This window comes from Muscardinus avellanarius, assembly GCF_963383645.1.
Source record: "Muscardinus avellanarius genome assembly, chromosome: 2".
Taxonomy (NCBI): Eukaryota; Metazoa; Chordata; class Mammalia; order Rodentia; family Gliridae; genus Muscardinus; species Muscardinus avellanarius.
The window spans coordinates 61,458,544-61,530,632 of record NC_137787.1 but is presented as its reverse complement, the minus strand read 5'-3'; the positions used below and the strand labels follow the sequence as shown (position 1 = coordinate 61,530,632).

At 45.0% G+C, this 72,089-nt stretch overlaps 1 protein-coding gene across 2 annotated transcripts; it reads right to left on the bottom strand.

Moving 5' to 3' along the window:
• Positions 1-37,324: 37,324 nt before the first annotated feature.
• CHRNA1 (cholinergic receptor nicotinic alpha 1 subunit) lies at positions 37,325-53,866 on the bottom strand (the record flags this gene model as incomplete). 2 transcript variants are annotated; one of them, XM_080720027.1, is made up of 10 exons in its annotated part: positions 37,325-37,456; positions 37,775-38,014; positions 40,301-40,524; positions 43,930-44,167; positions 44,661-44,856; positions 46,619-46,728; positions 47,205-47,291; positions 48,241-48,285; positions 48,393-48,538; positions 53,824-53,866. In XM_080720027.1, 10 exons carry the CDS (start codon positions 53,864-53,866, stop codon positions 37,325-37,327), a joined length of 1,461 nt encoding a protein of 486 aa, XP_080576153.1. The 2 variants fall into 2 exon arrangements, with proteins under 2 accessions (XP_080576153.1, XP_080576154.1); XM_080720028.1 differs by lacking the exon at positions 47,205-47,291.
• Between the last annotated feature and the right edge of the window lie 18,223 nt (positions 53,867-72,089).

Here is a 72,089-nt window from a genome sequence, read left to right as displayed (position 1 = left end):
TCTAGGCTCCTGTGCCTGGGTGCTGCACTGCATGGTGTCTGTGTGGCCCTCTGTGCCAAGCTGCTTTCTGTTTCACACCCCATTATCCTACTTGATCCTCACACCCTGGGACACAGAGGGAGCCAAAGGTTATCAGCCCTGTGTCTGAATGAGATAAGTGTGGCTCAAATTGCATGGTATGCATAAGGGCACCAAAAACAGACAGCAGACAATTGGTGAAATGAACAAATGAAAGTATGCGTCCCTCCAGCTGCAAATAACCCCATTTGGCTCTAAACATCCCGGAATTTGATCTTCACTTGTTTTCAAATCTCTGTGTTCTACATCACAGAACCTATGTGACCTGTTTATGTGATTTTCAGGGAGAAAAGTTATAGCAAGGGTTAGGAAGGTTCCAGGGAGGAAGAGGATGCTACCCAGCGGCTTTAAGAATATCTGCAAAGCCTAGTCAGCATGCTTCCAGGCAATGGTTTCTCACCTGTGCTTGGCGATCTGGAGATTCTAACACCTCTAGGTCCCTGAGAAACAGCCTTGTGGAGATGACAGGAAGGGAAATAAGCAGAACAAGAATACACACTGGGAGGCAGGGGAGTGAACACTGTACTGTACGAGGGTCTGATGCTCAGAGCCTACGCAGGGTTTTCTCACTTTAAGATGTTAAAAGGGAGCCGCCAGGCCAGGCGGTGTGTGCCACGGGAGGCTGAGACTGGAGGATCCCTAGTTCAAGGGCAGGCTCGGCAATTTAGCAGAGATCCTGTTTCAAAACAGAAATTAAAAAGGGCTGCAGGTGTAGCTCGGAGGCAGAATGTCCCCTGGGTTTAATCTCTAGTACCAAAAGAAGTAGTCAAAAGGTAATTTACAAGCTAAAACAGAAAATTTCAGTGGAGCTATTTTAGGAGTTATAGAAATAGCCCCTCCTCCCACTTTCTGAGGATTGAACCAGAGCGTCACCAATGCCAGGCAAGTACTCTCCCAATTGGTTGCATCTCCAGCCCAGAAGCAGGCCTTTGCAAGGAGGCAAAACCTACCCAGGGCTCCAATGAAGTTAGTCTCTGTTTTGAAATAGCGCTGGTGAGCTAGTATGAGAAAGCCAGCCCGGTGCCAGTGTGTGCCGGTCCTGAGCTCCTGCTGGAGTCTCAGGCTGGGGCAGGGGAGTGGCGAAAGAGGCGGTCTCCAGCGAAGATCCAGGGGATAACACTGACTGGCCATTTCCAGAAAAGGCCACTCACTCACTGCGGACAAGCCCAGGCCTCCGGGGAGCTGAGATAAGGCCTGGAGCCCGCTGCCCCGGTTGGGGGTGATATTCCGCAGGGATTGGGGCCGGACCTGAAGACGCAGGCGGACTCTGTTCTGCACACAGACACACCCTTTGTTAATCGCGCAGTTCAAAGTCACAAATACAGGACCCAGGTTACCCCCACCTGGTCCACCGGTTTTTCTTACACTTGCAAGTTTCTTTAACGTTCTTTCTTTGAAAAGTATGTGGTAACAGAAAAAGCAGGGGGAGTGAGACAGATGTGCAGCTGTTCCGAGTTAGGAAGAGGCCCGGGGCGAAAGGGGCTGCCCGCGACTCGCCCTGCCTCCCGGCAACGCCATCCTCCCGCGTCTACACGGACGGTCCCCGGCGCGTCTACAGGGGCCGCGGCGGAGCGACCCGGAGCCCGGGGTCGGGATGGAGCCAGGCGGCGCGGCTCGCCCCGCCCGGGCTGCGGGGGCCCCTCTGCGCGAGCTGGGCGCGGCGGGCGCGGGTGGGGGTCCCGCAGCGGCCGCCCCCGGACACCCCATCCTCCGCCCCCCCACCCGGCCTCCCCGCCCGAGCCCCTCACCGCGCTGCAGCTCCGGGCGGCTCCACGGCCCCGCGGCGCGCCGGGCATTTTTCTGGGAAACTTCTGGCCGGTCCGAGGCTGAGCTGGGAGGGCAGGAAAGCGCTCGGCGCCGGAGGCTGCGACCATCCGGGAACTCGCGGCGCGTGTGCCCGCCCCTCGCCCCCCCCCCCAGGCCGCCCGGCCGCGCCCCGCGCCCCGCGCCCGCAGCCCGGCGCCCCAGGCTGCTGGGTGCCGCGGGGAGCCCGGCCCTTTCCCCAGAGGCTGCGTGCCCGCTGGGGGGCTCCCGGGCCACTCCGAGAAAAAGCGTGCTCCCCTCGCCCTCCCTGTGCTCTCAAAAAGAGGGTCTCGCCTTGAGACATCTCAAATTCTTTTTTTTTTTTTTTTTTGCAGTACTAGGGATGGAACCCGGAGGCATTCTGCCTCCAAGCTGCACCCCCAGCCCTATTTTTTTATTTTTTTATTTTGAAACAGGGTCTCACCGAGTTGCAAAGGGCCTCACTATAAGTAGCCGAGGCTGTCCGTGAACTGCAATCCTCCTGCCTCAGCCTCCCGAATGCTGGGATTACAAGCGTGAGCCACCACGCCCGGCAAATTTATTTATTTAAATGGTGTCAAAAACGAAGTGCACCCCACAGAGGCCCTGGATCCGCAGGCATCTCCCTCCCCGCCCACTTGAGTAGGGACCACGCAGGGCTCTTCCCCTGGGAAGATGCCCATTCCCCTGCCCATCGGCTGGGATTCTAGGAGTAGTTTTGCTGCTAGTGGGGATGGATTTGCCATCAGCAACCAGCCTACTTCAGTGCGCTAGGATAGATAGCGAACCTGGGAGTGAGCCGAGGTCTGCTCAGCTGCCGGCCGGGAAGCGGCCACCCGGGCCCCAAAGCACAGGGAATACTTGCCAAGACTACACCGATGGAATATATGCACTTAAAAGAGAAGTTATGGTCAGTCTAATACCGACTGAATCCTGCTGTTAAAACACCAAGGCCGTGTATCCCTTCCCATAAAAGCTGAGAAGGTGGGAATGGATTTACTTCAGAATCCTGTCTCAGGCTGAGGAACCCTTGGGGTCTGGCTTTCTCGCCCCTGCACATTCCCACGTGCACACTTGCATCTTGATGTGCTTTTAGCAGATACAATAGCCCTTCTGGGAAAGACATTTAGTGACGTGGGTCAGCGTTTTTGTTGCTAAATGTGCTGGTCTCTTAAAAGTTCATTATGTATTTACCTTTCTGTTACATACTTGCTTTTCTTTTAAAACCATTCTTATGATAACTTGCACATATTGTTTTATATGAACTGAAGACAAGTGATTTCACCTATAAATATATTCCTGGAGACCTGAGAACACATCAGTAGCACCCATCGCAGTGTATTGGGGAAGTTAGACCCTAGAGCAGCCTGCTTTCCTTGCTAGCTCTCCGTCTCAGTTGTCACTTCAGTTAAATCAGGGTAACAGTAGTTCCTCTCTCCTAGGATGATTGAGAGGACTGAAGGGGTTAGCTATCTAGAGAAGAGCTGAGCTGAAAACACAAGAGTAGGACTCCTTATGTGATTCCCAAGCTCCAGAAGAACTCCTAGCACCTTGTAGGAAATCTCTTAAATATTTGTCAAGATAAGAACTCTCTTGAGTTTGTGTATCTTGGGAATCTTGAGTGATTTTAGCATTAATTTACACACACACACACACACACACACACACACACACATACACACACTTATGAAGATGCTATGATTTGACTGTCCCCAGCAAAACTCATGGTGAAATTTAATTTCCATTGTGAAGTTTTAAAAGGTGGGAACTTCAGGAAGTGACTTAGGTTACAGAGGCTCTACCCTTATTAGTGGATTAATCTATTTGTGGATTAATGAGCTGGTGGGTTATCTCAAGAGTGGATCTGTTATAAAAGCAAATTTGAGCTGAGCATGGTGCTGCACGCTTGGGAGGAGGAGACAGGAGACTTCTCCAAGTTCAAGGACAGCCTCAGCAACTTAGCGAGGCCCTCCACAAGTTAGTGAGAACCTGTTTCAAAATGAAAACTAAAATAGGGCTGGAGATGTAATTCAAAGATAGAACACCACTGGGTTCAAACCTCAGTAGCACACACACAGCTCACGCATACACACACATGCACACACGCGCACGTGCGCACACATGTGTGCACACACAAGTCTGCTCTCCTCTATGTGCTGTCTTGCCATGTGATCGTCTCCACCATGCCATGAACCAGTAGGTAGACTTTGACTACATGTAGCTCTTTGATCTTAAGCCTCTGGAGCCATGAGCTGAAAAAATGTTTATTCTTTACAAATTTCCTAGTCTGTGGCTTTCAATTATAGCAACAGAAAACAGGCTAATTCAGGAGGTAAAAAAATATACATGTCCCTCTTCATTTCATTATTGAAAGCCAAAAAATAAATGGTGTTCTGAATTGTCCACTAGTTTAAACCACTCATAAGGCCAGTGTTCAGTTGTTTAGAATGCTCCAGACTCTCAATTTTCAACTCCTAACACCTCTCAATAAGGTAAAAACTTAAGTAGTATTTCATCAATGATAATTTTCTGGTTTCAATAAATGGCCTATTGGCTATGTAGGAGGTTAACATTTAGGAAAGCTGAGTGAAATGCATATGGAAACTTTTACTTTTTTTTCAACTTAACTATAAACTTGAAATTATTTTACACTGAAAAGTTAAAAAATTAAAGACGGAAATTATCAGAGTCTGAAATTCTGTATCAGATGCCTTTTTCCTTTATGAGATTCCAAATTATAGTGTAATATAAAGAGACTGAATACTAAAGCTTTGCAGTCATGTACATTTTACTATGAATTAGTTAATAAGAAAAAAATAATTTCTTCGATTCTGCTTGAAATATCAAGGCCATAAATGTCTTTAGTGTTTTCGGCAGAGTGAGAAGGAAGGAAGCTAGAAGGATGTTTGAGACTGGCAATACTAAGGTGCATTTACCAGAGTGTAATATTATTAAAATACAGAAGATTCCCAACTTACTAAGGTTTGACTATCAATTTTTCATTTTTACACTGGCTGGGGAAAGATATGCATTTAGTAACAACTATACTTCAGATTTTGGGTTTTGATCTTCTCCCTGGCTAGCTATATGGATGGGAATCACCAGGGTAGACAGCACTGTAGTAGACCAGGTGGCAAGCCATGAAGATGGTAGGTTGGGCATGTTAAATGCACTTGCGACTTACATTTTCAATGTACACTGGATTTATCGGGACATTGCCAGATTATAAATGAAGAAACATATGTGTGTATATATATATATTTGCTCCCTATTTTTTAACTACCATTCTGGGAATCACTCTGACCCTAAGAACTTCCACTCTCAGAACAATGACTTGTTTACTGTAATTACTTATTCCTCAGTAAACAATAGCCTCAGTTTGGGGAGAGAGAGTGAGGGAAGGGACCTGCCTGCCTCTTCATTGACTTCTTGAAGCAACCTGTGAAATAGGTCTATGTCTCCATTTTACACAAAGAAACTGTGACTCAGAGAGCTTAGGTGACCTGACCCAGATTGCTCAGCCTGTGAACCTCCAAACCAGACTATTTTAATGCTAAAACCCCTCCTCTAACTGGAAGGCGATACTGTCTCTTGGCTTTAATTACTGTATTTGTTCCTCCGTTGAGCTTCTCTTGGTGTGAATGGTCTGAATTGATGCCACGTAGTTAAAGGAGAAAATACTGTTACTTACCCTTGTAAAGAATGCTTGGAGCTCAGGCAGAGCTGACTAAAGTTTCTATGCTCTGGGTTTCTCTTCTGAGTTCATACAGGGAGGAAATGGAATGCTCTGTGGAGCAGGAACACCAGGCTCGGCCAGGGGACTCTGTGGAGAATCGCGTGTGTGTGAGGGAGGAAGGTGTCCACTGGCTGCACCTCATGAGTGCTCAATGAAAATTCAATAAGTACCCTGAACTGAAAAGACTGAACTCTTAAGCCAGGCGTGGTGGTGCAGGCTTGTAATCCCCACGCTTGGGAGGCTGAGACAGCGAAGCAAGCCTCAGCTACTTAGTGAGGCTCTTAGCAACCTAGTGAGACCCTGTTTCCAAATAAAGTATATTTTAAAAAAAAAAGGTCTGGGAGTATAGCCCGGAGGTAGAAAGCCTCTGGGTTCCACCCCCAGTACCACCAAAAAAAAAAAAAAAAAAAAAAAGACTGAACTCTTGAGAGGTGAATATTTTGCTTATTTATACCCTATCTCATTTCAGAAAGTCTTAAAACAGTAAGAGTTGAATATGATAAAATTTAAACATTACTCTGGGATGGCAAATATAGTAATATTTTCACTCTTTTGTTATTTCATTTTCTTATTAAAATGTGTTCTTGTTCTAAACAACTCAAATATTCCATGAGCATAAAGTATAGAAAGTGAACATCATATGCAATCTGGCTTTCCAGAGATAGCCAGTGTTAATGGTATGATTTATATTTTCTCTGTGGTTTGCTTTTCCTTGAATACTTAAATCTTATTTTTTCTTTTACCATTTTTTTTTTTTTTTTTTGGGTACTGGGGATTGAAATGTTCTACCTCTGAGCTACATCTCCAGTCCTTTTTATCTTGAAACAGGGTCTTGATAAGTTGCTGAGGCTGGCCTTGAACCTGTGATCCTTCTGTCTCAGCCTCCCAAGTACTGGGAATACATGCCTGGTTGAATCTTTATTTCTTTTTTTTTTTTTTAATTTTATTTTATTGGTGCACTGTATTCATACATCATAGTGGGATACAAACTTTTGTAGACATACATGCACACATCGCCCAGTCAGCCCCCACCCGATCCCCACCCCATTCTCTCCCCATCCCTCCTTCCCATGCTTGGCTTAGTGGTTGACATCTAGTATTATAGCAATTTATCCAAAATTAAAAATGATAATCTCACATAACAGTTTCATTTGTCTGATACCAAGTGTTTGATGATTTAAAGATAGCATTTCAATATTTCTTTTTGCTTTCTTTCTTACTAGAGCATATTTTTTTCTGTTTTTTTAGGTGAAACTATCATATATTTATATATTTATTTTTCAGAAAAAAATCTATCCTAATATGGAATATGAATTCTAGATACCCAAAACGATCTTGAAAAAGAACAAAGCTAGCAGATATATATTTTCTGATTTCAAACCATATAAAGCTACAATAATTGAAACAGTGTAGTACTGTTCTAAAGGCAGATATATAGACCATTGGAGTTAAATACAAGCCTAGAGCTAAATTCTTCCCTATATTGTCAAGTTATTTTTGACAAGGTTTCCACGAACATTTGGTGGTGGAAATAATAATCTTTTAACTAAATATTGTTGAAAAATAATAATTACATGGAAAAGAATAAAATTGGACCTTTACCTAATCCCATATACAAGTATTAACTCAAAATAGATAAAAGACCTAAATATAAATCTTAAGACTATAAACTTTTAGGAGAAAATCTGGGTCATAAAACTTCACAACATTGAAATTGGCAGTGATTTCTTGGATATGATTTCAATGGCACAGGCAACAGAAGAATATACAAACTCCCTAAAAAATAAAAGAAAATATTGTATATCCAAAGACAATGTAAACAGAGTTAAAAGTTACTAATAGAATGGGATAAAATATTTCCAAATGCTATATCTGAAGGTATATTAATATTCCAACTAGAAATCCTAAAAATTAACAACAATAAAGGCAAACAATACCACTTAGAGATAGGTAAAAGACTAACATAAATAATGAATCTCCACAGATAACCAATCTTAGTTGTCTGTTGGATGGAAACTCTTGTTTCTCTGGTTCTGGTGAGTGTTACCTATTTCTTCTTTGTAGTTAATCTCTTTGAGTATTTTCTCTAGCGCTGGTTTTGAAGACATAAATTCCTTCAGTTTCTGTTTGTCATGGAAGCTTCTTATTTCTCCATCTAATTTGATAGAAAGTTTTGCTGGGTAGGAAATTTTTGGCTGGAAGTTGTTTTCTTTCAGAGTTTGGAATATGTTACTCCAAGCCCTTCTGGCTCTCATGACTTGGTTTGGGAAGTCTGGAGTGATTCTAATTGGCTTGCCTCTGAATGTCACTTGGCCCTTTGTTTTGGTTGCCTTTAAGATTCTCTGCTTGGCTTCCACATTGGTCATTTTGACAATTATATGGCGTGGGGATCCTCTTCTCTGATCCTGTCTAAAGGGAGTTCTATAAGTTTCCTGGATCTGTGTATCAACCTCTTGCTCTATATTTGGAAAATTTTCTGCTATTACTTCCTTGAAGAGATTGTTGATCCCTTTGATATCACTTTCTTTTCCCTCCTCTATTCCAATTATTCTTAGGTTAGCTCTCTTAAGATGGGCCCATATTTCTTCAATGTCAGATTCCTGCTGTTGGATATTTTTTTCTAGATTAGAAACTATGCATTCATTTTTGGATTGCTCATCTTCTAAGAGCGAGATTCTGTTCTCCATGTGGTCTAATCGGTTGTTTGTGCTTTGAATTGAGGCCTTTACTTCATTAATTGCATCCTTTATCTCTTTTTGGCTCTCTCTGAGTTCTTTTCGAAGCACCTCTATTATTTCTACAGTTATTTTCCTGATTTGATCTTCTAGAAATCTCTGATTTTCTGTTTTATCAGGTTCTGATGTTGTGGGGTTGTGCACATTCATTACTCCAGTGTTATTCCTCTTTCCCATGATTTCGGAGGTTTGTGCCTTCTCTGGGTTCTTCCCTTGGGTCACTATGGCTTCACTTAAGGTGCTCTGGATCTCGAGTCTGTATTATCTCAGACCCCACTACTCCTTTACTGGGTTGTATCACAGAGTCTCCGACCCAGGGAGTCGATAGAGGCTGCTTTAAACTATGGGTGGTGCCAGGTTGCACGTTCTCCTATGGTGTGATATCTCTGCCACCGCCACTCCCTCACTGGGTCAAGTCCCAGGAGGCCCAATACTGCGATTTCTCCTCTGTGGCCCGCAATTTGACTCACTGTTCTTGAGTACGCAGATGTAGCTGTACTGGACTCGGTGAATTCACTGCTGCCGCCGCCGCCGGTGGCAATATGGCGCCTCTGCCACGCCCTCGGCCATGAGGCTGGCGTATTTTTTCTTCTCTGGTTTTGATTTCCACTCTGAATCCCTGCAGCGTGTGCTGAGCTCAGCCACTGGGAGCTTTAAATGCTGTCTGCGCCGAAAGATCCCGCCTGGCTGTTCCGCAGCGGCTCACCTGGCTTGCTGTAGCCGTCCGTTGAGTTCGCCGCTGCTGCCGCCGGCAGTATGGCGCTGCTGCCGCATCCTCCGGCTCGTGTGTCTCCTCTGTGGCCCTGAGCTCTGTTCTCAGTCCGCTTTCTCTCTGGAGCCTGGTGGGTTTTTTTGTTTTTCTGGTGATGGTGTTTTCTGGCTATGAAAGGCACTCTTTTTGTGGTAATGGAGATTGGTTGTTAGCGGGACTCTTAAGCCCCGCTTTTCTTGGTCGCCATCTTCCCGGAAGTCCCTCTGAATCTTTATTTCTTAAAAATTCAGCAAATACTTATTGAAAGCCAAGTGAATGGGATTATACTAAACATCTCCTATAATTTACTTTTCTTTACATAGTCAATAATCTATTACATTAGTTTTGGTTTTGGGTTTTGGTGGTACTAGGGATTGAAACCAGTGAGCTCTAACCACTGAACTACATTTTTTTTCTTTGTGTACAGTACTGGGGCTTGAACCCAGGAGCATTCTACCTCCAAGCTATACCCTCAGCCCTATTTTATTCCTTATTTTGAAACAGGATCTCATTAAGTTGCAGAGGGCCCCACAAGTTGCTAAACCTACAAACCTCCTGACCCAAGAATACTGAGATTACAAGTGAATGCCACCACATTTGGTATTTTCTTTTCTTTTTTTCTTTCTTTTTTTCTTTTTTTAGACAGTGCCTTGCTAAGTTTCCTGTGGTCTCAAATTTGCAATCCTACTTCAGCTCCCCATGTCACTAACATTGCAGTCATGCACCACCACACCCGGATTCTATTGTGTTAGTTTTCTGTTGTTGTTGTATAATAAACTGCCAGCAATTTAGCAGCTTAGAACAACATCCACTTATAATTTCCAGGCTCTATATAGAAGCCTGAACATGGTACGATTTGGTTCATTGTTAAAAGTATCATTGGCCATGTTGAGTTCTACACTAGAGACACGGGGGGGGGGGATCTACTTCCAAATTCATTCAAGTCATTGGTAGAATTAAGTTCCTTATAGTAGTGGACCTAAGCCTCTCATTTCCTCGCTGGCTGGCTATGGAGGGTGCTCTCCACTCTGAAAGGGCAGCACAGTTCTTGTCACAGGGCTTTTTTCCTTTTTTAATTTTGTTACTAGAGATGGAAGCCATTGCTATAAATATGAATCTACTTTTTTGTTGTTGAAGTTGTTACTAGGAATGGAACCATTTCTCTAAATATGGACCTACTGCGTGTGTGTGTGTGTGTGTGTGTGTGTGTGTGTGTGTGTGTTAAGGGGGGGTGTGGAATCCAGAGGCTTTTTACCTCCGGGCTATACTCCCGGACCTATTTTATATTTTATTTGGAAACAGGGTCTCACTAAGTTGCTGAGAGCCTCACAAAGTAGCTGAGGCTGGCTTTGAACCTGTGAGATCCTCCTGTCTCAGCCTCCCAAGCGCGGGGATTAGAAGCGTGCGCCACCACGCCCAGCAACCTACTTTTTTTTTTAGGATGAGTGTCTCGGGGTCTCACTGTGTTGCCCAGGTTGGCCCCAAGCCCAAGATTTTTCTGCCTCAGCTTCCCAAGTAGCTGGGATTACAGATGTGTACCACCATGCCCAGCACCTCACTCATTTTAAGGGATACATCATCTTTCACTCTATGATGTACTATAAGTCAGCCAAATGCCCTAGTAGTGAACATTTCTCTTACTTTTAGTTATTTGCCCTTCTAACATGCCCAATAAACATTCATGCTCTCAATTGCTCATGTATCTATGTACATCTGTAAATAATATTCCACTAGATCACTAGATAAGTGATATAGTAAGGTAGGAAGTGTTTTTACCTTGTGATAGATACTTCCAAATTGTTCTCTAAAATGTTACTATTAATTTATACTTCCTGTGACAGTATGTAAGAAGTAATCAATAATTCTTTTTTTTTCTTTTTTTTTTTTTTTTTTGCGGTACTGGGGATGGAACCCAGGGGCATTCTACCTCCGAGCTACACCCCAGCCCTATTTTTTATTCTTTATTTTGAAACAGGGTCTCACTGAGTTGCAAAGGGCCTCACTAAGTAATAGCTGAGGCTGTCCGCAAAATGAGATCCTCCTGTCTCAGCCTCCCAAATGCTAGGATTACAAGCATGCACCACCACGCCCGGCTTAATACCTAATTCTTACACACAGACTCTGTTCCTCGACTGTTTTATCAAAAGCTATGTGTGTAATGGTTAAGTATCTCGGCTCAGTCTCAGCTCTTTGCTTTCCTGTGACCTGGAGGAAGTAGCTAAGCCTTAGTTTTTTACTCCCTAAAACAAGGATGATAGTAATGGCACCTTTTCTATTACCCACTGCTACATAACAAACTACTCTAAAATGTAGTGACTTAAAAACCCACACATTGTTTCTGCAGGTTAGGAATCTGGATATCGTTTGGCTGGGCGTTTGGGGCTCCTGTTCTCTCATGACCATGACTGGAGGAGCATCTGCTTTCAAGTTCACCACAGCTGTTGTTGAAGACACTAGTTCCTTGCCACCTGGGTATCTTCAGGGGACAGTTTACAACATGACAGCTGTTTTCCCTCAGAGTAAAATGGAAAGAGGGAACGCCCAAGACAAAAGCAACAGTCTTTTTGTAACCTCATCTTGAAAGTGATAAAGTCACTGTGCCGTATTCTACTTAATAAAGAAGTCATTAAACCCAGCTAACACTTAAGATGACAGTGCTATGTAAGCAGTAGGCAGCAGTCTCTGGTATGACCTTAAAGGCTGCCTACCACTCTTCTCAAGAAGGTGTTATAGCCGAGCATGGTGGTGCACACCTGTGATCCCAGTACTTGGGAGGCTGAGACAGGGGGATCTCAGGTTCAAGACCAGCTTCAGCAACTTGGTGAGCCCCTCAGCAGTTGAGTGAGATCCTGTTTCAAAATAAAAAATAAAAATGGCTGGGGGTGTAGTTTGGAGGTAGAATGCCCTTGAGTCCAATACCTCGTACCATAAAAAGATGGTGCCGTGGTGTCGACGTGAGTCAACGCATGAGAACATTGTGCATGGTATCTTACTTTAGTGAGCATAACAATAACTACTAGTCAGTGTTGGTACTATTATCATCATCATCATCCATTACATCTCCCATTATACCCACTCTCCCATTTGATTCAGTATCACCTTAAAAACCAAACAATGGATTGTGTAGCAGGCAGTTTCTACCAGGAAACAGAAGCCTCTCCAAAAGAAGTAATAAAGAAATTGTTTGCAATGGTTTTTAGGGAAAGGAACTAGGGAAAGCCCCTAGAACCTCACCAGCAGGGAGCCATTACCACCTTTAGACTTGAAGGAAGGCAATTAACCAGACTGGGAGAGGGCGCTCTAGGAAGGGCCTGCTGGCAGGATCGTGAATTTCAGCAGAGGATGGTGCCACACCATATGAGTCAGTACCCCGGCCTGGTCCCATCCTGCCAGCATCACCCATCACGGGAGCCCAGCCTGGAGCCAGGGCACGAGGAAGCCATGATGCTGCTTGCTCAGGTCTGCCTCACTGGACTGCAGCAGAGTGGAAAATGTTGGGCAGTGGACTGGAGGGATGAATGGGAAGGTTGGCATGGGCAGGTACAGTGCTTCACTATTGAGATATTTCCTGGGGAAGCCAAGGTCCTTCCCCTGACACCAAGGTCCCTTTATATAAAAAGGGAGTGGGAAGGCAGTTAACCCTGAGTTTCCAGGGCAGTGGTCAGGGAGGGCGGCCTCAGAGAGCACAATTCCAGAGGCATTCCATCCAATCATCAGTTTGGGGTATCCCGACAGGAGCCTGCGTTTGTGCTGGTGAGGAAGGTCCAGGGCTTTGACTCACAGGTGGCAGGATGGTCTAGAGGAAGTGCCTCAGAACGCATGCAGGCTGCAGGTTTTATTTTAACCAGGGACTGGATTTAACAATGCGAAAGAGAAAGGTGCCTGTTCTGCTTTTGTATGGATTGGGCTATTTTAACAAGTGCTGTTAAAATATGAGTGATCTGAAGATGGCACCTTTAAAAGGTAAGGAGGGCACTCACTAAAATAGCCTGAAGGTATTTCAGAAAGTAAGGGATACTAGAAATGTTATGGGATAAAAGAGACATCAAAGAAAAACTGTCAATTAACACTGACTTAGATGAACTCGTCCTTGGGAAGGCCCATGACGTATTAACAGATCCCTCACTATGGCTATTTAGAAGATTTAAAACCTATAAGTTGCCAGGCGTGGTGGCACACGCTTGTAATCTCCGCGCTTGGGATGCGGAGACAGGAGGATCGCGCAGGTTTGAAGCCAGCACACAGGCTTAAGAGACCCTGTTTCCAAATAAAAAGTATAAAAATAGGTCTGAAAGTGTAGTCCAGAGGTAGAAGGGTTTCCAGGAACCCCAGTACCACACACACACACACACACACACACACACACACACACACACACAACTATAAGTGAAGAAATATTGGACAAATCCTTTTATAAATAAATTACAAACTTCAGTTGGGCATGGTGGTTCATGCCTATAATCCCTGTACTTGGTAGGCTGAGGCAGGAGTACCACAGTTTCAAAGCCAGATTGTGGTAATTTATTGAGACCATGTTCCAAAATAAAAATAAATAAATAAAGCGGGCTAGGGGTGTAGCTCAGTGGTAGAGAGCCTCTGGGTTCAATCCCCAGTACCATAAACCAAACAAATACATAAACAGAAAACAACCCTTTAATGTAAATGTGTACACAGTACTAGCACTCTTAGAAAAGCAAACATTAACCAGCCATGGCGGTACAGACTGTAATTCCAGATAGTCAGGAGGCTGAAGCAGGAAGATCAAAAGTTCAAGTCCAGCCTGGGGAACTTAGTGAGACCCCCATCTCAAAATATAAAATAAAAGGGCTAAGGATTAGCTCAATAGTAAAGACTCCTGGGTTCAGTCTCCACTACTCCCGCCTCCACACACACAAAAGCAGCACAGTGGTTTGTTTTGGTGGTAATTAACTCTTCTTATTTTTATTTTATTTATTTACTTATTTTGTGGTACTGGGGTAGAACCCAGAGGCTTTCTCCCTCCGGACTATACTCTCAGACCTGTTTTATACTTTATTTGGAAACAGAGTCTCACTAAGCTGCTGAGAGCCTCTGTAAGTAGCTGAGGCTGGTTTTGAACCTGTGCGATCCTCCTGTCTCAGCCTCCCAAGCGCTGGGATTACAAGTGTGCACCACCACGCCTGGCTGGTAATTAACTCTTAACAGCCCAAGGACAGAGTGCCCCTTGCTATGCTCCTTTCTCACACTGTTTACTTGTTTTCTACTGGCTGCACTAGCTGATCGAAAGCATGAGGAGATTGTTCTGTGTGCTTTTGGGATGGTCAGTGGTGCGTGGCCTGTCAAGAAAAGGAGAGGCTCAGAAAAACAAAGTTTATTATAATTACAGTTTCTAGAAACAGGAGTGGCGGGCAGCCATTCAGGGTTACATGGGAAGAGCCGAGTGTGAGTAGGGAGACAGAAGGGGCAGGCACCAGAGCCTTTCCTGAAAATTCTGCAAGGGAGGACAAGGGAGACAGGGGAGGGTTGGATTGGCTGGATAATTTAGGACTCTAAGGTATAGAGTGGTCCCTATTTGTCTGGTACCGGGCCCTGGGATGACTAAAGCAGAGGCATGTTGATTCCTGGGTGTGTGGGTTTGGCTCTCCTTTGGTTAGTTTACACATCCCAGGCCTGGGCCAGGGACAAGTGGAGAGGAAGAGCGCTGGCCTAAGATGTACAAGGCCCTGAGTTTGACCCTGCTATCTCCAAGAACTGGCTAGACCCAGGAGACGAAGTCTCTCTTCAACCAGAAAGATTTTTAGGATGCCAAAATAAAATTATAAACAAAAACTCAAACACAAACAATACAGAGATGAAAAGATGTATCAATAGATTGTCAGAAGGATCATTTGAATCCTGGAATTTGGGGCTAGCCTAGGCAATATAGTGAAAACCTGCTCCCCCCAAAAAGAGAAACTGAGGCCCAAAGGAGTAGATAATCCATTTCAAACTGGCTTAGCAAAAAGTAGACTGCGCTGTACTAGTTCATGCATATGAAGGCCAGATGGGCTGGTGCTCAAATTCTATGACATCATCAGGATTTGGTGGCCCAGCTTGCCGGCTCTGCCTTTCCATTTTGTTAGTCTCCGAATGGGCTCCACAGCCAGGAAGCTCCTGTCCTGTGGTGACCCTAGCACCTCAGGCTTATATCATCTTTTTAGAAACCTCAAAGGAGAAATTATGTGTCCCTCCCAGAACCCACCCCTGTGCCAGGAGGAATGAACTATGCTGATTGGCCAGGCCGGGTCACGTGCCTGCTCCTCTCACAGCGCATCCTCCAATGGCAGGACAGTGAGCCTGCGTTTAGCCGGAAGTCACTCAGGTGGAGTGTACTCCTACTGTGGTCTCCAAAGATGTCCAGTCTCTGGCGTGATACTCAAAATGATGTATAGGGGTACAAGAAGAAAAAAAGTCATCATTTCTATAGTTTCCTTTTAATTCTAAAACATAATGAAAGCTTTACAAAGATATACCGGATTGACACAGGGGCTCTCAGGCGTGGGCTGGCCCACCCGGTGCCACCTGTGGTACTGAAGCACCTTGAGAGAGGAGGGAGCATGCGCAATATGGAAGGGCGATGCAGGAGCCCGTGTCTTTGATGTATGGCTCTGCACGGGATCTTTATAGGCTATTTTCAATTTGGTTACTTTTAAAAGGTATCTTCAGTAGAGCAGCAGCCTCGCATGCACAAGGCCCTGGATTTGACTGCTGATATAGCAAGAAAAATGAGAAGTATTCTTAAATATATCCATTTAAAAAACCTGTGTGAAAAATGCTTACTGCAGCGTTTTGTGGCTGCTACCCTGGGAGAATGGAACCATAAAGAGTAGCAGATGCGCACGGGCCGTGATACAGTAGTCAGAAGCAAGGGACCCAACGGCCACGGAGCAACTGGGGCAGCGAGAAGCCAAGTGTGACGATACACAATCTAACAACATTTATACAAAGAACAATACTTGCATGCACAATGATAATACTCATTTTTCAAGAACATAGGCAAAAAGGTTTACAGTAAAATACTAAAAGGGCCACCTACATTGGAAGGGGGATAAAAGTCAATCCATACATGCCCACCACAGACACACACACACACACACACACACACACACACACACACACACACACGAATAAAAGAGAACCATGATGACAGTGTGTCATGGGCCCAGAAGAGTGAGAAACTTGACCCCCTAAAAACTACAAATTTAGCTGTGTGTTGACACATACCCATAATCCCAGTACTTGAGAGGCTGAGACAGGGGGATTGCAGGTTCGAGAACCGCCTCAGCAAGAACTAGGACTCTTATCAACCTAGCAAGACTCTGTTTCCAAATAAGAAACAAAATCAGGCTGGGGGTATAGCTCAAAGGTCGAATGCCTCTGGGTTCAATCCCCAGTAACTAACACACACACACACACACACACACACACACACACACTCACACACACTACAAATTTAAGGAGGCTTGGGGAAGGAAACAGACCAAATAATGTATGTTCCTATATGACTGTATCACTGTGACTCATGAATGGGGAGAGAGGGGGGAGGAGGTGGGATGGGAGGAAACACATCAGTGATGTTATGTGCACATATGAAGGTATCACTTTGAATCTCACTTTGAATCTCATATATAATTACAATGGACTAATCAAATTATAAATGTAGATATCTATGAAAATATTTAACATACCAAAATATAAAGAATAAAATTAATAAGCAGAATCCATGAGATGGAGTGACTATGAAAATCTTCTGCAACTTGCAAAGATTTCTTTATTGTCTGTGTTAAAGTACTTATAAATGTTACTCAACCTAAAAATTTTGTAAGCAAACATATTTGCTTTTCTTTTTAAAGAAGACAGGTAGTCTAAATTTGCTAGGTTTTTTCTGTGATGATAAATGGCTGTCACCAGTGTGCTATCTATTCAGTAGTTTAGTGAAAAAAAGTTCCCTTCATTTGTTCCTTTAATATACAGTGACATTTTAACAATGAGAGAAAAATGGCCTTTGAAAATAAATGTGTACTTTGGAGAGGATATTTTTGAAAACAGGTATTTAGAAATGTGTCCATCATCCTGTGGTATTGTTTTAAAAAAATTTACTGTCTATAAAAACCCTTATGTCTGTATACTTTAAAAACTGAGATCTATTTAAAAATCTCCCAAAGTAGTAAGATTTTAAAATCTTACAAAATGGCACAAACTTGTAATCCTAGCATTTGGGAGGCTGAGATGGGAGGATCGCAGTTCGCAGACAGCCTCAGCTACGTAGTGAGGCCCTCTGCAACTTAGTGAGACCCTGTTTCAAAATAAAGAATAAAAAATATGGCTAAAGGTATAGTGCAGAGGTAGAATGCCCCTGGGCTCCATCCCTAGACTGCATAAAAAAATCTTCCAAAGTATTTTAGAAGAGGGAAAGTTGGCTGAACTCTGTTAAAAAAATAAAATGCAAGCTGGGCATGGTGGCACATGCTTGTAATCCCAGCATTTGGGAGGCTGAGACTGGAGGATCACAGTTCGTGGACAGTCTCAGCTACTTAGTGAGGCCCTCTGCAACTTAGTGAGACCCTGTTTCAAAATAAAGAATAAAAAATAGGGCAGGGAGTATAGCTCAGAGGTCGAATGCCCCTGGGTTCCATCCTCAGACCTGCAAAAATAAAATAAAATAAAATGCAGCCGGGCACGGTGGCGCACACTTGTAATCCCAGCATTTGGGAGGTTGAGTCAGGAGGATCATGGTTCGTGGACAGCCTCAGCTACTTAGTGAGGCTCTTTGCAACTCAGTGAGACCCTATTTCAAAATAAGGAATGAAAAATAGGGCTGGAGGTGTCCTCAGATTCAGAATGCCTCTGGGTTCTATTGCTAGTACTGAAAAAGAAAGAAAGAAGAAAGAAAAAGAGAGAGAGAGAGAGAGAGAGAGAGAGAGAGAGAGAGAGAGAGGGGGAGGAAGCTGGGCATGGTGGCACACGCTTGTAATCCTAGTACTTGGGAGGCTGAGATAGGAGGATCAAGGTTTGAGGCCAGCCTCAGCTACTTACTGAGGTAGAATGCCCCTGGGTTCAATCCCCAGCACACATACAAAAAACATGTATGTATGTATGTGTGTATGTATGTATGTGTATACACACACACACACACACACACACACACACACACATACACATATATATCTGCACATGATGGCCCATGCCGGTAATCCCAGTAATTGGGAGGCTGAGATAGGAAGATCACAGTTTCAAAGCTAGTTTGTGGTAATATTAGCAAGATCCTATTTCAAAATAAAAAACAAAATAGGGCTGGGATGTATCCCAGTGGTAGAGTACTTCTGAGTTCAATCCCCAGTGTGTGTGTGTGTGTGTGTGTGTGTGTGTGTGTGTGTATCTACAGAAAAGTGTCCTTAAACACTTACATTGATACCGTGCACATTCAGAATGGTGGGCACTCTCTGGGCTGATGCTTTCCTGAGGAGAAAGTATGTTTGGCTGGCTCTGCTCCAGGTGGGGTGGTGCTGGAGGATGGTTACTGAGGCAGCAGCCCCAGCCGGGTGGCAGAGTGAAGAGTCCTGAGGAACAGCAGTCATGATCGGGGACTGAGGAACTTGGTTTCTCTGAATAGTGTAAAACACGGGACACTTCATGCCCTGATCAAGTGAGTGGCAGGCAGGCCGGGAAAGCAAGCGTGAGCACTGGACCACTCAGGTCCTCTTGCTGCAGGGGAAGAAGAGGCTGGCTTATGAGAAAAGGAATGGCCGGCAAACGGGGAAATGCAGCAAAGCTTTAAAATGGATCGATTTCACCGGCAAGGTCAGCTCTGGCCACGCAGTGGGACTGTGGCTACCTGCAACCCCTAGCCTCGTGTTAGGATAGGAGTTGCGATGATACTCCAACCCGGAGAGTGGATGCAGTGGGGCTGGTGAAGCAGCAGCAGCTTGGCCTTCTCAGCATCACAGAATGGAGCTGGGAAATGGTGGCTGAGTGATCTGCAGCGAACTCCCCAGTATGAAGAAAAACCCCAACGCCACCTCCCCCAGGCCCGAAATCCTGGGTTCCTCCCAGATGTTGTTCTGCCAGACACAGCAGTGGTTCCTCATGGGGTGTGTGTGTGTGTGTGTGTGAGTGTTACTGGAGATTATTGAATCTACGGACATTCTACCTCTAAGCTATGCCTGCAGCACTATTTTATTTCTTAATTTACTTTTTATTTATTTATGTTTGTACTGGGGGTTGAACCCAGAGACATTCTACCTCCAAGCTATACCTCTAGCCCTTTTTTTTATTATTTTTTTTTTATTTAGAAACAGGGTCTCAGTAAGTTGCTGAGGGTTTTTACTGGATGGCAGAGGCTGGACTTGAACCTGTGATCCTCCTGTCTCAGCCTCCCAAGTACTGGAATTACAGGTACACACTACTGTGCCCGGCTTCCTTGTATCTTTGGATCACAGAAAACTCTTCATACTATATTGTGCAGAATACCAGGATATGTGCAGCAGACACAGAGAAGTAGATGAGCCCTTGGGAGGGCAATGAGGGCCAGAGGGCAGGGGTTTAGGTGGCCTTTCCAAACTGGAGCCTGAGGCACCTTTTGAGAACCACCAGCTAGAGAAGCAAGCCCTCCTGGACACTACCCTAGGCTCCTTCATACCTTCTTGTCCTCGGCCACCCTGGTTTTACACCCAGAGCTCTCCTATGCACCCTGTTTCCACTGTTCCTCTATGCAGGATGCCTCTGCCACTGGCTGCCTCAGACCCAACCCTCAGAATCCACCAGCAACCTTATCTCTGAGAAGCTCTCCGGGCTCCCGGCTGTCCTAGATGCGCTACCTCTCAGAGGTGCCTCTGCCATCTGAAATCCTGTCCCTGTTACCCTACCAAGCTGGAAAGTCGCCGAGGGTAAGGCTCTTTGTGATCCCAAAGTCCCCTGGTCCTGGTGCCCCTGTTCAGGGTGCCTGGCTTAACTGATGCTGTTGCCGAGGCATTATCAGCATTCCTTTAGCATACAAGGGATCCTTTCTAGGAAGCAAGTTTGAGTACATAATAAAGGCAGGAGAGGCACGGTAGGGGGATAGGGGAAGAGGGGCTGGAGACAGGAAAGGACCGGCTCGGCGGCTTGGGACTGAGAGTTCACCTCAGGCCTTGGACCTGCCTACCTGTCTCCAGTTACCGCCAGGCTGATCTGGAGAGTGTCAGTAAGTGGGAGGTGCACTTGGGCTGCGTGCAGGTGTCCTCCAGGGGCAAGGCTGCAGCCTCCAGGGGATTCTAACCAGTACAATGGACTTTGAATAGGAGACGGCGGTGCCGGGAACATTAGTTCAAGTCCCAGGGGACGGTGATGGCTTTGTTAAGGACTCCATCTGAGAATGCCTGCTTGGGAAGAAATCTCTTACTGGAATCATTTGTCCATGATTAGGGACTGGGAGATGTTACAGGTTTTGTAAACTAAAACCCAGATTGATTGGAGGCCTTCCTTGAACATGTTGATCAAACTTCTTACATTGGTATTCACATTCAGAATGAGCTAGCAGCGCCCAGCTTCCCTGCCTTACAGACCTTTGAACAAGTCCTCCTTGGGGGGCGGGGACTCGGAGGGATTGAAACTACTGATGCTCTCCTGAGCCACATTCCCAGCACTTAAAAACAATTTTTTTCTTTTTCTTTCTTTCTTATTTTATTTTCTTCTTATTATTTTTGTGGTACTGGGGCTTGAACCCAGGGGCATTCTACTACTGAGCTACACCCCCAGTCCTACTTATTTTTTATTTTTTGAAACAAAGTCTTACTAAGTTGCAGAGGGCCTCACTGAGTACCGGAGGCTGGCTACAAACCTTCAGTCCTCCTATCTCAGCCTCCCAAGTACTGGAATTACAAGAATGCACTACCACACCCGGGTTTTTTGTTTGTTTGTTTTGTTTTTTTCATTTTGAGTCTCACTGAGTTGCCCAGGCTGGCCTCAAACTTATTATCCTCCTACTTCAGCCTCCCAAGTCTCTACCATTTCATAGTGACAAGTCCTATAAAGTCTTGAGCACTTGGGTGGACTCTGGGAGAAAGTAGTTTGCAACTGACGGGCACTTGGCTCGGGCGACACTCGGGTAGTGACCCTGAAGGCAGCTACTGGACCCCGGAGTTCCGACCGCCCCTTTGGGGTGTTCAGCCACTTTTCTCTATTCCCTTCTGGCAGATCGCGTGGACTCCGGAAGAAAGCAGCCTGCACCTGAAGGCAATTCGGCTTGGGCTACTCTCAAGTATTGTCCTCAAGGCAGCTGCTGGACCCAGAGTCCCAGCCCCTTTGGGGGTGTTCAGCCACCCTTGCCCCATTCCCTGCTGCTTCCAATAAACCTTTTACTCCCCTTCCTGAGGTCTGCGGGTGTCATTCTTCGCTCGCTGGGTTTCCTCTCAAGACACCCCTGTTTCACTAGCACACGGGAGGTTGCTAGAAAAGCAGACTGGGACCCCACCCGGGCCCACCGAGTCTGAATCTGCAATTTAGCTCAATTCCCCAGGTGACCATGTGCACACTAAAATCCAAAAAGCACCGACATACGTCATGGGGACGATGGTTAGCAATGTATTGTCGACAGTACTTGAACTGCTGACAGTAGACATTGATTGTTCTTGACACAAGCACATACACCAAAGAACACGAGTGACACTCAGGCAGATAGCTGACCCAGCATCATCTTGTGGACTGTAAAATACACGATTTTTACTGGCCAATTAAAAATAATTTTTAAAGCTGGGCATGGTGGTGCACCCTTGTAATCCCAGCGCTTGGGAGGCTGAGACAGGAGGATCGTACAGGTTCGAAGCCAGCCTCAGCTACTTACTGAGGCTCTCAGCAAATTAGTGAGACCCTGTTTCCAAATATAGTATAAAATAGGTCTGGGAGTGTAGCCCAAAGGTAAAAAAGCCCCTGGGTCCCACCCCCAGTACCAAACAAAAACAAAAATTAAAAAAAAAAAAACAAAAATAAAAACAGCAACAAAAGCGCCGACAAAGAATCACTGAGAGGCCTACTGCTTTCACTTTTGCTTTGGGTTGTTTATCTAATGTTGTCACCTGCAAGACCTCACCTCAGAGGATCAGGGGCCTGTGGTTACATGACTTGATAACACAAAGTTCCCAAGACGGTAAGTGGTAGCCAGTGTTGGCTGTGTGCTCAGCCCCCGTGTGGGCTCAGCGCTGGGGTCAGAGGTGGCTGTGCCCACTCCCAGGGATGCCGACTCACCAGGGGAGGCCTGCAGCAAAGCCAAGCCAGGCCTAGTGCTCCGAGCCCGTTCAGCCTTACTGACGGGCGTGTTTTGACAGTGGCCATGCTGGGAGCTTGCCTGTGCCCCTGTGTTATAGGGACCTTTTGCTGCCAGACCAACAGGGACAGCAATTCCCTGGGGCTAGAACTTGGGTACCACAGAGGACAGGACCCAAACCCTCATGGGCAAAGGGCCATACCCTCCCTTCCTCCCTTCCTCCCTCCCTTTCTCCTTCCCCTCCTTTTCTTTCTTCTGCAGTTCTGGGAATTGAACACTGGACTTCCCACATACTAGGCAAGTGTTCCACATTGAGCTACCCCCAGCCCTTCCTGGGCCTTATACCTGCTAAACTGCACTGTTAGGACTGAAGGAAAGACAACTGTGCTATTCCTGCCTTATCATTGCCACTAACACCCTACTCTCATGACTCCTCCTGGTGAACCAGTGTCACCACAGGAGGCCCTCCTAGAGCATGAAGCATCCCCGGACCCCAGCTGGGTTCTGTCTGTGAGGCTAGCAGAGACCCTCCTCTCTATTTCATCTAAATTGGGGTGGGTCCCACTGATTAAATAAGAATCTTGTGAGCCATGCATGCATGGTGGCACACGCTTGTAATCCCAGTACTTGGGAGACTGAGACAGGAAGATCACAGGTTTGCCACCAGCCTCAGCTACTTAGTGAGGCCCTTTGCAACTTAGTGAAACCCTGTTTCAAAATAAGGAATAAAAAATAGGGCTGGGGGTATAGCTCAGAGGTAGAATACTCCTGGGCTCAATCCTCAGTACTGCCAAAAAATAAAAAAGAATCTTGTACACTGAAAGTAGACACAGCAATCCTAGCATTCAGGAGGGTGAGACAGGAGGATCGCGGTTCACAGACAGCCTCAGCTACTTAGTGAGGCCCTTTGCAACTTAGTGAGACCCTGTTTCAAAATAAAGAATAAAAAATAGGGCACGGGATGTTGCTTGGAGGTAGAATGCCCCTGGGTCCCATACCTAGACCCACAAAAAAAAAAAAAAAGGAAAAAAAAGGAAAAAGAAAGTGGGCACAGCTTTGATTGCAAATCCAGAAGAGGTCATTACTAGTTTACTAGTCAGGGGGTGCAGTGCTGCGGGAGCGGGCGCCAGCCGCCTCCCTCCTCAGAAGGGCAGCACCTTCAGTGAGCGGGGCCTGTGGAGTGAGTAGACCCGACCTAAACACCGGCACTGTTGCTGTCTTGCAGTCTTGCTTCCTGTGTAACAGTAGGCTAATTATTTTTCCTGAACACAGATTTCCTTGTTTACAAAATGAGGATAATAGAAACTTCCTCGTGTAGGGTTGTTGTGTGAGTTAAGATGGAACGTGCTTTAAAAGTTTCCAAGTGGGACACTTGAGAGAATGAGCAGGGCCGCCATGACTAATGACACCAGGGCCACAGGTGTGACCACAACCAACTCACGGTCCACCAGCTCTTCCTAATTACAGGGCTCAATGATTAATAGTATCATTTTGCTCGTGATCTGTGCTGAAGATCACCAGGTTTAGTAAACAGAGATTGTATGAACTATTGTACGCAACAGACTCATGCTAAGAAATTATTCATAGCTTACCTGAAATTCAAATTTCACTGGACATCCTGCACTTTATCTGCCAACACTCTTTAAGAGCATTGGTCCCAAGAATTAGGTTATAAACGTCAACTAATGTCATAAGAGGAATTGTCTTCTAGAAACAAAGTATTGCTTTGTTTTTTATTTCTCCCCAGTAGTTACTGGGGTTATTCTCAAGCTGGCCTTAGGAGAAGAATGAGAAGAGGGGTGGGGTGGGGTGAGGAGAGGGGAGCCTGGGATCACTGGGAGAGCTGATGAGAGCAGGATCTGCCTTAGATACTTAAGGGCTGGAGGTTTGCTTAAGAGAGCGAGGGCAGAATGATCCCTTGGAGGAAAGAGGACTGGAAGCTGGGGGCAGGTGATGAGGGACGTGTTCAGTGCCCTGAAGGTGCAGGACAGTTGTTGGGCACTGGTCACATTAAGGCCTGGGTTCCTGTGGTCTCTCTCAAACCTGACACTGAGTGTTCAGAGACCCGCTGGGCAGATGCTTTAACAGACGAGAAAGGCTAGCAGGCCTTTTGCTTCAGCTGCTCCCCCACCCCACCCCGCACCCAAAGATGATTAAGAGCTTTCTTTCTCCTTTTGAGTTGAGAAAAGATGGTATTAGGAGGGAGATGAGCCAGGTGTGATGGTACATATCTATAATCCCAGTATTTGGGAGGCTAAAATGGGAGGATTGCAGATTTGAGGCCAGTTTCAGCAGCTTAGTGAGATTCGAGATTCTGTTTCAATATAAAGATAAAATATGTCTGGGGGTCCAGCTCAGAGATAGAGTGGACCTGTGTTCAACCTTCAGTACCAAAAAAAAGAAGAAAAAAAAAAAAAGGAGAGAGAGATGAAGCCTGGCCACCTATACTCAGGGGCCCAGGTACACAAGAAAATCCCAAGAGCGTGACCAGGAAAGAGCATCAGATGCGACCCTCATGAGATTGCTCCAAGAGCCAGAAGGTTGCTGCTGTAAGGCACAGGGGCGGTGGGAAGTACCAAGGCTGTCATCTCTTCGTGAAAGCGTCCCCGTGGGACTGGCCTCACAGATGGAGGCTTGCCGGGCTCCTTCTCTTTAGGAGGAAATGGCTTTCTTAAGGCAGTTTAAGGTGCAAAGTGGCGTAAGGTCTTTTGGCACTTCTCACTAAGTCTCTTTCCCATTACTGCCCATAAGCATTCTAGGGCCCTTAAACTCTTGTGAGCATACTCCTATCCCAGAGCATCTTTTTTCCTTGGAAGTCCCAGAGTGGAAAGGAGGGAGGTCAGCCTTAGCACCTTTCGGGAATCAGATCATCAGGTAGAACAGGCACTTTGAAAGCCAAAGTGGTCAAGCTGGAAACAACCTCAAACTCTTGTTCAACTGCGCTCAGGACAGGCGCAGTGGGGTGGAGTGAGTCCCTGGGTCTAGTCTTCTTCCCTTCGACACACGCAAGGCCCTCACCACACACTCCCCAACTGCGCACCGGCCAAGCCACAGACCCAGAGCTGGATCCAGAGCCTGGAGGAAGAAAGTGAAGACTGACTGGCGGCCACAGCCCTGACGGCTCTGCCCAGCCCTTCCCTGGGCTGTAAACGTTTCTCTTCATCTGATCACTCCCTTACTCGGGTTCCTCCCAACCCCTTGTCCCCAGGGATCTAATTTCTTCATCATTCTCACATACCACAAGGCAGCAAAGAGGTGCCTTGGCCTGGGGCACTCTCAGTGTCTTGGACAGGACAGTTCTTTGCTGTAGGCTGGTCCTGTGCTTCCTGGGACAAGTCACAGCATTCCTGGCTCTGTCCACTAGATGTCAGTCACACCCCCACCCTCCAGGTTGTGATAACGAAATTATCCCATTATCATCTAGGTCATAAAAAGAATTTGGAGCTCACAGATGGCTCCAACATCTCCCAGCCAGTCTATGAGCAGCTCGATTTCCTAGTGTTTTGTTCGTTTTTGTCATTAAAGTTGGCGCTTAGAGTATCTATCAGCTTTGCAGAGCCAGGGCCCATACAGAATCCCCTACTTTATTCCTTATAAGGGAAGAAGGTATATTGCCATACCTGGCCTACAAGGAGACCCTGAATGTGGCCAAATTTGTGCAGGGCGGAAGGGTGGGAGAAGCAGCCAAGAAGGCTGGGTGCATTTGCTGCAGCCCTTGGTTCTAGGGTGACTCTGCCACCGCTAGCTGCCAGAGACCTTCACAGGACAAAACACTTTTCTACAGAGATGAGTACCTTGCCCTGGTTCACACATTTCACCTCCATCTTTCAGGGTTTTTTTCTTTGTGGAGGGGGCACTGTAGATTGAACCCAGGGGACATTCTCCCTCTGAGCTATACCCCCATCTATTTTTATTTTTGCTTCGGTGAGAGTCTTGTTCTTTGCTGAGGCTGTTCTCAAACCTGCAATCCTCCTGACTCAGCTTCCCAAGTACTAGGATAACAGTTGTGTGCCACCACGCCCGGCCCCCATCTTTTATTTTACAACAAAGTTCCTGAAGTGGAAAAATCTGAGATTCTATTAGTGATCTAGATTGGCCGGGGCCACTGGTGGCTGGTAAAGCACTAGTCAAATGTATTCAGTTGCCAAAAAAGTGGTTCTTTTCCTGATATTATGACCTTCCTAATTTTGGTTTCATACTTAAAAAAATAAGATATTGTAAGCCTTGTATCAGATTATAAGAAAATATTTGATATACTTCACATAAAATCCCACAGTCTTAGAATCACCGAGTGAATCTTAGGGGTAGAGTGAGTGGGTAGGTTGCTAGGCCAGAGGGACACGCACTCATATGTGTGACCAGGTGCCCACTGTCAACTCCTTCGGAATCCTTTCACAATAGGCAAGGTTTCTCTGACACTGGGGGTTCAGGCCTAAAGTAAATTTTACCTTCCATTGGCAGCCTTATTACGCCATAGAAATTGATGAGAAAAAGATTCAACATGTATTCTGGCAGCAACAGAAAATAACTACATGTTCCATTTTCAACAAGCCAGCTGAAATACTGTTTTCCATTAGAAGCTGTTTTTAATTAGCTGTGCAGCTCTGTTGCTTCTTGATTGGGTTGGATTAAATTAAACTAAATGAATACGTATTTTAATACTAACTGGACAAATGCAGACGGAGGGGCTGTGGGAAGACTGTGGGCAGGTCAGATACAGCCACTGCCTTCAAAGGGGTGACAATTCATGGGGCAACAAGACAAGAAAACAACTGGTTGCCATCAAGGAAGGACAGCAGGGAGGGCATGAGCTGGACTCAGTGCCGGGGAGCAGGGATTACTGTTAGCTGGGGACCAGCACTGTGGGAAAATGGGACGCTAGATGAGCGGCTGGGGAGCAGTGACTGTCGTCAGCCTAGTGTACCTGGTTCCTGACAACCGGGAGTGCTTGATAAATATTGGATGGGTTAATTAAATAAAGATTAATAGCAATGGATGTTATAATAAAAACAAGTAGTTACTGAGCACTATGCTTTTCTTGGACTTAGAACTATGTGGGAAAAGCCTTCAGTTTAAATAAATATAATGTGAATTACAGAATGCCCTCCTGGAATTCAATTCGCTGGCTGTAGTACTTACTTTTCAGCACAGGAGGGAGCTGCCGCCTAGTTTATTTAAAGTAGTATTTCTGTTTTTGTCCCGTTTCTTCCCCAACGACAATCCATTGTGCCATTTAAACAGCTATCCCCAGAAATAGGCTACTAAAATATCCTATCATAATTCAATAAAAGTATTATCCACCGTTTTTTTTGTTTTTTTGTTTTTTGTTTTTGTAGTGGTACTGGGGTTCCTGGAAGCCCTTCTACCTCTGGGCTATACTCCCAGACCTATTTTTATACTTTTTTTTAAAAAATTATTTATTTATTTATTTATTTATTTATTTTTATTGGTGTACTGTATTCATACATCATAGTGGGATACATACTTTTGTAGACATACATGCACACATCGCCCAGTCAGCCCCCACCCGATCCCCACCCCATTCTCTCCCCATTATACTTTTTTTTTTTTTTAATTTGGAAACAGGGTCTCTTAAGCCAGCACGGCTGGCTTTGAACCTGCGTGATCCTCCTGTCTCTGCCTCCCAAGCGTGGGGATTACAAGCATGTGCCACCATGCCCGGCCACATTTCATTATTTTACAAAGTAAAATTTTCCTAAAATTATTCGTAGGGGGAAAACATTTAAAATTTGTTTTATAAACAGATACTCCCAACCCAGGTATTTAGAGCCTTAAACAAATCCAGAGTTACATGGCAATGAGATATATTTATCAGAATACCTCAGGGTCTCATATGGGGGCATGAAGGCTGAGGTACAGCCATTTCTAAGTTCCCAGCTTTTTATAAAGGTTAACGTCTTGAGATGCTGGTTGAATAAACATAGGGTTTGCAATATATACATAGCAAAGAGCTATGAAGTATAAACAATGAAGTCACCCAAATTCAGGCAATGGAGCTAGATCTCCAGAGATTATACATAGATGTATAGATAAAAATTTAGTGGGGGAATTAGAAAGTACTTGTATGATTTTGAAGGACTTCTTGCTTTACTAAAAGACGTGCTACAGAATCTTTGACTAACTAATTAACTAATTAATTAATTGGTGGTGGTGGTGGTACGGGGGATTAAAACCAGGACCTCACACATGCTGGGCAAACGCTCTACCACCAAGCTATCTCCCCACTCCTCATTGTCAGGTTTTGATGCTGTGATCCAGAGGGAGCATGGACTTGAACATCTCAGGTTCAAACCTCAGCTCTGCCACTCCTGCTGTGTGGTCTTAGCAAGATTCTTGTCTTCTCCACGTCTCATTTTCTTCATCCTCAGTTTCTTCATCATAATGTGGGGGGATGATGATGATGATGATGACTTACCACAGAGGGGTATTTGTTTGTTTGTTTGCTTGCTTTGAGATAAGGTCTTTCTATGTTGCGCAGGCTGGTCTCCAACTCCCAGATTCAAGGGGTCTTCCTGTCTCAGTCTCCTGAGTAGCTGAGACTCCAGGCTCACAACACCACTCCTGGCTACCACATAGGGGCTGTAATACATAAAGCCCTCAGAGCAGTGCCTGACACATAGTAAAATTATCAGTGCCTTTATAGTAAAATAATTACATTTAGTGAGATGCAAAGTGTTGTTTGAGTCATTAAAAGCCAAATAAAGCTTTAAAATTATAATGGAGATGGGACAATAAAATATTCTGAAATTATATAGTGGTGATGGCTGAACAGCCTGTAAATATACTAAAATCCACTGGAATGCACACTTTTAAGTGGCAAATTTTATGGCATGAGAGTTTTATCTCAAAAAATGTAATGAAAATTTTAAATTCAACAAATATTCATAGACATATAATACATACTGGAGTCTTCCTGGGCTTAGTGGGAGCTGTAAAAGAAGCTTAGGGTGCAATATCTGCCCTGAGGGTGTTGCTGAGGGAACACCTTCAGAGGAGAGCATCCGCCAGTTCTCCCAGCCCCAGGGGAAGAAGCTGCTATCCGCACCTCTCATTCCCAGGCTCAGAGGTGCTAAGTAACTCACTCAGGATATATGAGTAGCGGGAACCAAGCAGCTAGTTGCCCAAAACTGCTTCTTCAGGTACAGACAGTCTTGATAAAGACAGAAGATCCGTGTTCATACAGAAATTAACAAAGCAGACATCTCAGGAGCCCTTTGGGTGTCAAGGAAGATCAAAGAGAGCCCAGGCTCTGAGCAGCCAGTGGTCGGGGAGTTTCCTGGAGGCAAGGACCTTGGAGAAGGGCCTGTGCAGGTGGGGTGAGCCTTTCCCTCCATGGGCAGGCTGCAGTGAAAGTTCATGCACTTGCAGAAGTGTGCTCACAGAACTGTGTTTCCTAGAATCGTGCACACCCTCAGGTGGACAATTTTCGTAGTAGCCAGGCAGTGGCGCACACACATAATCTCAGAGCTTGAGAGGATGGGATAGGAGGACAGTATGAGATCAGCTTACTCTAATTTAGCAAGATCCTGTTTCAAAATAAAAAATAAACTAGGGCTGGGGGACCAGGTGTGGTGGTGCACGCCTATAATCCCAGTACTAGGGAGGCTGAGACAGAAGGATCGCAGGTTCGTAGCCAGCCTCAGCAATTTAGTGAGGCCTTTTTTTCAAAATAAAAGGGGTTGGGAGTGTGGCTCAGAAGTAGACTGCCTTTGCAATCAATCCCCAGTACCAAAATCAAATAAAGCTTAAGAGATAGAACATCCTTGTGTTCTACCCACAGTGCCTCCCACACACAAAATGACAAGGAGGAGGAAGAGCAGGAGCATTATGAACTTCATATCAACATCAGAATTTATATCAACCCACAGGAAGCCATGAGCATTTGTTGTGAAGGTAGGATGTTCATGAGAGAATGACAGGAATCTAAGGCTAATTTAGATGGCTTACCACCTATTCATTTATCACTTCGTTTATTCAACAAATTATTTTTACCTGAATAGAACCTAAGAATATAAATACAAATAAAAGCTGGGCATGGTTGTGCACGCTTGTAATCCCAGCATTCCAGAGGCTGAAACCGGAGGATCGTGGTTCACAGACAGCCTCAGCTAGTGAGGCCCTTTGCAACTCAGTGAGACTCTGTTTCAAAATAAAGAATAAAAATTGGGCTGAGGATGTAGCTCAGAGGTAGAATGCCCCTGGGTTCTATTCCTAGTACTGCCAAAAACAAAAAAACAAACAAAAAAAAAAACAACAACAACTAATTCATTAAAAATTTGTTACATTAGCCAGGTATGGTGGCACACGCTTGTAATCCCAGCATTTGGGAGGCTGAGACAGGAGGATCACAGTTTGAGGCCAGCCTCAGCTACATAGTGAGGCCTTTTGCAACTCAGTGAAACCTTGTTTCAAAATAAAGAATAAAAAATAGGGCTAGGGGGTGTAGGTCGGAGGTAGAATGCCCCAGGGTTCCAACCCCAGTACTGCAAAAAAAAAAAAAAAAATTATTATATTGAAGTTCAAAAAATATTATTCAAGAGGTTTATTTTTTCTGGCTAAACAGAAATACTTTTGAAAAGTACTTTAGAGCCAAATATGATGGCACACACCTGTTATCTCCATATTTGAGAGGCTGAGACAGGGGAATCACAGGTTTGAGGCCAGCCTTACCAACTTAGCGAGGCTTTCAGCAACTTAGCAAGATCTGTTTTGATATTAAAAAATCAAATGCAGCTGGGGACGTAGCTTGGAGGTGGAATGCCCCTGGGTTCAATCCCCAGCGACACATACACATACACTCTTAGACCCATTTATCAAGGAGGTCCCTCTGTACAAGCCTCTGGACAGTGAGAACCATTTGTCTAACAGTGGGTGTAAAGTTGAATCAGGACAAGCCCTGATCCACCCTTCCACGCTGACTTGCTGAGGAAAAACTCCACCAGTCTGGCCGGAGGAGGAAGGCACACTCTCCAAAGGAGGTTGTAAAGAAAGAGACCATTCCCCTTCCCCAAGAGGAAATTAGTCTCTCTCTAAGTCTCCCATTCTGACCCAATCCACACCTAAGGGCAATTTTCAAAGATAAGAAAGGAACAGTTGTAGTTTAAAAAAAAAAAAAAAAAAAAGAAAAGAACTTCTTATTGTGGCAAAATATCCATCTGAAACTGAAACTATGGCCTATTGACACCTCTCTGTCCCTTCTGCCCCTGGTAACCTCTAGTTTCCTTCCTTTTTCTATAAACTTGACTCATGTAAGTGGAGTCATACCATGTTTATCACTCACATCTGGCATATTTCACTTCTAATGTTTTTAAGGATTATCTATGTTGGAGCATGTGTCAACATTTTATTTCTTATTAATGCTTTCTAATGTCCCATTGCTTGTATATAAGTTTTCTTTATCTGCCCATATGTGGGCGAACATGTGGATTTTTTCCCTTCTTTTGGCTATTAGTAATACCAGACTGAATGTTGGCATGCAGAATCCGTTCAGGTCGGTGCTTTCAGTTCCTTTGGGAATGTACCTAGAAGAAAAACTACTGGATCATATAATAATCCTGCCTGTAACTTTTTGGGAAACTGCCAGATCTTTTGCAGAGCAGCTACACCATTTTACATTCCCACCAGCAATGCCCGAGGGTTCCAGTTTCTCCACATCTTGGCCGAAGACCGCAGGAAGGGGTGGAAAGCCCTGAGCTCTGAGTTGAAATAAGTCAAGTACCATTTGTGGTGTTTTATTTTTGCTCACCTTCCTTCCAGGCTCTTTTTAGTTTGATGAGCCCTTGAAAAGCTGGTCTGTGCCCTGATGGCCTCGAGCCTGGGTGGGGATCGAGGTCACAGACTTGGTCCTCTCCCTGGGCGTGTGGAATGTGGGGACCACAGGGTGAGGCGTGAGCCCTGGGCTGGCTTAGCTGCTCTTCGGCTCCCTCCAGCTTGGAGCGGGGCGGGTGGGTTGCCCCTAATTACAATGACAAGTATCCTCATAAGAGACGGAAAAGAGAAGATGCAAGGACCCAAGGACAAAGGCAATGGAGATGCAGGGGGACATAGGGTTCTGATGCCACAAGCCAAGGAGTGCCACCGGCTGCTGGCTGCCACTGGAGGCTAGGAGTGGGGCCTGGAAGGCTTCAGAGGGCGTGGGCTCCATCAGCAGCCTTGATTTTGGATTTTTGACTCTATCTTAGTCCACAATATGAAGTGCAATAAGCTGGGCACCTTCAACAACAGAGCGGGGTCCACAGAGTCCAAAGGATGGGAGTCTGAGGCCAGCACGCCAGCGTGGTCAGCTTCTGGTGAGGGTCTCTTCCTCTTTTTTCTTTTCTTTTTTTTTTTTTTTTTTTTTTTTTTTGCAGGTCTGGGGATGGAACCCACGGGCATTTGACCTCTGACTACACCCCTGGCCCTATTTTTTATTCTTTATTTTGAAAGAGGGTCTCACTAAATTGCCGAGGGCTTCACTAAGTAGCTGAGGCTGTCCACGAGCTGTGATCCTCCTGTCTCAGCCTCCCGAATGCTGGGATTACAAGCGTGCGCCACCACGCCCAGCTTCTTTCTCTTTTAAACACGATCACTTTCTTGCTCTGTCCTCATGTAAGAGAGAGAGAGAGAGAGAGAGAGAGAGAGAGAGAGAGCCAAAAGAGAGACAGAAAGTGCGCAAGCTCTGTGATGTTCTCATTAAAACCCCGTCCTGAGGCCCCACCCTCATCTCATCTAGAGCTGTTTACCTCCCAAAGGCCCCTCTCCAAATATGCCACACTGGAGCTTAGCGTTTCAACATTCAATGGTGGTGGGGCACAGTCTGGGCCACGGTGGGGCTCTAGAACTGTGAGAGAATATGCTTCTGTTGCTTCAAGGCACGTAGGTGGGGGATTTGTTACAGTCCGGGGAAACTCACAGGGCCCCTCCCCACTTCCCTGGAGACCCTCCTCCTCACTGAGACCACCAATCCAAAAGAAGAGTCAGGCATTTGAGCTCAGAAAGGTTCCTGCTTCTTTTTCAGTCTGTAAACCCCTCTGGTCCTCACGTACCTGCCCTGTGTCCAGTTCCTCAGCATGCTCCTCACTCCCAAGAAGCCATCCTGCCATAGGGACAGACTCCTTAACAGAGCCATGCAGGGCCACCTGGCCCTCCGCAAGCATCTCTCCAGGGCTGGACCCCAGCTTCCCATCTCCCCCCATCTCATGGGTGGCCTCCTGGAAACCAGGCCTTCACCAAGGGAAGAGATGTGGAAGATGAAATCTCAGGCTTGGTGATGGATGGATGGGACTGACGTCAGTCCGTAGCGCTGCTGTGTTCACTCAGGGCCAAGCCTGCTGGGTCCTGGGATCAGGGCTGAGTGGGGACCATCAAGAAGGGCAAGGCTCTGTAGAGAGAACTGGACTAATTGATGCCATGGAAGCAGGCAGACAGCAGGAGTTAGTGAATCTAGTTGGTCAATAACCAGCTCTGTGATCTGAGGAGGCCACTTCTCTGGGTGCTAGTTTGCTTGTCCATAAAATGAAGGTAATGATTTTTTAAAAGTCTTTTCTCAGATTTTATAGTCTGTGCTCAAGTATTGAGGCCTTTAGTTTGCTCTTTCTTAAAAATTGTGGTAAAATGTACAAAACATAAAATTTACTTTTTTTTTGGTCCTGGGTATTAAACCCAGGGGCAGTCTACCTCTGGCCTGTACCCCTAGCTCTTTTTATTTTTTATTTGGAAACAAGGTTTCACTCCTGAACCTGGCCTTAAACATGCGATCTTCCTGTCTCAGCCTCCCAAATACTGGGATTATAGGCATGTGCCACTACACCTCACTTAAAACTTACCATTATAACATTCAGTGGAATTACGTACATTCACAATGTTGTGCGGCCATCACCACCTTCCATCTTGAGAACTTTTTTATCTTCCCAAAGTGAAACTCCATTACAACCAAACACTAACGCCCCATTTCCCTCTCTCCCCAGCTCCTGATAATGTCCATCCCGTTCCTGCCTCTGAATTTCTAGGTGCCTCATGTAAGTGAATCATACATTTGCCCTTGCGTCGGGCTCACTTAACTCTCCACAATGTTTTGAGGTTTATCCATGTTGTGGCGTGGGTCAGAATCGCACTCCTTCTGTAGGCTGAATGATGTTCCGCCGTATGTAAATGCCACTTTTTGTTTTTTCATTCATCTGCCAATGGACATTTTGATTGTTTATTCCTTTTGTCTATTTGCTGCTATTACAAGTATCTAATAAGTGCCTGTTTTCAACTCTTCTGGGTAGAACCTAGAAGTAGAGTTGCCAGATCACATGGTAACTCTGTGTGTAACTTTTTTGAGGAACGCCTGAACTGTTTTACTTTTAAAATTGAAGCCAGGCGTGGCAGCACACGCTAGTAATCCCAGCATTCGGGAGGCTAAGATAGGAGGATTGTGGTTTGAGGACAGCCTCAGCTACTTAGTGAGGCCCTTTGTAACTTAGTGTGACCTTGTTTCCAAATAAAGAATGAAAAATAGGGCTGGGGGTGTAGCTTAGAGGTAGAATGCTCCTGGGTTCCATCCCCAGTACTGAAATAAATAAATAAATAAATAAATAAAGTTAAATAAAATGGGAAAACTGTTTTACTCATAACGAGGGCACCCAGGTGTGTGTCTTCTACAGGTGTGTTATGGGGAATCCTTAGAGAAGTGGCTGGAGACCGCTAGCTGTACGATTCACAGCTCTGCCCTGGAGATGACCTGGGTCAGATGTGTTCTCGTGATTTAAAAGCCTTTTCTTAGCCACACAGTTTCTCATTTTAGGTAAACCATTTTGAGGCTTGAAGTTTACTACAGATAAAAGAAATAATTTTCTCTCTTGCTTCTTCAAAATTTTAGAAATGGTGATGATGTGTGTGCACAATTCTGGTTTTATTTATAAGATTCAAATCACAAAGATGATTGGAGTGAGAACTGTGGGAAATTTTCGGAGAGTTTGCCAGGTGTGGTAGAACACTCCTGGAGTCCCAGTACTTGAGAGGCTGAGACAGGAAGATCACAGGTTTGAGCCCAGCAGTAAGATAACGTAGTGATACTATTCCAAAACAAACAATACAGTAAGAGCCAGGCGTGGTGGTGCATGCTTGTAATCCCAGCATTCGGGAGGCTGAGACAGGAGGATCGCGGTTCACGGACAGCCTCAGCTACTTAGTGAGGCTCTCTGCAACTCAGTGAGACCCTGTTTCGAAATAAAGAATAAGCCGGGCGTGGTGGCGCAAGCTTGTAATCCCTGCGCTTGGGAGGCAGAGACAGGAGGATCGCGCAGGTTTGAAGCCTGCCGCAGGCGCTGGCTTAGGAGACCCTGTTTCTAAATAAAAATATAAAATAGGTCTGGGAGTGTAGCCCGGAGGTAGAAGGGCTTCCAGGAACCCCAGTACCACCAAAAACAAAACAAAACAAAACAAACAAACAAAACAAACCCAAAGAATAAAAAATAGGGCTGGGGGTGTAGCTCGGAGGTAGAACACCCCTGGGTTCAGTCTCCATTCACACACACACACACACACACACACACACACACACACACTCACAATCAGGAGGTTTAATCCTGAAAGGTGGTTGATCCTAACTAAGACTGAAGCTTTCAAAAACACTCCAGAGTCGCAGAGTGGCCTGGACCCACGAGGGGCGGCCAGGAAAGCAAGTGAGCAGCCGCCCGCCAGGCAGTGCTTTGGAGTCTCAAGCTCGGGGTTCTTATCTCAGTTCATCTACTTTGAGCAAAGAACTTAATGTCCCTGAAACTCTATTCTCTCTACGGTAAAATAGGGACATTATGGGAATAGCATGGCTAGTACTGGGATGAAAGGATTCCCATAGTGCCTGGCACTCACACTCTAGTGTCACAACCTACTTTCCTTCAAACCCTGGGACCCAAACCCAGGTGTCCTGTTAAGATGGGAAGCCTGGGCTCAGTGTGGGTCAGTAGAGTGCATACTTAGCATGCATACGGCCCTGGGTTCAATCCCCGTAACCACCTCCCCCCGGGTGGGGGGCATTACCTGAGGAACCTTTCCCCGCCTCTCAGTTCTAGAAATTGATGTTAAAACATGGGTTTTGATGCTGTTTGCAACCTGGTGATGATTCTAGAAGTTGCTTTATTTCCTTTCCACTGTTTCCTCTCTCTACACATCAAACACTTTTTCTCTTTAGATCTGGAAGATGGGGCTTTCCTAGTAGGTACAAACTGGCTCTTAAGCAAGGGATACTCCTTTTTTTTTTCTTTGCGGTACTGGGGATGGAAACCAGGGGCACTCTACCTCCAACCTACACTCTCAGTCCTATTTTTTATTCTTTATTTCTGAAACAGGGTCTCACGAGTTGCAAAGAGTCTCACTAAGTACTAGCTGAGGTTGGCCTCAAACCGTGATCCTCCTGTCCCAGCCTCACAAATGCTGGGATTACAAGCATGTGCCACCATGACCAGTTAGCAAGGGACACTTTTAGGAAAAAAAAAAATCCAGGCATCATGGCATAGGCTTGTAATCCCAGTATTTGGGAGGCTGAGAAAGGAGGATCAAAAGTTCAAGGACAGCCTTAGCAGTTTAGTGAGACTCAGCAACTTAGAAAACTGTTTCCAAGTAAGAAATAAAATCAGGTGAGGGGGTGTAGCTTGGAGTTAGAATGCCCCTGTGTTCAACTCCCAGTATCACACACACACACACACACACACACACACACACACAGCAATTAGCAGTGATGCCACTTGGGAGTGAACGCATCTATAAAGAGTCCAGTCTCATTTACTGAAAAGGATTCACACTCCAGGGAAACACCGCAGGACTGAAGGGAGAAGCAAAAGGGAAATACTTCTGTAAAAGAAAATCCTTTGTCATTAATAATAAGAACAGAAAATGGCCTGTTTGAGAAGTGAGAGGGTGTCGGTATAGACAAATCCTCCTCATTCTCATCTTTCTCTGCTCAGCTGGTCCTGGGTCAGGGCTAGGCTCAAGACAGCTTCTGCTCATCCTTGCTGGTTTAATTCAATGAGGCGGCCTGCAAACACGGCCAGGGTTCCGATGAGACAGACGAGCATGAAGACTCCCAGGAGGATGTGGTCCATTACCATTGCAACATACTTCCACTCCTCCGCCGCCTGTGAGGGAGGAGGGAGAGAGTTAGAACTGTCCTAAGGTGGCTACTGAACTCACAACACACGTGCTTCATGTCCTCTCTGGGTCCTTCCATTTGAGATTGAGGCCTCAGAGCCCTCAATCTCCCTTGGCTGGCATGATCAGCATTAGTTTTTGAGCAATTATTCACAACACGATGAGTTACTAAGGTGGCCGAGAGGTGGTCACCAAGCACGGCTTAGGTCAGTAGCTGTGTTTTGAAAGCCAGCCAGACCCATATGTCTGCGCGGGGATGTGGTCGTTTAAGCCCAGAGAAGCAGCTTTCAAGCAGCAGAGCTTACATTATTGGACTCCTGGTCTGACTTCATGGTCTCAGCGATGTATTTGACACCCTCGATGGCACTTTTCACCTCGGGGTGCTTGATCAGTGGAGAGTGGAAGCCCAGGGGTGGAGGCCCCGGCTTCCCGGAAATGTCAGAAATATCAATGTCTTCTGTAAAAATCTTTTTGTCTTGTTTGTCTCTGGATGGTCTTTTCATTGTAGAGAAAAACATGACATTTGGGATAGTGTCAATAAAAACCTAACATAGAAAAGAAATTCACGTATGAGAATTATTGTCAATTATGGCAAGCATCAAACTCTGTCCCTTAATTAGTGATGCAACCTGAGCAAGTCATTTAACATCTCCAGGCCTCAGTCTCCTTGTTCTTAAAAGGAAACGCCTGTAATCCCTGTACTCAGGAGTCTGAAACAGGAGGATCGCAAGTTCAAGGCCAGCCTCAGCAAACGTGCCAAACCCTGTGTCAAAACAAAACAAAAAATTTAAAAGGGCAGGGGATGTAACTCAGAGAAAGAATGCCCTGGGTTTGATTACTAGTACCATAAAAAAAAAAAAATAAAAGCCAGGCGTGGTGGCACATGCTTGAGTCGGAGACAGGAGGATTTCAGGTTCAAAGCCAGCCTCAGCAACTTAGTGAGACCCTGTTTTCAAATAAGAAATAAAATATCCGTGGGTATTGCTCAGAAGTTGAATGCCTCTGGATTCAATCCCCAGTACCAGAATAAATAAAACACTCGTACACAGCTTGTGGCTTGTCAAAATTACGATGATTCTGTAATGTGAGAAGCTGGCCACCGGAGGGAGCCCGTGAGCAGCCAGCTACCTCAAAGGACACAGCGGTGCTAACTCTTCAGAATCCCTCTAGGCAACAGAAAGGCCCAGCAATGTGTTTTCAGAATCATGTGATTAAAGAAAGGGCCCCTCTGCCTCAAATAGATAAACTTTGGCCCCCCAAAATAGCTAGACATTTTCTTATGTTTGTTGTTCATGAAGAAACTATAGCATAGAAATCAAAAGGAGCTGTTTATCTCCTCCAAAAAGAACACATTGCAAAGCCATGCAGGGTGGCACACACCTGCAGTCCTCTCTTGGAAGGCTGAGACAGGAGGATCACAGGATTGAGATTAGCCTCAGCAATTCAGCAAGACTCTTGGCAACTTAGTGAAACCCTGTTTCAAAACAAACAAGCAAGCAAGCAAAAGGTCTGGGATATAGCTCAGAAGTAGAATGCCTTTGGGTTAAATCCCCAGTACAATTAAAATTTTTTTTTAATTAAAAAAAAAGAGTACACTACAAGCAGTAGCTTATCTGTCAATTCCTGACATGAAGATCCTAGGCTACTTTAGTGTTTTTTGTGAAGCTTTATCAAAAGAAACATGTACCAGTATTGGAAAATGGCTTTAAAATGTATGAATGTACCAGTATTGGGAAATGGTTTAAAACATGTATTTGGCCGGGCGTGGTGGCACACCTTTGTAATCCCCGCGCTTGGGAGGCGGAGACAGGAGGATCTCGCAGGTTTGAAGTCAGCCTCCCTGGCTTAAGAGACCCTGTTTCCAAATAAAAATATAAAAAATAGGTCTGGGAGTGCAGCCTGGAGGTAGAAGGGTTTCCAGGAACCCCAGTACCACAAAAATAAATGTCTTTGAAAATAACATCTGTATTAGAAAGCCAGGAGCTTAAGAGAAAAGGCTGCAGGGGACCCAGGCACCTAGGGTGATTAGCAAGAGAATAGAGAAGTCTAGAGTCTTTTGCATTTCTTTTTTTTTTTTAATTTATTTTTTTATTGGTGCACTGTATTCATGCATCATAGTAGGATACATACTTTTGTAGACATACATGCACACTTTGCATTTCTAAGAGAAGCAAACTTCCTCAAGGATGTGGGGGAATGCCATGAGCCTCCACAAGATCCCAGACCCCTGATCATCAACTAACACATTTTGGAGTCTAACAAAAGGCATGCGGTCTGTGCCAGAGACAGGGCAGGTCTGCAGGAAGGAATCCCCACATCAAAAGACCTGCCCCAGAGAAAGGGCGGATCTAGTTGGGTCAGAAGACTGGTTATAAAGATACTCTGTATCCAGAAACCTCAGGTGACATTTTTTTCAAGTCACTCCTCTGTACTATATCTGACATAGGGTTTTATTAAATCTATCCTATCTTTCCATCTTTGTAATAATAAAAATTGCTTAAGCTTACAGCAAAAGAGTTTGGGCTAGTGTTTTCTATACCTAGCTTAGAACAAGAACCTGCAGCTACATATCTCACTGTTACAGTTCCAGGAGCCCAACAGGGTCCCCGGAACACTTTCACCACCGTAGAAGTTCACAATAAAATTTTTTTTTAATTAAAAAATAAAGAAAAGAAGGAAGCCAAGGCAAGTCCCTTCCCACATGCGCGGAAGCCCAGAAGGACCCTCAGTTCCTAAACACACATGAGTATACATGAGCTAGAATGACACTGGCTCCGTGGGAGGGGAGACCTGACCTGGCAATGTCCACCCTGCATGACGTCCAGACTCACCTTCCGCACCCACTCAGGCATGATGTGGGTGCTGGGAGAGCGGTGGTGCGTGTTGATGACGATGACCGTGATGATGATGGACGCGATGACGAACACCATGGTGAACAGCATGTATTTCCCAATCAAGGGCACGGCACTAGAGGTGGAAGGGATCAGCTCCACGATGACCAGAAGGAACACAGTCAAGGACAGCAAGACAGAGATGCTCAGTGTCATCTTCTCCCCTGGAAAGACAAAAAGGAGAAACATCCCCCCGATGGGCTGAATTGCCTTCCCCATTTCTATGTTGAAATTCTAACTGCCCGGCCTCCACAGTGTGACTGTATGTGGAAGCCAGAGCCTTTACAGAGGTAATTAAGGCAAAATGGGGCTAACCCAATACAACTGATGTCTTTGTAGGAGATACTTTGGGCACAGCCATGTACAGGGAAGGCCACATAATCACACAGGGAGAAGGCAGCCATCTGTAAGCCAGGAGCGAGGCTTCAGCAGAAACTGACCCTACTGAACCTTGATCTTGGACCTCCAGTCCTAACAATGTGAGAAAGGAAATTTCTGTTGCTTAAGCCACCCAGCAAATCGCTCCTTCATCTTAAGCCCTGGAATCTTGTTTCTCGGTGAGACCCAAGGGAACTGAAAGGGATTCTAGTTTGGCAGTAGACTCAGGGTGGTAGTTTTTTCCTCTGCTGCAGAATGTAGTTCCTAAAATGGAGGTACAGCATGGCTACTTGTTACCCAGCAGATAGATGGACAACCCAGAGCACATGTGTCTTTCTTTGGGCGCAGGAGCAAGCTGCAAGACTGAGACTGACAAAAGGAGGCACTCCGCAAGGCCAAGGGGTGGCCCTCGCAGGCAGAGGGATAGGTCACCCTGCTCCATTCCCCACTCTTGTCAAAGAGGAAGTTCATCTTCTCCCTGACTCCTTGCTTTGTTTTGTTCTTTATATTCCCCACACACCATCTGCTTCCTTCAAGCTCTGAATCTCAGGAGTCCTGGCTGAAGGCTGGGGCTGAATGGCCCTGGGTGTCTTTGTGGGGCTGGGCACCTAGGTGACGTAGAGTCCCTTTGGAAGGGACTGAGCTTGGGCTGGCCTTGCTGCTGGTGCTCGGGAAGTCCTTGTGCTTTTCCGTAGGAGATGCCTTTCACATGCCAGAACAGAACTGTTACCCCTCTGTGTCTGTGAGTTCTGCATCCAAGAATTCAACCAACCTTAGGCCAAAATGTTTAGAAAATAAAATGGCATCTGAGTTAGGTATGGTGGTACATGCCTGTTAATCTCAGTAGTGGAGAGGCTGAGGCAGGAGGATCACGGGTTTAAGGCCAGCCATAGCAACTTAGCAAGCACCTCAGCAACTTAGTGAGATCCTGTTTCAGTAATAATAGTAGTAGTCGTAGCAGTAGTAGTAATAAAAGGGATGAGGGTGTAGCTCAGAGGCAGAACACCCCTGGGTTCAATCCCTAGGAGTGAAAAAGAAGAGAAAATGGCATCTATACTGAACATGCAGATTTTTGGGTTACTATTCCCTAAACAATAGGATATAATAATTATTTACACCGCATTTAGATTGCATCAAGCACTATAGGTACTCTGGAGATGACTTAAAGTATACATGAAGATAAACATAGGCTGTATGCAGTATCACACAGTTTAAGGGACTTGAACATCCACAGACCCTGGAACCGATCTCCTATGGATACCAAGGGGCAACTGCAAACACAGGATAAAGAGTGGATGGGTAGGAAAGCCTTCAAAATAAACAAATATTATAAATATAAAGATTTCTCAAGTTACATATAATTTCTTGGTTAACAATAATGATAATAACTAACATTTGCCAAGTATAATGTAATTATTGACCTCAATGCTTTTCAAGCATAAATAATTTAATATTTATAAACACTAAATAGCTTACATATTGCCCTGAAAGTGCTTTTTCTATTCATTGAAGTTTCATCTAATTAGAAAGCCAAAAAGTATTTATTTGTGACCATGTATTTAAATTGAGAACAAAAGCCAGGCATTGTGGCACACATTTGTAATACCAGTACTTGGGAGGCTGAGATGGGAAGATCTTTGGTTTGAGGACAGCCTCATCAAGTAGTGAGACTCTCATCAACCTAGCAAGACTCTGTTTCCAAATAAAAATAAAATAGGGATGGGAGTGTTGCTTGGAAGTGGGATGCTTCTGGGTTTAATCCCCAGTACTAAATATACATATACATATACATACTGAGAACAATCACTAGAATATACATTCAGTGGGGTCAGGGACTTGCTGTCTTATTTTCATATAAATATTATATGAAAATAGTATAATATATATTATATATTACATATAATATATACATTTGTTGAGTGCATAATTTTTCCTCTAATTTGAAAGTTGAATTTAAAATTGTGAGTTTTAAGAACATCATTTGGATAAAACTGCTACCTGTCATTAGGCTGAGGGCTGTCTGTTCCATCCTTCTATTTTTCCAACCGTCTCCTATGAATTGTTTACAAGTAAGGACTTGCTGGCAGGTGCATGGGTGCCCTTTCCCCTTTTCGGTAGATTTGTTGATGTTTGATGAAGTTACATCACGGCTGATTGCTCAGTAGAAGGTATGGAAGTTATCCAGATTGATATGTAAGAAAGAATTGCCACTTGGGAAGTAGGTTCTCTTGTGTAAAGATATAGCTGTCTGGAAAACAGATATCCAAAAGCTATTTTATCCAGGCATGGTGGTGTAGGCCTGTAATAGGAAGCTGATATCAGGTTTGCAGGTTTTGTTTGTTTGTTTGTTTGTTTTGGGGGGTTGTTTTTTGTTTGTTTTGCAGACCTGGGATGGAACCCAGGGGCATTCCACCTCCGAGCTACACTCCAAGCCCTATTTTTTATTCTTTAGTTTCAAACAGGGTTTCACTGAGTTGCAAAGGACCTCACTAAGTAGCTGCGGCTGGCCTCAACTGCAATCCTCCTGTCTCAGCCTCCCAAATGCTGGGATTACAAGCACGCTCCACCAAGCCCAGCAGGTTTGCAAGTTTGAGGACAACCCCAGCAATTTAGTGAGACTCTCAGCAACCTACTAAGACCCTGTTTCAAACAAAATATAAAAAGGGCTGGGGGTGTAGCTCAGAGGTAAAATGCCTATGGGTTCAATTCCCAGTGTCTGTCTGTCCACGTCTCTCTTTCCCTCTCCCCTTCCTCTCTCTCTTCCTCTTCCTCCCTCCCCCACGCACACACATACACTTACTTCCAAGTGGCAAGCAATGAGTAAAGGAACAAGACCTAGATTAGTCAGAATATAACAAGTGACCTCAAGGGCAAGTGGGATGAGGTGGGTCTGTGACCACTGTGTGCACACTTTATATTGAACAAATAGGTATTGGGATTCACTTAAGGGAACTGAGCTGGGATGTGTATCTTCAGGGTGGTGGTCAACTCTGCCTGCTCTGGACAGTGTGAACTCCTCCTACGGCCACCTTGCACCTCACCTGGCCACCCAGGAAATGTGTTCTCCCTCTGATGAGATTTAGGTCTGTGTGCCTCTGTGTGTCAGCACGAGATTATTTCTGGCTCTTCCTAAAATAGCAGCAGGAGATCTGTCGGCAGCAGCAGCGCGCAGTCATGGCAACCGCACCCACCTGAATCCGTGGGCAGGTAGAACACCAGGCTGGTGAGGAAGGAGAAGAGCAGGCAGGGGATGATGACGTTGACGATGAAGTAGAGGGGCAGGCGCTGCATGACGAAGTGGTAGGTGATGTCCAGGTAGGGGGTGTTGGGGCAGCAGGAGTAGAACACCCAGTGCTTCCAGCCGCGGGCCTCCTTGACCACCCACTCCCCGCTCTCCATGAAGTTGCTCAGGTCTGGCTGCTCGCTTTCCTGAGAAAAGAAACAAGGTTTGGAAGCGCCAGCCAAGCTGCCCTGAGGAGGGCAGGGGTCGCCATCCGCAGTGACCAGGCAACAGCCTCCGGCACGGTGGGCCACATACTCGGGAGGGATGTTGGCCACTCTGGCTTGGGTCTCTCTTTGGGGCCTTCCTGCAACATAAAGGAGTTTGAACTATTGGAATGCTTCATTTCGGCTCCACATTCAAGTCACCCGGGAGTTTCAAAACATTGGTGCTCTAGCCTTATCCCACATGGATTAAACTGGAATCCTTGAGACAGCATTGGGTGGAAGGAATTTCTTTACATTCCCAGTTAGTGTTCCAGGGCAGCACATCAAGAACCTTCCCAACCAGTTAAAAACGATTTAGCTAGGTAACCCCCAAGTTCCAACTGGTGCCAAGGGCCTAGGTTATCCATGGGCGGATTTGGAGACCTGCGTCACACTTTTCCTGAAACCAGCTCCACCGCAGGAGGTCGCCACCCACCTGGTTGATCGCCACCACAGAGCCATCGTAGGTCCAGGTACCCAGCTTCATGCTGCAATTCTGTTCGTCAAAGGGGAAGTGGGTGACGATGATCTCACAGTAACTTTTAAAGATGGCTGGCGGTGTCCACGTGATGTGGCCTGTGTAGTCCAGGAGCACTTTGGTGAACTTGACAATGGCAAAGTCGCCATCTGCACTAGATTGGCATAAGAGAGGAAAACAGTTTCAAGTGACAGATGAGCTTTCTGTTCTGCTTGGAGATATTAACAGGAGACAGCTGTGAATTATCCCAGCACTAATTATAGATGCTTTCTTTTTAGTAGTGTGGCTTTTTAATCTATGGCAAGGTTTCTCAAGTTTGTTGGTAATAAGGGCTACTGGGGCGCTTGTTAAAAATACAGATTCCTGAAGCCAGGCATGGTGGCGCACGCTTGTAATCCCCGCACTTGGGAGGTGGAGACAGGGGGATCGCGCAGGTTCGAAGCCAGCCGCGCTGGCTTAAGAGACCCTGTTTCCAAATAAAAAGTATAAAATAGGTCTGGGAGCGTAGCCTGGAGGTAGAAGGGTTTCCAGGAACCCCAGTGCCACCAAAAAAAAAAAAAAAAAAAAAAAAAAAAAAACAGATTCCTGAGTGCCATCTAAGTAAGCTCTGTGTCATAGTGTCTGGGGAAGAATATGGGAACCTCTGGGTTCAAAGAAATAACAACAGTGGGGAACTACTGCACCTCCACTGATTTTTATAAGTCCTCAGTGGTAGTCCACCTATCCCCTCTAGATATGCTTTAAGAGTTAGCTGGGGAAACAGAAATTTAAAGGTATTGAATCAGTGGGGTGGGGTTTGCCTCAGTGGGACTTCAGGGACATAATGGTTTATATTGGTCCTTCCTGTTGTAAATCAACAGATTTCTTCCCCTTGATTATTCCTTGGGACTGCAGTGGGGCTCTTTATCCAGAAAGCTGTGCCATTGCCCCCCCAAAATAGATCCCAAAAGTAAAGGATCATAGGATGGTCTAAGTCTCCCCCAGTAAGCAGGTGAAACGGTTTGTTTCCACCAAGGTGTTCCTGAGTGAGCTTGTCACAAGGACCAGTAAGGACTTGGATTGCTTCCCTCTGGTTCTTTCTAAAAGAGGAACTTAACAGGGAGACTCTGCCCTACTAGCATATGCAGCCTTTCTGGATGAATATGCTAAATTCAAACAGAGAGCAGAGTCTCTCTGTTAAGTTACCCAATGATTGGGTAATTAGGCTCAACCTAGGTGTGATTGGACAATACATGGTAGAAAATCAGCGCTGGGCAGGGCTTCCGTGGAGTGTATCATATCGTCCTTATCGACTGGCCCCTGCCACCCCTGCCCACACTCTGCTGGGAGGCACAGCTTGCTCCCCAGACACACAGTGTGTGAGGTCAGACTGTAAATCCTCCAGGCCTATGACAAACGCTCCCGCCTGGGAAGGCTGCTCTTTGAAGTGAACATTCCCTGACAAATGAAGGGCGTATGATAATGAATGCGTCATTAGGCCAGGGTGTCCTGAATCGCATTATAATCTCATGACACGCAGCCTGTCACGGGCCCAGAGGACAGCCACGCAGGCATCAGGGCCAATGAGTCGGGATGGCGTTCAGAATGTGATGAATGAACCTGGGAGTTCAGACATTCGATCCCAAGGAAGTCAGTGATAGGAAGTCGGGGTGCCTTGGATGATTGCCACACACCGCTCAGGAGCTCTCGGGGATTAAATGTCCCCCACCCACAGCCCTGATTCAATTTGGCTTTGATAATTGTTTCTATTCATAACACGAGACACCATATGGCACCCCTTCGCCTGTCAGTGTGGCTCTGGTTTTTAAGGGTTATTTAATGTGAACAGTGGTGAGAAGCAAGCCCAGGCCGCCCTTCTGTGAGGACACGTGGCTCCACCTTCCCCACTGAGCCCCCGCCTGGCCCACTGTGCTCACTTGTTATAGAGAACGAGGTCCGGCCGCCAGATCTTTTCGGAGGGAACATGAATTTTTTTCACACCACCATAGTCATCTGGATTCCATTTTAGGTTGTAATCCACCCATTGCTAGAAACAAAGGCATGCGACCAATTAAAAAAGCCAGAAATAAGCCGGGCGTGGTGGCGCACGCTTGTAATCCCCGCACTTGGGAGGCAGAGACAGGAGGATCGCACAGGTTCGAAGCCAGCCGTGCGCGCTGGCTTAGGAGACCCTGTTTCCAAATAAAAATGTAAAAATAGGTCTGGGAGTGTAGCCCAGAGGTAGAAGGGCTTCCAGGAACCCCAGTACCACACACACACACACACACACAAAAAAAAGCCAGAAATATTTGGTAAAATTTAGAGTGATCAAGGGCCCTGCTGGGCTTGGTAATTCAGAAATTGACCAATGTTGTGCTTTGGTAAGAAAAGTTTGATTCAAAATTCAGCTTTCACCTTAATAAACAATAACAGCAAACCTACAGCACTGTGTGCAGACACCATTCCAAGCACTTCAGCCCTCATTTAGCCCTCACAGCAGTCCTGAGATGAGCAACTACTGACCCTGGTTTCCAGATGTAGAAACAAAGGTAACCCCAAGGTTACACAGCTGGGAGATGGCAGGTCAATCAGGCCACATGATCCATCTCCAAGAAAGAAGATTGAAGACGAGTGTGGTGGTGCACGCTTACAATCCCAGCATTCAGGAGGCTGAGACAAGAGGATCACAGTTCGCTCCCAGCCTCAGTTACTTAGTGAGGCCCTCTGCAACTTAGTGAGATCATATTTCAAAATAAAAAATAAAAAACAGGCTGGGAGTGTAGCTCAGAGACAGAATGCCCCTGGGTTCAATCCCCAGTGCTGAAAAGCAAAGAAAGAAAAGAAAGGAGAATGACCCTACAGAAACATTTTCATCAAATAGGCAATATACTTTTATAAAAATGATATATGTTTTTCTACATTATAAAATTAGCATATGTCCCATGCAGCAGACTTGGATAACACAATGTCATGGGCTGAGCTGTGTTCCTCTAAATTCATATGTTGAAGTCTGAACCCCTAGGACTTCAGAATGTGACTTTATTTGGAGATAGGGTCTTTACAAAGGTTTTAAAGTTAAAATGAGGTCACTAAGGTAAGCCTAATCCAATATGGCTGGTGTCCTAATAAAAAGGGGACATTTAAAGACAGGTGTATATGTCTCTCACAGACACAGGGAGAATGTCATGTGGACGCTAAGACATCCTTCTACAAGCCACAGGGAAGTTCTGTAAGATCATTCCCTCATGGCCCTCAGAAGGAACCAACCCTGCTGATACTGTTACACTGAACTGCCAGCCAGTGATGGTAAGACAACACATTTCTGTTTAAACTGTTCAGTCAGTGATATTTTGTTATGGCAGCACTAGCAAACTAATACATACAGAAAAATCCCAAAATAAAAACAAAAACCAAACAGGACCTACATCCCCATACTTCCAAAATATCTACTTTCAACATTTTAGTATATGTCCTTGTTACCAAATTGATTTCCTCTGGATCCAAGTTTAATTTCAGTGTGAACCAGCACAACATAAATGTAATTTTCCAGCTCAGTTACCTGCTTCAGACGAACATTGGTGGTCACAATCTGATTTACTTCATCCTGAAAAAAAGAGAAGCCCCTTCTTTAGGAGGTGGAGGGGGAGCCGAGGGGAGGGTAACTCTGGGTGCAAGGGATGGTACCGCGGGGAGGCTGGAGCACTGTCTCACCACATTGATGAGCTGTATCAGCTGCAGGCCCACAGTGACCTCCACAACCTGGCGGTGGTCCTCCACTGGACGTACCACACTGCTGTAGTCTTCAAATAGCTTTGCCACCAGACGCGTCTCATGTTCGGAGCCCAAGATGAGGCCAGCTGAACAGCAAATGGTACATACACGGTCAGACTCTGCCCTCCCCCCATGCCCTAATGCAGGGAGCTTGGGTGTAACCAGCAAGTGGGAGGCACACAGGGCCTCTTTCAAGGCCCCCCAGATGCAGCTAGTGATGCCTTGAATTCCTTTCCAAGCACAGTTGCTAGTGTGGGCCCTCACCAAGCAGCAGTGGGCCAGGGCATGGCAAGTTATCACATTTGTACTTCTGACAGGTGACATTCCTTAACACAGTCCCTGGCTGAATCAAGTTTTCCAGAAGAAACACACACACACACACACACACACACACACACACACACACACACACACTCAGAAAGGTTCATAGATAAGACAGAGACAGTATTTTAGAATCTGGTCACGGTGTAATGAAATTTGGGATGGGCTGGTTTGCATGCCCCTAGGACGGCCACAGTTGCCGAACTGGAACAGAACACACTCTGGTGAGGGTGTAAAGACACAGAAACCTCATGTGTTGCTGGTGGGAACATAAAGTGGCAGGTCCTCCACAAGTCAAACACAGCGTCACTATACGACCCAGCACTTCCGGTGCTTGGTACATACCCAAAGCAGGGCGACACCCAAAAGGTGAAGCGACTCATCCATCAGCAGAAAAATAGATGAAAAATGTGGCTTATCCAAACAATAGAATATTATTCAGCCGCCTAAAGGAATGGAGTACTAAGCCATACTATGGCATGATGAACCTTGAAAACATTAGCTTGGTGAAAGAAGCCAAACGCACAGGAGCACATAAGGTATGTTTCTCTTTGTTTGAGTGATCCAGCATAAATAGTCTGTATAGAGGGAGGGAAGATTGTTAGTTGCTGGAGACTAAGACAGTAGTGATAATCATTTGACATTGTAAATGCTACTGAATTGCATGCCCTAACATGGCTAAAACGATACATTTTATGCAATGTGTACTTTACCATAATTTTTTTTGTGTGGTACTGGGGTTCCTGGAAGCCCTTCTACCTCCGGGCTGCACTCCCAGACCTATTTTTACATTTTTATTTGGAAACAGGGTCTCCTAAGCCAGCGCGCCAGCGCGCGCGGCTGGCTTCGAACCTGCGCGATCCTCCTGTCTCCGCCTCCCAAGTGCGGGGATTACAAGCGTGCGCCACCACGCCCGGCAACCATAATTTTTTTTAAAACCACTGCTGGTAAGTATTTGTTCTAGTTGTGGAAATGCTGTGCGATATTGACCTGGGGTCAGGGCTTTCACTGGGAATCTAAGGATGAAGTAAATGAGTCTACCTTTTCCTTCAGGAGAGAGAGCAGTACCGCCAAATCCAGTCCCTTTCTGCCCGGCACGTTATATGATCCCCACCCGCCTCGGGGGAGGCAGCAGTCAGACATTCTCACCTGACATTCAGAGGGGCAGGTGGCTGGTCCAAGGTCCTGCGACCACAGGACAAAGCTCTGAGTAGAATCCGGCCAATCTGTGCTATGCACCCACTGTTTTTTGCTTTTTTCTCCCCTTTTTGGTACCGGGGATTGAACCCAGCAGCACCGCATTCTACTGCTGAGCTACACCCCCAGCCCTTTTTATTTTTTTATTTTGAAACAAGGTCTCACTACATTTTCCCATCATGGTCTCAAATTTGTGATCCTCCTGCCACAGCCTCTAGAGTATCTGGGATTACAGGTGTGCGCCACTGCACCGGATGCACCAACTCTTAATATTTCCAGTGTGTTGTGAGCTGCCCTGGAACCTCAAAACTGCATGTACTTTATTCCTAGGAGAAAATGTGTTCCAAATTTCAACAAGTGTCTTATGAAGGACCTTTGTAATTCAAGCCTTACAGGGCAAGGGGACTGCCCGTTCCGAGGGGTAGACACACAGTTAGAGGAAGAGACACACAATCCGTGTAACCAGATCTCCCCTTTCCGCAGGCTGTTACCGAGGCCATTGTAGCTTCTCTGTGGCCGAGAAAACTTGGAGTGTTGAATGAATATAATGTGCTCTCTTTTGGCTCAGCAGTGTTAACCTTTTGCCTCTAAAACAGGTTATCACTTTATTATGTTTTATGTTTGGAAGAGTTTATAAACAAAATTATTATTAAGTATCAAGTAATGACCTTTTTCTACTTGTATCAGTCAATGGAATAACAGCACGACGTGTGTGCCAGATACTCTTGTAGGTGCTTTCTCTGTGCTGGCTCCACTCTCACAGCTGGGGGAGGTAGGGACTATTCTTGTGCTCACTTCACGGATGAGGTCATTGAAGCACAGGGAGGCTAGGTGACTTGCCCGGCTTCCATAGATGGTGGAGCCAAGAATTTAAAACCCAGAGCCCAAGCTCTCAATCAGTATTTTTTAAAATCAGGATTTGAATCTGCTTGAAATAACTAATGCTGAGCCGGGCATGGTGGTACACACCTATAATCCCTGTACTTGGGAAGCTAAGACAGGGGGATCACAGATTTGAGACCAGCCTCAGCAACTTAGCAAAATTCTCAGCAACCTAGAAGACCTTGTTTCAAAAACAAAAACAAAAAACCCACACCCTTGAGTTCCCCTAAAACCACACACACAAACAACCACCAACAACAAAAACAATGTTATACATTACTGGTGTGTGTGTGTGTGTGTGTGTGTGTGTGTGTGTGTGTGGTACTGGGGATGGAACCAGGGGCCTTCTACCTCCAAGCTACACCTCCAGACCTACTTAATATATTTTTTGGAAACAGGGTCTCACTAAGTTGCTGAGAGCCTCACTAAGCGCCTGAGGCTGGCTGTGAACCTGTGATCTTCCTGCCTCAGCCTTTTAAGTACTAGGATTACAAGCGCTACCACACCTGACATACATTGCTGTTTTGGCATTGCCCTGAGATGCTTATTTTTAAATGACTATTTATTCTAGTTTGACAGGAAGAACATACTAGAAACCAGTGGATAGAGCAGGTGATTGTCATTGTGTAGCAGGAAAACCATGCTGGCCAACCCTATCGTCCGCTAAGGACGGGGAAGGCTGAGGGGACAGGCATGTCAGCATGTCAGCGACATTGACCTCCTCCTCTGACACCCCAGCCAGTGACAAGGGGCCTTGTTCCTTCCACAAGGATTTGCAAGTAAGTCTCCATTTCTTAAATTGGTTTCACTCGTACAAGGTAAAAGGCAGAATAAAAGGTTTGAGGGCAGGATTCTGTGATTCCCTTCCCAACTCCAGCCTGGTTTGGAGAGTTGGTCCAGTTCTTCATGGAGTTAATGAATCACAATAAATAACTTTCATAAAGAGGCAGTGTGCAAACAAACAGACAAATCATGTCAGTCTCCCTTTTTAGGAAATTATGTTGGTAATTTTTATTTGGATGGCGGATAACATGTTCATTCAGCAAATATTTGTTGAGTATTTGCTGTATGGAAACATTGTTTTAGGAGCTTTGAGATCTTCCCAGGTGAACCTGGCATGAATCCTGTATCTCTTGGAGATCAACATCAAACATTTACATAAATAACTGAACTTGTTGCAAAGTAATATGCCATGAGAAAGGTTTCAGTGAAGTTCTTGGGATTGCAGAGGTGGAAGAGAGAAAAGGTTGAAACAGAAGGTGCTATATAAATAGAACAGTGATGCTTATATGTTCAGCCAAGAGGAAAAAGTGACCCTGATATGAATAAGAATTCAGCCCACGAAGGACCGATTCTAAGGGAATATAGCTATCATTTCACAGCGTGCTTTCTGTACCGTACTGGTCTGATCTGTATCTCATCATAAGGAAGAGTCCTGAGTTGGGTAAAAGGAATTCTGAACTATTACTAGTCACCTGGGGTAATTCTTCTCTCAACTTGGGGCCATGTTTCTTTGGCAACTTCAGGCTTTCTGACTGTACATACATGTGACAAACCGAGTTTCCAGTCGATCGCATTGCAATGTTTATGAATTGAGTGACCTTGGGCAGGCCAGTCCCCATCTTTCAACCTCAGTTTCCTTCCAATAAAAAAATTGAGGGTATTGAAATACCTGATCTAGCTCTAAGTTCCCGTGAATCACCCATGGGGAATTAATCCTAGCAAATTCTAGGTTTGATCAAAATATATATCACACACTTCTTGGAATAACCAAACCCACATTTTAGAGGTCTCTGAAGTATTTTTATAGAAGCATATCACTTAGGAATTTTCATTGAGTGTGGTGTTTGCACGCGCGCGCACGCACATACACACATACACACACCACACACACACACGCGCACACACACACACGCGCACACACACACCACACACATACATACACACACACACATACACACACGCACGCACACACGCACACACACACACATACACACACGCACGCACACACGCACAGAGCTTTGATTGGGTCAAGTCCAAATCCCACAGAATATAATTTATCTGAGTTTATTTCCCTCAACATTGCTAAAATTAATTAATAACACAGCTTTTTCGTCTTGTTCAGAAGGCCTGTGTTTTTCAGAGCATTGTTAGAGAAATCTAAGGGTGTCAGCCACCTTATTTCTCAGCTGGAATGATATCACCACTAAACTTTTATATAAAGCAATCAGCAAACATCTTCTATTTCCCTCTACCGGAAGTTGGGGATTCAGGGTAGTGTTTCAGCTGCTGTGCTGTGACACATTCCAGAACAGAGTGCAGGTCAAGGGCTGTGCAAGGCTTTATAGCTTTAATTCAAACCCAAATCTACTTATAGCAACAGCCTTTGAAAAAATGTGGGCAAGAATGAATTCATACAGACTCTGTTTTTTAACTTCAGAAGTTAAAAACAGGTACAGAACAGTTCATCTCTATGGAGAGACTCTAGTTATAATTATTAACAGGTTTCTCTTTCTAGCACATGTAGCTGTCAATCAATTCTCTTCCTCATCAGAATTCTTCTAGAAACTCAAAAGGCCTTGTTAACTCTAGTGTTTGTGATTCCAAGTTGCTGCTCTAAGTCTTCCTAGTTGTTCAGTCTGGAGGTAGCTCCAGGATGCTTCAGTGGTCTCAGTGGTCCGGTCTACATGTGGAGCTGAGGCTGTTCAGGTGTCTGAGCCAGACACCAAGCGCTGAGAAGCTGGGTGTCTACTGTGGAGCCTTTGGCCAGGTAGCTCCAATTTTTACTGGGTAACACAAACTAAAAAATCCTTAAAAAAAAAAAACCCCAGTTAAGCCAGCCCCAGGGGGCAGCTGACCAGTGGCCTCCAGCTGGCGAGGCCCTGCCGTTCTGTGTTCCTATCCAAGTAGCAAGACCCTGGTTGGGGAGTTTCCAGTGCTTCTGCCTCAGAGAAGCCCACCCAGCACTTACCTGAGCAGAGGCTGAGGAGCAGGAGGAGAGGCCGGGGCTCCATGGGCTGTGGGCGCTGCTGTGGACCGGTGCGGCCTGGAGGCCTGTGTGTCTCCCTGGCACTCTCTGGCCGGATGCTTGGCTGCTGGAGGGTTTGGAAAGCGAGCCGACTCAGTGGAGCTCTGGTCTCACACCACCTGTTTGTGGCAGTGACAGCTGGACTGTCCCCAGCCCGGAGCCCAGGAAGCTGCTTCGACCTTACGCCTTTGCAGGTGGGCCTCCCTCTACACAGTTGCTGAGCTTCTCACAAATTGAGTATGAGCTGTGTTATATATTAAATATATCATGTGTCAGGTTGTTTTGCTTTGTTTTGTGTTTATGGTACTGGGTATCAAACCCAGAGCGCTAAATATGCTAACCCCTGGCTACATGAGTCTTTTGTTGTGTGTGTGTGTGGGGGGGGGTATTGAGAATGGAATCCAGGGGTGCTATACCACTGAGATTCACCCCAGCCCTTTTTATTTTGAGACCGGATCTCACTAAATTGCCCAAACTGGCCTCAAATTTGTGATCCTCCTGCCTTGGACTCCCAAGTGGCTGGGATTATAGGTATGTGCCACCAAACCTGGCCGTGGGTCAGTTCTATTTTTTTTTTTTTTTTCAGTACTGGAGTTGGAACCCAGGGGCATTCTACCTCCAAGATACACCTTCAGCCCTATTTTTTACATTATTTTATTTTGAAACAAGGTCTCACTGAGTTACAAAGGGCCTAAGTAGCTGAGGCTCTGTGATCCTCCTCTCTCAGCCTCCTGAATGCTGGGATTATTAGCGTGCACCACCACACCCAGCTCATGAGTCAGTTCTTAATGAAAAAACATACAGGGAAGAATTGTTTCCCATAAAGAGTGACCCCCCCTCTCTTGAGTAAACTGAGGCCTCATTCTGGCCTGATTCTGTGTAGATCATTTGGAGTGTAGATATCAGTGGTCTTCCTAAATCACAAATGTCTATGTTCTCCAAATATGGAGATGCTCTTCCTCTGTTGCTGGGTTATGTAGAGTGGCCGGGAGTTTTTGTGACTGAAGTGTGTGGTTGGTGTAGACTCTGAGACTGGAACATTCCATATTTGATTGGGCTTGGCTTTAAAAAAAAAAAATGGTAGCTTCTTCCATAAAACTGGTGTCACTGGCCCCGGGGTGGCTGTTCCAACCCCTGTGGCTGGTCAGCAGCACCTGTTCCACATGAACCATTGGCTGGAACAAACGCCCACCTCCCGTCGCGTTATTCAGCTGAGGAGTGACTGGGGAAGGAGGCCCGCCGCTCAGCAGTCGCCCAGGTCCCTGCCGCCTTCCGCCCTCCTCTGCCTACTCTCACTCAGGGTAGCAAGGAACAGAGTGCTTTGGCCTTTGTTTAAAAAATTCCTAGGAACCAGCAGTTAGTAATCCCTAGCTCTGAGAAGTGTTTACACCAGCTGGAGCTTCTTTGTAGAGTTGGGGTGAGTTCAGAGGAGGAAACAGCTTTTTGCCTTTTGTTCGGTGGTACCAGGGCTGGAACCGGGGCTGCTCTGCCACTGAACTACGCCCCCAGCTCTTATTACTCTTTTTTTATTTTATTGTTTGGTCCTGGGGGTTCAATGCAGGAGCACTCTACCACTGAGCTACACCCCCAGCCCTTCTTTATTTTAAGACAGGATCTTGCTAAGTTGCCGAGGCTGGTTTTGAAATTTTGATATTCCTGCCTCAGCCTCCATAATAGCTAGGGTTATAGATGGCACCACCATGCTCAGTAGAAAGCAGTTCTTTACAAATGTCCTGCCTGCCCCTTTCCTGCCCTTTCTCAAGCCAAACCCCACAAGGAAAGTCTCATCTCATCCTGAAGGACAGCATCCTGACAAATTGCCCATTCCAGTGAGCTCCTGAGAAATGACCAGAGGAGGAGAAAGCTCCGAGCTCACATTATTTTTTTACATTTCTACTTCTGGATATCAGTTAACTGCTAAAATATTAGTTCTCTCCCTTCTATAGCACTGCACTGAGACTGCCCAGCCAGGAAACACATCCCTCCTACCTACCCCATCCCTCCTACCCTCCCCAGGGCCCCTTTATCTACGTGAAACTGTGGGAGTGAGTTCTGGTCAGAGAAACATGAGGAGAAATTTTCTTAGACCCACGAACCTCTTAGCAGAGCTTATCCAGGCCCCTCTAGCCTTCTCACTGGCTGGGCTGGGCATGGCCCCGAGGAGGGCCTTGAATACCACATACTCAGGGTGGCTTTGCTGGGACATCCTGGACCCTCAAGTGACCATATGGAGGAGGGCACCCTGGCCACCACCCAGCACTATTTAGTGAGTGAAAACAAGACAATTATTCCATGCAGCCATTTAAATTCTGAGATTTATTTTTATAGTAGCTAGTATGATCATGATTAATACAAAATTTAGCCTTCTCTACTGGGATCTTGTGGTTAAAATAAACTAAAACATATAGCACTGCAGAGGAAGGCAGGAAAATTAATATGGGAAGCTGATAGATAATGACCCTTGTTGCATAACATCCTATTATTTAATAAAACTTCTGTCTTCAATTACTCAGTAGGCAAAGTGTTTACTGAGCCTGTGGCCCTATAAAAAATTGGTAGACACAAAATTAGTGCATGCTAACTCTTTCTTTTCTTTTCCTATAGTACTGGGGATTGAACCTAGGGCCATTCTACCTCTGAGTTACACCCCTCAGCCCTATTTTATCTTGAAACAGGGTCTCACTAAGTAGCAGAGGGCCTCACTAAGTTGCTGAGGTGGCTGTGAATCTGTGATCCTCCAGTCTCAGCTTCCCAAGTACTGGGATTACAAGAATATTGCCACCACACCTGGCCATGTTGATTCTTACTGGCTTTCCTCAGCAAGTGAATGCAAAGAAGAGTTGAACAAGAATTGGTTGGTTCAAAAGAGCAGAAATGAAAAGGAACAAAATAAATCTGGATGTTTGGAAACTTCTGCTTTGAACTCCAAAGAGTAAGTGCTAGCATAGGAAAAAGGCTTTGAGCCACAAAAGCCCAGTAAGACATCTAGTTAGATAGATGATGTGGCTAGGATCTGGACTGTCCCCAGAGGCTCATGTGTTGAAGGCTTGGCCCCCGTTGCAGCAATGCTTAGAGACGAGGCCTTCAGGAAGGCAACTGCATCGTGGGCTTGAACCTCATCAGTGAGTTAATCCACTGATGGATTCATAATTTGATGGTTTTATTGGGAAGTGGTGGAAATGGGAAGATGGGGTCTAGTTGAAGCAAGCAGGTCATCGGGGGTAGAGGATATGGCTCAAAAGAGTATATCCTGTCTCTGATCTCTCCCTCTTATCTCTCTCTCTCCTCTCTCTTTTTCTCTCCTCCCTCCCTCTCTGCCTCCTTTTCCCTCTTCCTCTTTTCTTCATGGCTGCCATGAGGGGAACAGCCTCCATCAGCCCTGCTGTTTCTGCCTTGGAGCCAACCAGCCATGAACTGAAGCTCTGAAACTGTGAGCCAAAATCAATCTTCCCTCCTTGAAGTTGATTTTCTCAGGCATTTCACAGGGACAAACTGACTAACATCGATCGCAGCACCATGCCAGCAAAGATCAGAGTAATGCTGCCTTCTTCACGCCCAAGCCTGTTTTCTTGCAGAAGACTTCAAATGGCTTCTGTTTAGTTGGAGGAGAGAGGCAGAGAGCTCAGGATGCAGAGGGCTTGAGAAGTGTGTCTAGTAAACAGCCCTGTGCGTGTATACTGGCACATGGAAATTCTGGAAACAAATGTTTGAGAGCCTTATAAGTGTTGAAGGAATGGCAAAAAAAAAACCTCACGAGCCCAGACTACAAAAGCATTTGTTGTTCAAAGTTTAAAATAGACCTTGGGTGCCCAAATGCGCATAGGCAGAAAGCAGGCCACGAAATCTGCAGTCTCCTAAGAAGACCAAAAGGACTGTTTGGAGCAGGTGGGGCGAGGCTTGGAGAGGAGGGCAGAGAGTAGCTCAGGAAGGGGGACGAGTCACTCTTACTCTCTGTGAGATAGAGTCTGTGTAGGGTTTCTGGCTGAGGAGTGACATCATCTAACATGTCATCAAAGGATGCCTGGCTGCTGTGGACACCAGAGGCCTGGGGGGGCATGGATTAGGAGCCACTGTAGTGATCCAGGTGGTGAATGTGATGATTGGACCAGGGTGGTTGTAGTGAGGGGGTGAGAAGCCATCACACCTGGAAATATGTATTTGACACTGATGGAGGACATGGAAGAAACCTGAGGAACGAAAGGTTCCGAAAGAGTTAAGGCAGTTTGGCGAAAGGTCAAGCTTTCCGAGACTCTGGGTGACTTCTGGTCTTTCCGGAATTTCTCACCCCCAACCCACCGGTGAGAGCGGGAACTGGCTGCAATCATGCTCTTAATAATCTTTAACCAGGCCTCTTTGTTTCTTCTTGTTTTTTAATTTTCCCTCCATGATTGTATTCTGCAAGCATATGACGTATGTTCTACATCAATCATTCTGCATTGTGTTTGAGATTGTACTTTGATGCTTTTCTTTCTGTTGAAGTTGTGGTTTTGGTGCAAGGGAAAAAAGTATAAAAACTTAGTTCTAGAGAATAAAGTTGTCAGTGGTCTAAGAGACTACTGTCCATGTCTTCATTTCAGGTCTCTCCCTCCCAAGTCCCGGGAAGGAATCCCCACAGACACCAGCTAAGAGAATTTTCTGGATGGTTCTGGGTTGCAAGAAAAAGAGAGATTTCAAGCCAGGTGCAATGGTGCACACCTATAATCCCAGTTACACAGAGACTGAAGCAGGAAGATGGCAAGTTTGAGACCAGCCTGGGCAACTGAGACCCTATCTTAAATAAAAAGGGAGGGGATCTGGCTCAGTGGCAGAGAACTTGCCTGTTGCTAGTGAAGTCTTGGGTTTGATCCCCTAGTTCCAGGAAATAAAAATAATAGAAAAGTAAGCCAGGCGTGGTGGTATACACTTATAATCCCAGCATTTGGGAGGCAGAGACTGGAGGATCGCAGTTCGTGGACAGCCTCAGCTACTTAGTGAGGCCCTTTGCAACTCAGTGAGACCCTGTATCAAAAATAAAAAGATTAAAAAATAGGGCTGGGATTATAGCTCAAAGGTACAATGCCCCTGGGTTTCATTCTCAGTACCGCAAAAAAAAAAAAAAAAAAAAAAGAAAGAAAGAAAGAAACGAAAGGTAAAAAAGCACTTGAGATGACTTGTAGGGTTTGGGCTTAAGCATTAGGAAAAATTTAGCTATCGACAAGTGGATTAAGGAAGTTTGGACAGAGCAGGTTCAGAGGGGGAATCAGGACTTGTGCTGAGACGTGGTGAGTTGACTGCTGAGTCAGGAGTTGAGGAGCTCTAGACTAGACAGGATGGTATTTAAAGCTACCGCTGACTAAGGTTAGGTGTAGGCAGAGGAAAGAAAAGAACTAACATTTAAACGGTTTGGAAGAAGAGGAGGAGGCAGCAAAGACGACTGGGAAGGAGAAAGCCAGGAGACAGGAACTCGGAGTGAGGGCGAGGACGTCCTGGAAGCCGGGGAAGGGCCAGCAGGGAGGGAGGGAGCCCCTGTACCCTGTAGATGGAGCCCACGAGATGGGGCGGAAATGAGTGTGGAGATGAGCAATGCGGGGATATATGTAAAGCCTGGCTGCCCTGGGTTTCTGAGGGATGGCGCGGCGCAGCTTTACTGCAAAGGATGACAAGGAAGTGAGGTGGCTGCTGGTAACGAGAATTCAAAAAAATCTGGGGGTATGACCCAGTGGTAGAGTGCTTTCCATCGTGGATGAAGCCTTAAGTTTGCTCCCCACCACTGCAAAATAAATAGACAAAAGAGAATATTTTTGTTTTGTGCCCCTCTTTTTTTTGTGTGGTACTGGGGATGGAACCCAGGGGCATTCTACCTCCAAGCTACAACTCCCAGCCCTTTTTTTTATTCTTTATTTTGAAACAGGGTCTCACTGAGTTGCAAAGGGCCTCACTAAGTAGCCGAGGCTGTCCATGAACCGTGATCCTCCAATCTCAGCCTCCCAAATGCTGGGATTAAAAGCATGCGCTACCATGCCCTGCTTGTTTTGTGCTCTTTTTGAAAGAGAAAAATAACAGCATATTTGTGTGATGATTATAGTGATCCAACAGTAATTTTATTTATTTATTTATTTATTTATTTATTTTTATTTATTTTTATTTTTTTGGTGGTACTGGGGTTCCTAGAAACCCTTCTACCACCGGGCTCCCAGACCTATTTTATACTTTTTTAAAATTGGGAAACAGGGTCTCTTAAACCAGCGCGGCTGGTTGGCTTCGAATCTGCACGATCCTCCTGTTCTCCGCCTCCCAAGCGCGGGGATTACAAGCGTGCGTCACCACACCTGGCAGTAATTTTATTTTTAAAAAATTTATTAGCCAGGCATGGTGGCACATGCTTGTAATCCCGTGCTTGGGAGGTGGAGACAGGAGGGTCGTGCAGGTTCAAAGCCAGCCTCACTGCCTTAAGAGACCCTGTTTCCAAATTTAAAAATATATATATGAAAAACAGGTGTCTGGGGGTGTAGCCTGGAGGTAGAAGGGTTTCCAGGAACCCCAGTACCACAAAAAAAATTATATAATAAGGAACAGGAAGAAAATGCCCATAAGGTATTTTCAAAATTTGTATACTTTTTTTTCTAACAATTACAAAATATATGATTAGTATATACCTAGTCAAATGTAGCTGTACATTTTAATTTTTAATGGCTGTAGAATATTATATTTTATGAGTGTGCCATAATTTGCTTAACTAATTCTATATAATTGAACTCTCGAGTAATTGGAGGGGTTCCTTTTTTACTTTTTGTTTTTTATAAACAATCACGCAATAGATATCCTTATACATGTATATCAGCTCATAGTTGCCTTAGGATTTGCTCCTATAAATGGAGGTGCTAGGCCAAAAAAATTGGAACTACTTAACTAACTGTAATGCATATGGAGTAGCCCAAATGTCCATTTAGAAGCAACCAGAGTCATTTAGGCCGGCTCTAATCCAGCTAGGTTTCTTTGTTATACCTCTTATAAGAGGACACTATTCTCATACATTTATTTGTGTGATCAATGTCTGTCTCTCACTGGACTGCAAACCTGTGAGTACATTGATGGAGCCTGTGTTTTTTATTAATACTTTCATTGGTGCATTGTAGTTACGTACCGTTGTGAGGTTAAATGTGATACCAATATACGTGCACACAGCACTGGTGTAAACGTTAGTGATGCCTTCATAGGACACTGCATTATTTGAACCATTTCCTTCATCAAGCCTTCTTTTTCCCTTCCCCCACCTCCTTCCCCCTGTCTCCTTCCACTCTTCTACTGGTCCCTCTCCTCATTTATCTAAAGTCCCTTTTATTTCCTCTTTTCTCTGTAGCTTCCACATAATGGAGGAAGACATAGGACCCCTCACTTTCTGAGGCCGGCTGATTTCACTCAGGATACTATTCTTTAGTTTCATCCATTTTCCTGCAAATTATATAATTTTGTTCTTTATGGCTGAGTAAAATCCCATTGTGTGTTTATGCCATATATTTTTTTTTTTATCCATTCATCTGTTGGTGACACCTAGTTTGATTCTGTAATTTTGGCTATTGTGAATTGTTCTACTGGAGACATGGATATGCATGTATTGTATATCCATTGCATATCTGACTTTAATTCTTTTGGAAATGTACAGATTGGTATCGGTGGATCATATAGTAGTTCTATTCCTAGTATTTTTAGGAACATCTACAATGATCTCCATGTTGGTTGTACTAATTTCCATTCCCATCAACAGGGTATAAGAATTCCTTTTTAATTTATATTTTCTATTTCCTCCACATTCTTGCCAGGATTTATGTGTGTGTGTGTGTGTGTGTGTGTGTGTGTGTGTGTGTGTGTGTTTTGCTGGGTATTGAAATCAGAGGCATTCTACCTCTGAGCTATAGTCCCAGACCTATTTTTTTAATTGCTTGATTGGAAACAGGGTCTCACTAAGCTGGCTTTGAATGTGTGATCCTCCTGTCTTAGCCTCGCAAGTACTGGGGTTACAAGCATGCACTACCATACCCAGCCTATTATTTGTTTTCTTGATGATTGCCATTTAAACTGGGTCCCTTTAATTTCCTTCTCTTTCCTTATTGCCCTGGCTAGAACTCCAAGTGCTATATTGAATGGTAATGATGAGAGTGGCCATTGTTCTCTTGTTCCTGATTTATTTATTTATTTATTTATTTATTTATTTATTTATTTATTTGGTACTGGGGATGGAACTCAGGGGCATTCAACTTCCAAGCTACTTCTCCCAGCCCTATTTTTTATTCTTTATTTTGAAACAGGGTCTCACTGAGTTGAAGAGGACCTCACTAAGTAGCTGAGGCTGGCCACAAACCTACGATCCTCCTGTCTCAGCCTCCCAAGTACTGGGATTGCAAGTGTGTACCACCATGCTCACCTCTTGTTCCTGATTTTAAAGACAATGCTTTCAGTTTTTTCCCATTTAGTTTGATGTTAGCTTTGAGTTTATAATATATTGCCATTATGGCATTGAGGTAGGTTCCTCCTATCTCTAATTTCTTCCATGTTTTTAATATGGATGGGTGTTGGTCTTTTGTCCAATGCATTTTCTGCATCAACTGAGTTGATCCTGTGATTTTTTTTTTGGTCTTTAATTTTTTTTATGTGATGAATTATATTTATTGACTTCTGGAGGTTGAACCAGCCTTGTATCTCTGGAATGAGACCAACCTAGTCATGGTGTATAATCTTCTTGATGTGACTTTGAATGCAAATTTCCCATATTTTATTAAATATTTTTGCATCTGTGTTCATCAAAGATATGGGTCTGTAATTTTTTGAGGTATCTATATTTGGTGTTGTTATCAAGGTGATATGGTTTTATGGAATAAGTTTGGGCAGTTTTCCATCTCTTTCTATTTTCATGGAATAATTTAAGGAACATCGGACTTAGCTCTTCCTTAAAGATCTTGTATAATTCAGCCAGGAATCCATCTGGTTCTGGGCTTTTCTTTATTGGGAAGCTCTTTATCGCTGCTTCAAACTCTTTGCTTGTGTCTAGACTGTCTGGGTTTTCTATGTCCTCTTGGTTCAGTTTAGGTAGGTGACTGAGCTGGATTTAACTCACCTCTGTACCCTCTGCTGTTGGCAACAGCCTGTCATGTAGTGGTACTTCAGTAAATCACTGTTGATGCAGGAATGAGGAGGCAAAGTGTAATTCAAGGTAGATAACCCTGGATAATATTTGGGGCTAGAAGGAAGTGTAACTATCAGTCATCCTCTAATGCCATGCAGCACAGTCCTGAAGTGTTGGTAATTGGCTAATTAAATACTGCATGAAGACTTCCGGGAAGATGGCGACCGAGAAAAGCGGGGCTTAAGAGCCCCGCTAACAACTAATCTCCATTACCACAAAATCAGCGCCTTTCATAGCCATAAAACACCATCACCAGAGAAACAACAAAATCACCAGGCTCCAGAGAGAAAGCTGACTGAGAACAGAGCTCAGACCACAGAGGAGATACACTGGCCTCACGCCCGAGGACGCGGCAGCAGCGCCATACTGCTGGCGGCAGCAGCGAATTCACCGGACGGCTACAGCAAGCCAAGGTGAGCCACTGAGGAACAGCCAGGCGGGATCTTTCGGTGCAGGGAGCATCTAAAGTTCCCAGTGGCTGAGCTCAGCACACACTGCAGGGACTTAGAGTGGAACTCAAAACCAAGAAGAAATAAGCCAGCCTCACAGCCAAGGGCATAACAGCAGCGCCATATTGCCACTGGCGGCAGCAGCAGCGAATTCACCGAGTCCAGTACAGCTACATCTGCGTACTCAAGAACAGTGAGTCAAATTGCGGGCCCCAGAGGAGAAATCCCAGTACTGACTCCCAGGGACTTGACCCAGTGGGGGAGTGGCGGTGGCAGAGATATCACACCATAGGAGAACGCCCAACCTGGCACCCCCCCATAGTTTAAAGCAGCCTCTATCGACTCCCTGGGTCGGAGACTCTGTGATACAACCCAGTAAAGGAGTAGTGGGGTCTGAGATACTACAGACTCGATATCCAGAGCACCTTAAGCAAAGTCATAGTGACCCAAGGGAAGAACCCAGAGAAGGCACAAACTTCCGAAATCATGGGAAAGAGGAATAACACTGGAGCAATGAATGCCCACAACCCCACAACATCAGAACCCGATAAAACAGAAAATCAGAGATTTCTAGAAGATCAAATCAGGAAAATAACTGTAGAAATAATAGAGGTGCTTCAAAAAGAACTCAGAGAGAGCCAAAAAGAGATAAAGGATGCAATTAATGAAGTAAAGGCCTCAATTCAAAGCACAAACAACCGATTAGACCACATGGAGAACAGAATCTCGCTCTTAGAAGATGATCATTCCAAAAATGAATGCATAGTTTCTAATCTAGAAAAAAATATCCAACAGCAGGAATCTGATATTGAAGAAATATGGGCCCATTTTAAGAGAGCTAACCTAAGAATAATTGGAATAGAGGAGGGAAAAGAAAGTGAAACCAAAGGGATCAACAATCTCTTCAAGGAAGTAATAGCAGAAAATTTTCCAAACATAGAGCAAGAGGTTGATACACAGATCCAGGAAACTTATAGAACTCCCTTTAGACAGGATCGGAGAAGAGGATCCCCATGCCACATAATTGTCAAAATGACCAATGTGGAAGCCAAGCAGAGAATCTTAAAGGCAACAAAAACAAAGGACCAAGTGACATTCAGAGGCAAACCGATTAGAATCACTCCAGACTTCCCAAACCAAGTCATGAGAGCCAGAAGGGCTTGGAGTAACATATTCCCAACTCTGAAAGAAAACAACTTCCAGCCAAAAATTTCCTACCCAGCAAAACTTTCTATCAAATTAGATGGAAAAATAAGAAGCTTCCATGACAAACAGAAACTGAAGGAATTTATGTCTTCACAACCAGCGCTAGAGAAAATACTCAAAGAGATTAACTACAAAGAAGAAATATGTAACACACACCAGAACCAGAGAAACAAGAGTTTCCATCCAACAGACAACTAAGATTGGTTATCTGTGGAGATTCATTATTTATGTTAGTCTTTTACCTATCTCTAAATGGTATTGTTTGCCTTTATTGTTGTTAATTTTTAGGATTTCTAGTTGTAATATTAATATACCTTCAGATATAGCATTTGGAAATATTTTATCCAATTCTATTAGTAATTTTTAACTCTGTTTACATTGTCTTTGGATATACAATTTTTTTTTATTTTTTAGGGAGTTTGTATATTCTTCTGTTGCCTGTGCCATTGAAATCATATCCAAGAAATCACTGCCAATTTCAATGTTGTGAGGTTTTATTACCCATATTTTCTTCTAAAAGTTTATAGTCTTAACATTTATATTTAGGTCTTTTATCTATTTTGAGTTAATATTTGTATATGGGATTAGGTAAGGGTCCAATTTTTTTCTTTTCCATGTAATTATTATTTTTCAACAATATTTAGTTAAAAGATTATTATTTCCACCACCAAATGTTCGTGGAAACCTTATCAAAAATAACTTGACAATATAGGGAAGAATTTAGCTCTAGGCTTGTATTTAACTCCAATGTTTTATATATCTGCCTTTAGAACAGTACTACACTGTTTCAATTATTGTAGCTTTATATGGTTTGAAGTCAGAAAATATATATCTTCTAGCTTTGTTCTTTTTCAAGATCGTTTTGGGTATCTAGAGTCCATATTCCATATTAGGATAGATTTTTTTTCTGAAAAATAAATATATAAATATATGATAGTTTCACCTAAAAAAATAGAAAAAAATATTCTCTGGTAAGAAAGAAAGCAAAAACAAATATTGAAATGTTATCTTTAAGTCATCAAACGCTTGGTATCAGACAAATGAAACTGTTATGTGAGATTATCATTATTAATTTTGGATAAATTGCTATAATACTAGATGTCAACCACTAAGCCAAGCATGGGAAGGAGGGATGGGGAGGGAATGGGGTGGGGATCGGGTGGGGGCTGATTGGGTGATGTGTGTATGTATGTCTACAAAAGTTTGTATCCCACTATGATGTATGAATACAGTGCACCAATAAAAAATTAAAAAAAAATACTGCATGAAGAAGTGTGTCACTTTTATAGTAAGCATCCGCCTTCCTGAGTGGCTTGATAAATGGCGTAACTGTGGCTCCTTCCATGGTAACTTTGGAGAAGACTCGCAATCCACGTCCACATTTGGGTGTCGTGCCCAGGAGTTTGGTTATCCCTTGGTCCAGTCCCCACATCGTGGAGTCTAGTGCTGCAGCTCAGTGGCCAGCAGGTGGCAACAAACAGTTATTAAGACAACCAGGAAGCATCTATGCCCTCTAGGACCAGGCGGCTCCCTACCACCTGCTGGTTGGAGCAGGTTTAAAGGTGGAACTCAGGAGCTGTGCTCCGGACATGATGAGTTTGAGTTGTCTTTTAGGCTCTGTCTCCTGGAGGCCTTCTTTCCTAGGAACGTACACTGAGTCAGCCCACCGGGTGGGCCCTTTCCTGGGAGGGAGGCTGCTCAGGGACATTCCCAGGGACACCTTCCCTCAGAGAAGTCAACAGGGGCAGAGCACTTGCTTAAGCAAGTGCCAGAGTAGCCAAGCTCACCAGGATGGAAATCTGATATTTTTTATTGCAAATATGGTGCTCCCTCCACTACATTTTTGGTCTAAATTGTGCTCCAAGCAACATCTTCTAAGGGAGGGACATAAAAAAGAGAAATAGGAAGGATGAAGGAAGGGGGCCAGGTGGCCCAAAGGTAGGTACTTCTTGCTCTGACCCTTGCTTCATCTAAAACTATGTTTTGATTTAAATATATATATATATTTATATACGTATAAATATGTGTATGTGTGTGTGTGTGTGTGTGTGTGTGTGTGTGCTTTTTTTTTTTAACTTGGACTTGGCTTTTAGAGGGAGAAAATAAATGAGACTCCTTCTCTCATAGGCTATCTACAGTCTCCGAGGCATGTTCTGCCCCGCTGAGTGGTGGCAGCCGTGTGTCCTGGGGCTATGAAACCACAGAGTCAGCAGGATCTGAACCAGGCCGTGGCCACTGCTCTCCTGGCCTGACCCCTTGAGTCAGGCACGAAATGCTTTAAGGGCAACACTCTCCTCTTGCCAGCTCCTCATATTCTCTAGGACAGAGACAAACCAAGAAAAATGAGTCTGATGAACAATCTAATGTGCCCTACTCCCCCCCACCCTACTGTCGACAAAGAGGATATTTTGAATTTTTCTCTTATGCAGTCTGGGTAATAGCAGGCTATAGGAAAACTAAAGAAGCCCAGGAGACCAAGTTGAATGACAAATGAAGAAGGGAGGGGGGGTGTGCAGAGAAAAGCCCCAGGGTGTGTATTTAGGGGGTGGAGAGGAGGAGGAGAGAGAATTGACCAAAGGGACAAAAGGGGAGAGAAGGCCCCACATTATTTTTTAAGGAGTTTTGTTGGATATTTACACTGTACTCCTTTCTGGGGCATTTTCTCAAAAGACAGAAGAGATTTGTTTCCACTTCTATTTTCCTGCAGGACTGGACCACAGAGAATCCTGGGTTTGGATCAGTTACCTAAGAAAACGTCACTCTGCTGTGATTTAGAGGAGTCAAAGCCACGAATGTCTTCAACATCCATTTTGTCAGCTGCCTGAGTTTCTATTCTGAGAGGTGCTAACTGTTAAACATTGTGTTATTCACTTGATTTCCCTAAATAACTTCTAATTAGTTTTAATTTGAACTAAGATTGTTCTACTGTTGACAGAGATGATAAATAAAACAATGAAGAATGCACTTTAGAAAAATGTTCACTAATATTTGATATTTTATAATATCTGTCTCAGCACAGGCAACTTACATTTTTTTTTTTTTTTTGGTGGTACTGGGGTTCCTGGAAACCCTTCTACTTCCGGGCTACACTCCCAGACCTATTTTATATTTTTTTATTTGGAAACAGTCTCTTAAGCCAGTGCAGCAGGCTGTGCTATCCTCCTGTCTCCACTTCCCAAGTGCGGGGATTACAAGTGTGCACCACCATGCCCAGCGGCAACTTACATTTTTAAATTTTTTAAAAAAATATTTTTCTCAAAGCAATAATTGCATTGGTCAAGAGGTCACTTAAACATTATCTTTCACCTTTCATGCATTTCTCACGGTGGGATTTTTCTATTCTCTTTCAGTGAAACTAATTGCGTTGGTGCCAGAAATACAATCAAGTTGGTGACTGCTTAGCTTTTGAAACCTGCGTCTAGCAGGATGATTACTATATTCATTGCACGCTAGAAAACGATGAGCAATATCCTCTTACCTAAAATACTGCCAAAGGTAAAAGTTTTTCAAGGCTCTCAGAATATCATAAAGCAGATTATAAGAAATTTTAAAACACTTTTGAATGTGTGTGTGTGTGTGTGTGTGTGTGTGTGTGTGTGTGTGTAGGGGATTGAATTAGGGAACTTTAACCTCTGAGCCCTTTTTATTTATTTACTTTTTTTTTTTTTTGGTGGTACTGGGGTTCCTGGAAGCCCTTCTACCTCCAGGCTACACTCCCAGACCTATTTTATACTTTTTTTTATTTGAAAACAGGGTCTCTTAAGCCAGCGCGGGTGGCTCCGAACCAGCACGATCCTCCTGTCTCCGCCTCCCAAGCGCGGGGATTACAAGCGTGCGCTACCACGCCCGGCCTTATTTACTTCTATTTTGGAACAGGGTCTCATTCAGTTTCTGAGGCTGGTCTCACACCTCCAGTTTCATCCTCCTAAGTAACGGGGCTACAAGTGTGCGACACCATGTCCACTTTGTTGGAGTATTTTAATGGAGTCTCCCCTCTCTCTTCCTGTCTTTAAGCCAATGGAGCTAGCTCTCCACTAACCATTAGGACATGATCTTAACAAAGACTTGCACATCCTTTTGGTTAAAAAAAAAAAAAAGGCCAAATATCAAAGAACTAGTAATCTGGGGAATAGCCCAAGGCATTATTTCCTTTGAGTAAAAGTCTGGCAAAAATAAAAGAGGATTCATTAAGGGCTTCTGATTGCTGGCCGCAATGATGTACTTCTGTAATCCCAGCTACTCAGAAGCCTGAAGCAGGAAGATCATGAGTTGGAGGCCAGCCTGGGCAGCTTAGTGAGATCCTGTCTCAAATCAAATGAAATAAAAAATGTAGAGATCCAAAGATGTAGTTCAGTGGTAGAGTGCTTACTTAGCATGTTCAAGGCCCTGGGTTTACTCCTCCATACTACAAAAAAATAAAAAATAGAAATGAAAATTGGGTGGGGGCGTATAATACACAGGAAAAAGTGCTTATGAGGGCTCTGCACATGATAATGATCAAAGTAGCTTCTCATATAGTCCCCAAACCTGCAGAATAATGAGTGTATGAGCAGGTTTCGTTAGAGAGAGCCTGCAAAATGCAAGGTAAATCTGACAAGTGCCACAATCAGCTATGATAGTTTACATTCTCATTTTCATACATTTCTTAAATCCTACGTAATTTGGTCTTGGGTCTGCTTAGCTAATTGCCAATGAGGAGAATGGGGCTTGTATGGGACCAAACACCAGTGGAATTATTTAGTGTTTTGTCATTCAGTGGAAAAGAGTATAGATGTGCTTAAATAGTTATGGCACTGTACCTTCTCAATTTCCTATAGAAGTCTTACAACAAATTAGAACATGGTGGCAGCTCTATAATCATCCACCTAGACCTTTCAGGGTTGGCTAGCTGACACTGAATTTCATTTGTGCCTAATTTTGTTATATTAATTTTAGGTACATTAGTCCCATTAGCTTAGTATAGGGCCACGATCAATATTACTTAATTGCCAAACCATGCTGAGGTGGTGGCACATGCCTATAATCCCAGTATTTGGAAGACTGAAACAGGTTCAAGGATAGCCTCAGAAATGTAGTGAGACTCTCAGCAATCTAGAAAGGTCCTGTTTCAAATTAAAAGGGCTGGGATGTAGCTCAGAGGTAGAATGCTTCTGGGATCAATCCCCAGTACCACTACTCCCCCCCCCCCCAAAGCCAACCTCTCTAAATCCCTTCTCTGTGTCCCGACTCATGCAGTAGAGGCATCAGCTTAGTTTTGTCACAGTTGGGGCACATTGGCAGTCCCCAGGCAGCATAGGGGTGAGGTGCCTGAAATTCCCGGATCAAACATGGCACATTTGTCTGGAGTTTCAATTATACTTGAAGACTTGGAGAGAAAAATATTAATCAATTTAACCATTTATTTAATGTGCTGCCAATGCTTTATTTAATTTTCCGTGAAGCAAACAAAATTATGCATTAGCTATGTTGTGACTAAAACCCAAATGTTGATTAATATGATAGAATAACAACTTGTAAACCAAGAAATGTTCTGCTTAGCTGTCAGACTTCCAGCCAGAAACCTACCAATGATAGAGAAAAAAAAAGATTCATAGATACTCTTCCGGGAGAGGAGTGGGACACAGCCCCACCTGGACTCCTGGTCAAAGCCTCCTGTCTTTGGCCGGGAACTCTAGGATGAAGAGAAAGGAAGCCTCCAGCTCAAGGAGACGGGACCCATCCCAATACGTGAGATCCTGCGAAACCTGAGGAGCTGAGAGTGGGCAGAGCCACGGGCCGCCGCCTCCTACCTCAGCCAGAGGTCCCTGAGGCACGACAGTGTCCTAGAGAGTCGTGTCCATTGCTTCCAGACCTGGCCACGGCACCTCCCAACTCCTGGTGTCCGGGATCCTACCTTCTATGGGATCAACATTTAGCAACCCCCTCACCAGGCCACCCTGCCCTCCCAGCCTGTAAGGTGCCATGCAGCCCTGCTCAGGTCCTTGCCCGGTGAGAGTTCCCACCCTTGACCTTGGTCCAGGCTTCAAGTTCCTGTCTTCATGTGGGCCACCACCAGAGTAGGCTAGTTCAGTCAATCAACAATAGAAAGCCCTATTTTTCTGTAAATGCAAATGCAAAATTCAAAAGAAGACCTCAAAGAAAATGAGTGCTATTTGTGGCTCCTTTGAGCAGTCTCTGGGCCCCTTGGGGATGTGTTCACCCTCCTCTGCTGCTAGAGCGCCACCAGCAGACAAGCTTGAGAAATTAGGCCCTGAGGAACATCCGTGCAGAACACAAAGTGGGGATGGTGCTCTTCAGGGTTCATGTCCTGGAACCGAGGAAATTCGAAATGGTTGTAGATATCTGGCCTCGCGACTGAACTCTAGGAGATGCCTCATCCCCCACCTTCCAATCTCTGCTAAATGGCCAAGGAATACTGGGTGCACCGATTTTGTGCAGGTCTCTCTCTCTCTCTCTCTCTCTCTCTCTCTCTCTCTCTCTCTCTCTCTCTCTGTGAAATCACTTTTAGAAGCATTTAGGTTTTTTTGTTTGTGAAATTCAACTTTATATTGCTTGTACCAACCTGGCTGACACTGGGAACCTTGAGCTCATGAGACCAGATTCCCCGGGCGTCTGCTTCATAGTAAAGACTCAAAACAGCACCCACAGCCTCTGCTTCATTCTCTTCCCCACCCTTCTTTTTGAAACAAGGGAATCCAGGCAGACAGGAGGAGTAGAGCCGAGCGTGAGACTGTTGCTAGGCTGAGGGGCCTGAGGATGACTTGGCCTCCTTGTCTTGGACAAAGGATTACTGTCTCATTACCAGACCTGTTTTTCCTTCCCCTGCCCAGTCGGTTTTCAGGAGACAAATGGGTAGGAAGGAATGCACCATGAGAGTCACTCATTGGAGCTTTGGTGTGATAGTGGTTGGCTCCAGCCAGGCAGGTTGAGGCCTAATGATATTAATTCTGGATTAAGGTTGAAGTGCCTGCCCCTGCTCAGAGCACCCTTCAAGTACTGCCTCTTTTGTAATTCCCTAGAGACTGATATTTGGCTAATGTTTCCTAAAGAAAAATGTTGACAAATTTGGAGGATTTCACTTCTGTGTTCATTTTTCTTCGGAAGGCTAATTGGCATCTTGACTAAGGATCTTGTCATTCATCATGGGGGTCACCTTACAGTGACCCACTGCCTGGCTCTGTGGTGAGCATCCTACCCCATCCGTTGCGCCGTGCCTGTGTGTCCCTTTTTGGCCTACATCAGAGCTGTCTCTTGGCCTGAATGTATCAAAACTGATACTTTGCAGATGGAAATTCCTCCCCGAGATGGAAACAGATCATCCGCCCTTCCCATATGGCACAGGAAGGGCAAAGAGAGAGTCAGAGGAACTAAGCACAGAATGTGAGAACGAGGGC